The 60,948-nt window shown below is 44.2% G+C and overlaps 21 non-coding genes across 21 annotated transcripts; all 21 read left to right on the forward strand.

Moving 5' to 3' along the window:
* Positions 1-10,336: 10,336 nt before the first annotated feature.
* On the forward strand, positions 10,337-10,458 carry TRNAF-AAA (transfer RNA phenylalanine (anticodon AAA)). Its single transcript has 2 exons — positions 10,337-10,374; positions 10,413-10,458. It is a non-coding gene; the product is annotated as a tRNA-Phe (tRNA).
* Positions 10,459-15,223: 4,765 nt separating this feature from the next.
* Positions 15,224-15,345, forward strand: TRNAF-AAA (transfer RNA phenylalanine (anticodon AAA)). The gene is made up of 2 exons: positions 15,224-15,261; positions 15,300-15,345. It is a non-coding gene; the product is annotated as a tRNA-Phe (tRNA).
* A 7,762-nt stretch (positions 15,346-23,107) lies between these two features.
* On the forward strand, positions 23,108-23,229 carry TRNAL-CAA (transfer RNA leucine (anticodon CAA)). The gene is made up of 2 exons: positions 23,108-23,145; positions 23,184-23,229. It is a non-coding gene; the product is annotated as a tRNA-Leu (tRNA).
* Positions 23,230-23,295: 66 nt separating this feature from the next.
* On the forward strand, positions 23,296-23,417 carry TRNAL-CAG (transfer RNA leucine (anticodon CAG)). Its single transcript has 2 exons — positions 23,296-23,333; positions 23,372-23,417. It is a non-coding gene; the product is annotated as a tRNA-Leu (tRNA).
* A 1,413-nt stretch (positions 23,418-24,830) lies between these two features.
* Positions 24,831-24,952, forward strand: TRNAF-AAA (transfer RNA phenylalanine (anticodon AAA)). Its single transcript has 2 exons — positions 24,831-24,868; positions 24,907-24,952. It is a non-coding gene; the product is annotated as a tRNA-Phe (tRNA).
* Positions 24,953-26,522: 1,570 nt separating this feature from the next.
* Positions 26,523-26,644, forward strand: TRNAL-CAA (transfer RNA leucine (anticodon CAA)). Its single transcript has 2 exons — positions 26,523-26,560; positions 26,599-26,644. It is a non-coding gene; the product is annotated as a tRNA-Leu (tRNA).
* A 2,511-nt stretch (positions 26,645-29,155) lies between these two features.
* TRNAF-AAA (transfer RNA phenylalanine (anticodon AAA)) lies at positions 29,156-29,277 on the forward strand. The gene is made up of 2 exons: positions 29,156-29,193; positions 29,232-29,277. It is a non-coding gene; the product is annotated as a tRNA-Phe (tRNA).
* Positions 29,278-30,659: 1,382 nt separating this feature from the next.
* On the forward strand, positions 30,660-30,781 carry TRNAF-AAA (transfer RNA phenylalanine (anticodon AAA)). The gene is made up of 2 exons: positions 30,660-30,697; positions 30,736-30,781. It is a non-coding gene; the product is annotated as a tRNA-Phe (tRNA).
* A 629-nt stretch (positions 30,782-31,410) lies between these two features.
* Positions 31,411-31,532, forward strand: TRNAL-CAA (transfer RNA leucine (anticodon CAA)). The gene is made up of 2 exons: positions 31,411-31,448; positions 31,487-31,532. It is a non-coding gene; the product is annotated as a tRNA-Leu (tRNA).
* Positions 31,533-31,598: 66 nt separating this feature from the next.
* Positions 31,599-31,720, forward strand: TRNAL-CAA (transfer RNA leucine (anticodon CAA)). Its single transcript has 2 exons — positions 31,599-31,636; positions 31,675-31,720. It is a non-coding gene; the product is annotated as a tRNA-Leu (tRNA).
* A 6,835-nt stretch (positions 31,721-38,555) lies between these two features.
* Positions 38,556-38,678, forward strand: TRNAL-CAA (transfer RNA leucine (anticodon CAA)). The gene is made up of 2 exons: positions 38,556-38,593; positions 38,633-38,678. It is a non-coding gene; the product is annotated as a tRNA-Leu (tRNA).
* A 1,571-nt stretch (positions 38,679-40,249) lies between these two features.
* Positions 40,250-40,372, forward strand: TRNAL-CAA (transfer RNA leucine (anticodon CAA)). Its single transcript has 2 exons — positions 40,250-40,287; positions 40,327-40,372. It is a non-coding gene; the product is annotated as a tRNA-Leu (tRNA).
* Positions 40,373-45,141: 4,769 nt separating this feature from the next.
* On the forward strand, positions 45,142-45,263 carry TRNAF-AAA (transfer RNA phenylalanine (anticodon AAA)). The gene is made up of 2 exons: positions 45,142-45,179; positions 45,218-45,263. It is a non-coding gene; the product is annotated as a tRNA-Phe (tRNA).
* A 2,134-nt stretch (positions 45,264-47,397) lies between these two features.
* On the forward strand, positions 47,398-47,519 carry TRNAL-CAG (transfer RNA leucine (anticodon CAG)). The gene is made up of 2 exons: positions 47,398-47,435; positions 47,474-47,519. It is a non-coding gene; the product is annotated as a tRNA-Leu (tRNA).
* Positions 47,520-48,147: 628 nt separating this feature from the next.
* On the forward strand, positions 48,148-48,269 carry TRNAF-AAA (transfer RNA phenylalanine (anticodon AAA)). The gene is made up of 2 exons: positions 48,148-48,185; positions 48,224-48,269. It is a non-coding gene; the product is annotated as a tRNA-Phe (tRNA).
* A 66-nt stretch (positions 48,270-48,335) lies between these two features.
* TRNAL-CAA (transfer RNA leucine (anticodon CAA)) lies at positions 48,336-48,457 on the forward strand. Its single transcript has 2 exons — positions 48,336-48,373; positions 48,412-48,457. It is a non-coding gene; the product is annotated as a tRNA-Leu (tRNA).
* A 66-nt stretch (positions 48,458-48,523) lies between these two features.
* TRNAL-CAG (transfer RNA leucine (anticodon CAG)) lies at positions 48,524-48,645 on the forward strand. Its single transcript has 2 exons — positions 48,524-48,561; positions 48,600-48,645. It is a non-coding gene; the product is annotated as a tRNA-Leu (tRNA).
* A 628-nt stretch (positions 48,646-49,273) lies between these two features.
* On the forward strand, positions 49,274-49,395 carry TRNAF-AAA (transfer RNA phenylalanine (anticodon AAA)). Its single transcript has 2 exons — positions 49,274-49,311; positions 49,350-49,395. It is a non-coding gene; the product is annotated as a tRNA-Phe (tRNA).
* Positions 49,396-49,461: 66 nt separating this feature from the next.
* On the forward strand, positions 49,462-49,583 carry TRNAL-CAA (transfer RNA leucine (anticodon CAA)). Its single transcript has 2 exons — positions 49,462-49,499; positions 49,538-49,583. It is a non-coding gene; the product is annotated as a tRNA-Leu (tRNA).
* Positions 49,584-49,649: 66 nt separating this feature from the next.
* TRNAL-CAA (transfer RNA leucine (anticodon CAA)) lies at positions 49,650-49,771 on the forward strand. The gene is made up of 2 exons: positions 49,650-49,687; positions 49,726-49,771. It is a non-coding gene; the product is annotated as a tRNA-Leu (tRNA).
* A 4,768-nt stretch (positions 49,772-54,539) lies between these two features.
* On the forward strand, positions 54,540-54,661 carry TRNAF-AAA (transfer RNA phenylalanine (anticodon AAA)). The gene is made up of 2 exons: positions 54,540-54,577; positions 54,616-54,661. It is a non-coding gene; the product is annotated as a tRNA-Phe (tRNA).
* Positions 54,662-60,948: the final 6,287 nt, after the last annotated feature.

Here is a 60,948-nt window from a genome sequence, read left to right on the forward strand (position 1 = left end):
CAGGATGGCCGTGCGGTCTAAGGCGCCAGAGTCAAGGGGCTTAGCTTCCTTCGTTCACGATGTGAATCTTTGTATTCTGGTCTTCGTATGAGGGCGTGGGTTCGAATCCCACTTCGAACGCGATATGTGTTATGAAAATAACTGGAGGAGATGTAAATTTAACCGTCAATATTACACAAAACCACGTCAGGATGGCCGAGCGAACTAAGGCTCCAGACTCAAGGGGCTTAGCTTCCTTCGTTCACGATTAGAATCTGTGTATTCTGGTCCTCGTATGAGGACGTGGGTTCGAATCCCACTTCGAACGCGATATTTTTTATGAAAATAACTGGATGAGATGTAATTTTAAAACGTTCAAATTACACAAAACCACGTCAGGATGGCCGTGCGGTCTAAGGTGCCAGACTAAAGGGGCTTATCTTCCCTCGTTCACGATGAGAATCTGTGTATTCTGGTCCTCGTATAAGGGCGTGGGTTCGAATCACACTTCTGACACGATATGTGTTATGAAAATAACTGGAGGAGATGTAAATTTAACCGTCAATATTGCACAAACCCACGTCAGGATGGCCGAGCGAACTAAGGCTCCAGACTCAAGGGGCTTAGCTTCCTTCGTTCACGATTAGAATCTGTGTATTCTGGTCCTCGTATGAGGACGTGGGTTCGAATCCCACTTCGAACTCGATATGTTTTATGAAAATAACTGGATGAGATGTAATTTTAAAACGTCCAAATTACACAAAACCACGTCAGGATGGCCGAGCGGTCTAAGGCGCCAGACTCAAGGGGATTAGCTTCCTTCGATCACGATGTGAATCTGTGTATTCTGGTCCTCGTACTAGGGCATGGGTTCGAATCCCACTTCTGACACGATATGTTTTATGAAAATAACTAGATGAGATGTAATTTTAAAACGTCCAAATTACACAAAACAACTTCAGGATGGCCGTGCGGTCTAAGGCGCGAGACTCAACGGGCTAAGCTTCCTTCGTTCACGATGTGAATCTGTGTATTCTGGTCCTCGTATGAGGACGTGGGTTCGAATCCCACTTCGAACTCGATATGTTTTATGAAAATAACTGGATGAGATGTAATTTTAAAACGTCCAAATTACACAAAACCTCGTCAGGATGGCCGAGCGGTCTAAGGCGCCAGACTCAAGGGGCTTAGCATCCTGCGTTCACGATGTGAATCTGTGTATTCTGGTCCTCGTACTAGGGCGTGGGTTCCAATCCCACTTCTGACACGATATGTTTTATGAAAATAACTAGATGAGATGTAATTTTAAAACGTCCAAATTACACAAAACAACTTCAGGATGGCCGTGCGGTCTACGGCGCCAGACTCAAGGGGCTTAGCTTCCTTCGTTCACGATGTGAATCTGTGTATTCTGGTCCTCGTACTAGGGCGTGGGTTCGAATCCCACTTCGGACACGATATGTTTTATGATAATAACTTGATGATATGTAATTTTAAAACGTCCAAGTTACACAAAACCACGTCAGGATGGCCAAGCGGTCTAAGGCGCCAGACTCATGGGTTCATAGTTCAATAGGTTCACGATGTGAATCTGTGTATTCTGGTCTTCGTATGAGGGCGTGGGTTCGAATCCCACTTCGAACGCGATATGTTTTATGAAAACAACTGGATGAGATGTAATTTAAAACGTTCAAATTACACAAAACCACGTCAGGATGGCCGTGCGGTCTAAGGCGCCAGACTCAAGGGGCTTTGCTTCCATTGCTCACGATGTGAATCTGTGTATTCTGGTCCTCGTGTGAGGGCGTGGGTTCGAATCCCACTTCTGACACGATATGTTTTATGAAAATAACTGGATGAGATGTAATTTTAAAACGTCCAAATTACACAAAACCACGTCAGGATGGCCGATTGGTCTAAGGCGCCAGACTCAAGGGGCTTAGCTTCTTTCGTTCAAGATGTGAATCTGTGTATTCTGGTCTTCGTATGAGGGCGTGGGTTCGAATCCCACTTCTGACACGATATGTTTTATGAAAATAACTGGATGAGATGTAATTTTAAAACGTTCAAATTACACAAAACCACGTCAGGATGGCCGTGCGGTCTAAGGCGCCAGACTCAAGAGGCTTAGCTTCCTTCGTTCACGATTAGAATCTGTGTATTCTGGTCCTCGTATGAGGACGTGGGTTCGAATCCCACTTCGAACTCGATATGTTTTATGAAAATAACTGGATGAGATGTAATTTTAAAACGTCCAAATTACACAAAACCACGTCAGGATGGCCGAGCGGTCTAAGGCGCCAGACCCAAGGGGATTAGCTTCCTTCGATCACGATGTGAATCTGTGTATTCTGGTCCTCGTACTAGGGCATGGGTTCGAATCCCACTTCTGACACGATATGTTTTATGAAAATAACTAGATGAGATGTAATTTAAAACGTCCAAATTACACAAAACAACTTCAGGATGGCCGTGCGGTCTAAGGCGCGAGACTCAACGGGCTAAGCTTCCTTCGCTCACGATGTGAATCTGTGTATTCTGGTCCTCGTATGAGGACGTGGGTTCGAATCCCACTTCGAACTCGATATGTTTTATGAAAATAACTAGATGAGATGTAATTTTAAAACGTCCAAATTACACAAAACCACGTCAGGATGGCCAAGCGGTCTAAGGCGCCAGACTCATGGGTTCATAGTTCCATAGGTTCACGATGTGAATCTGTGTATTCTGGTCCACGTTTGAGGGAGTGGGTTCGAATCCTCCTTCGAACACGATATGTTTTATGAAAATAACTGGATGAGATGTAATTTTAAAACGTTCAAATTACACAAAACCACGTCAGGATGGCCGTGCGGTCTAAGGTGCCAGACTAAAGGGGCTTATCTTCCCTCGTTCACGATGAGAATCTGTGTATTCTGGTCCTCGTACTAGGGCATGGGTTCGAATCCCACTTCTGACACGATATGTTTTATGAAAATAACTAGATGAGATGTAATTTTAAAACGTCCAAATTACACAAAACAACTTCAGGATGGCCGTGCGGTCTAAGGCGCGAGACTCAACGGGCTAAGCTTCCTTCGCTCACGATGTGAATCTGTGTATTCTGGTCCTCGTATGAGGACGTGGGTTCGAATCCCACTTCGAACTCGATATGTTTTATGAAAATAACTGGATGAGATGTAATTTTAAAACGTCCAAATTACACAAAACCGCGTCAGGATGGCCGAGCGGTCTAAGGCGCCAGACTCAAGGGGCTTAGCATCCTTCGTTCACGATGTGAATCTGTGTATTCTGGTCCTCGTACTAGGGCGTGGGTTCCAATCCCACTTCTGACACGATATGTTTTATGAAAATAACTAGATGAGATGTAATTTTAAAACGTCCAAATTACACAAAACAACTTCAGGATGGCCGTGCGGTCTACGGCGCCAGACTCAAGGGGCTTAGCTTCCTTCGTTCACGATGTGAATCTGTGTATTCTGGTCCTCGTACTAGGGCGTGGGTTCGAATCCCACTTCGGACACGATATGTTTTATGATAATAACTTGATGATATGTAATTTTAAAACGTCCAAATTACACAAAACCACGTCAGGATGGCCAAGCGGTCTAAGGCGCCAGACTCATGGGTTCATAGTTCAATAGGTTCACGATGTGAATCTGTGTATTCTGGTCCTCGTATGAGGACGTGGGTTCGAATCCCACTTCGAACTCGATATGTTTTATGAAAATAACTGGATGAGATGTAATTTTAAAACGTCCAAATTACACAAAACCACGTCAGGATGGCCGAGCGGTCTAAGGCGCCAGACTCAAGGGGATTAGCTTCCTTCGATCACGATGTGAATCTGTGTATTCTGGTCCTCGTACTAGGGCATGGGTTCGAATCCCACTTCTGACACGATATGTTTTATGAAAATAACTAGATGAGATGTAATTTTAAAACGTCCAAATTACACAAAACAACTTCAGGATGGCCGTGCGGTCTAAGGCGCGAGACTCAACGGGCTAAGCTTCCTTCGCTCACGATGTGAATCTGTGTATTCTGGTCCTCGTATGAGGACGTGGGTTCGAATCCCACTTCGAACTCGATATGTTTTATGAAAATAACTGGATGAGATGTAATTTTAAAACGTCCAAATTACACAAAACCGCGTCAGGATGGCCGAGCGGTCTAAGGCGCCAGACTCAAGGGGCTTAGCATCCTTCGTTCACGATGCGAATCTGTGTATTCTGGTCCTCGTACTAGGGCGTGGGTTCCAATCCCACTTCTGACACGATATGTTTTATGAAAATAACTAGATGAGATGTAATTTTAAAACGTCCAAATTACACAAAACAACTTCAGGATGGCCGTGCGGTCTACGGCGCCAGACTCAAGGGGCTTAGCTTCCTTCGTTCACGATGTGAATCTGTGTATTCTGGTCCTCGTACTAGGGCGTGGGTTCGAATCCCACTTCGGACACGATATGTTTTATGATAATAACTTGATGATATGTAATTTTAAAACGTCCAAATTACACAAAACCACGTCAGGATGGCCAAGCGGTCTAAGGCGCCAGACTCATGGGTTCATAGTTCAATAGGTTCACGATGTGAATCTGTGTATTCTAGTCTTCGTATGAGGGCGTGGGTTCGAATCCCACTTCGAACGCGATATGTTTTATGAAAACAACTGGATGAGATGTAATTTAAAACGTTCAAATTACACAAAACCACGTCAGGATGGCCGTGCGGTCTAAGGCGCCAGACTCAAGGGGCTTTGCTTCCATTGTTCACGATGTGAATCTGTGTATTCTGGTCCTCGTGTGAGGGCGTGGGTTCGAATCCCACTTCTGACACGATATGTTTTATGAAAATAACTGGATGAGATGTAATTTTAAAACGTCCAAATTACACAAAACCACGTCAGGATGGCCGATTGGTCTAAGGCGCCAGACTCAAGGGGCTTAGCTTCTTTCGTTCAAGATGTGAATCTGTGTATTCTGGTCTTCGTATGAGGGCGTGGGTTCGAATCCCACTTCTGACACGATATGTTTTATGAAAATAACTGGATGAGATGTAATTTTAAAACGTTCAAATTACATAAAACCACGTCAGGATGGCCGTGCGGTCTAAGGCGCCAGACTCAAGAGGCTTAGCTTCCTTCGTTCACGATGTGAATCTGTGTATTCTGGTCCTCGTACTAGGGCGTGCGTTCGAATCCAACTTCTGACACGATATGTTTTATGAAAATAACTAGATGAGATGTAATTTTAAAACGTCCAAATTACACAAAACCACGTCAGGATGGCCAAGCGGTCTAAGGCGCCAGACTCATGGGTTCATAGTTCCATAGGTTCACGATGTGAATCTGTGTATTCTGGTCCACGTTTGAGGGAGTGGGTTCGAATCCTCCTTCGAACACGATATGTTTTATGAAAATAACTGGATGAGATGTAATTTTAAAACGTTCAAATTACACAAAACCACGTCAGGATGGCCGTGCGGTCTAAGGTGCCAGACTAACGGGGCTTAGCTTCCTTCGTTCACGATGTGAATCTGTGTATTCTGGTCCTCGTATGAGGGCGTGGTTTCGAATCCCACTTCTGACACGATATGTTTTATGAAATTAACTGGATGAGATGTAATTTTAAAACGTCCAAATTACACAAAACCACGTCAGGATGGCCGAGCGGTCTAAGGCGCCAGACTCAAGGGGCTTAGCTTCCTTCGTTCACGATGTGAATCTGTGTATTCTGGTCCTCGTACTAGGGCGTGGGTTCGAATCCAACTTCTGACACGATATGTTTTATGAAAATAACTAGATGAGATGTAATTTTAAAACGTCCAAATTACACAAAACCACGTCAGGATGGCCAAGCGGTCTAAGGCGCCAGACTCATGGGTTCATAGTTCCATAGGTTCAGGATGTGAATCTGTGTATTCTGGTCCACGTTTGAGGGAGTGGGTTCGAATCCTCCTTTGAACACGATATGTTTTATGAAAATAACTGGATGAGATGTAATTTTAAAACGTCCAAATTACACAAAACCACGTCAGGATGGCCAAGCGGTCTAAGGCGCCAGACTCATGGGTTCATAGTTTCACAGGTTCACGATGTGAATCTGTGTATTCTGGTCCACGTTTGAGGGAGTGGGTTCGAATCCTCCTTCGAACACGATATGTTTTATGAGAATAACTGGATGAGATGTAATTTAAAACGTTCAAATTACACAAAACCACGTCAGGATGGCCGTGCGGTCTAAGGCGCCAGACTCAAGGGGCTTTGCTTCCATTGTTCACGATGTGAATCTGTGTATTCTGGTCCTCGTGTGAGGGCGTGGGTTCGAATCCCACTTCGGACACGATATGTTTTATGAAAATAACTGGATGAGATGTAATTTTAAAACGTCCAAATTACACAAAACCACGTCAGGATGGCCGATTGGTCTAAGGCGCCAGACTCAAGGGGCTTAGCTTCTTTCGTTCAAGATGTGAATCTGTGTATTTTGGTCTTCGTATGAGGGCGTGGGTTCGAATCCCACTTCTGACACGATATGTTTTATGAAAATAACTGGATGAGATGTAATTTTAAAACGTTCAAATTACGCAAAACCACGTCAGGATGGCCGTGCGGTCTAAGGCGCCAGACTCAAGGGGTTTAGCTTCCTTCGTTCACGATGTGAATCTGTGTATTCTGGTCCTCGTACTAAGGCGTGGGTTCGAATCCCAGTTCTGACACGATATGTTTTATGAAAATAACTAGATGAGATGTAATTTTAAAACGTCCAAATTACACAAAACAACTTCAGGATGGCCGTGCGGTCTAAGGCGCCAGACTCAAGGGGCTTAGCTTCCTTCGTTCACGATTTGAATCTGTGTATTCTGGTCCTCGTACTAGGGCGTGGGTTCTAATCCCACTTCGGAGACGATATGTTTTATAAAAAAACTGGATGAGATGTAATTTTAAAACGTCCAAATTACACAAAACCACGTCAGGATGGCCGAGTGGTCTAAGGCGCCAGACTCATGGGTTCATAGTTCAATAGGTTCACGATGTGAATCTGTGTATTCTGGTCTTCGTATGAGGGCGTGGGTTCGAATCCCACTTCGAACGCGATATGTTTTATGAAAATAACTGGATGAGATGTAATTGAAAACGTTCAAATTACACAAAACCACGTCAGGATGGCCGTGCGGTCTAAGGCGCCAGACTCAAGGGGCTTTGCTTCCATTGTTCACGATGTGAATCTGTGTATTCTGGTCCTCGTGTGAGGGCGTGGGTTCGAATCCCACTTCGGACACGATATGTTTTATGAAAATAACTGGATGAGATGTAATTTTAAAACGTCCAAATTACACAAAACCACGTCAGGATGGCCGATTGGTCTAAGGCGCCAGACTCAAGGGGCTTAGCTTCTTTCGTTCAAGATGTGAATCTGTGTATTTTGGTCTTCGTATGAGGGCGTGGGTTCGAATCCCACTTCTGACACGATATGTTTTATGAAAATAACTGGATGAGATGTAAATTTAAAACGTTCAAATTACGCAAAACCACGTCAGGATGGCCGTGCGGTCTAAGGCGCAAGAGTCAAGTGGCTTAGCTTCCTTCGTTCACGATGTGAATCTTTGTATTCTGGTCTTCGTATGAGGGCGTGGGTTCGAATCCCACTTCGAACGCGATATGTGTTATGAAAATAACTGGAGGAGATGTAAATTTAACCGTCAATATTACACAAAACCACGTCAGGATGGCCGAGCGAACTAAGGCTCCAGACTCAAGGGGCTTAGCTTCCTTCGTTCACGATTAGAATCTGTGTATTCTGGTCCTCGTATGAGGACGTTTGTTCGAATCCCACTTCGAACGCGATATGTTTTATGAAAATAACTGGATGAGATGTAATTTTAAAACGTTCAAATTACACAAAACCACGTTAGGATGGCCGTGCGGTCTAAGGTGCCAGACTAAAGGGGCTTAGCTTCCCTCGTTCACGATGAGAATCTGTGTATTCTGGTCCTCGTATAAGGGCGTGGGTTCGAATCACACTTCTGACACGATATGTGTTATGAAAATAACTGGAGGAGATGTAAATTTAACCGTCAATATTACACAAACCCACGTCAGGATGGCCGAGCGAACTAAGGCTCCAGACTCAAGGGGCTTAGCTTCCTTCGTTCACGATTAGAATCTGTGTATTCTGGTCCTCGTATGAGGACGTGGGTTCGAATCCCACTTCGAACTCGATATGTTTTATGAAAATAACTGGATGAGATGTAATTTTAAAACGTCCAAATTACACAAAAGCACGTCAGGATGGCCGAGCGGTCTAAGGCGCCAGACTCAAGGGGATTAGCTTCCTTCGATCACGATGTGAATCTGTGTATTCTGGTCCTCGTACTAGGGCATGGGTTCGAATCCCACTTCTGACACGATATGTTTTATGAAAATAACTAGATGAGATGTAATTTTAAAACGTCCAAATTACACAAAACAACTTCAGGATGGCCGTGCGGTCTAAGGCGCCAGACTCAACGGGCTAAGCTTCCTTCGTTCACGATGTGAATCTGTGTATTCTGGTCCTCGTATGAGGACGTGGGTTCGAATCCAACTTCGAACTCGATATGTTTTATGAAAATAACTGGATGAGATGTAATTTTAAAACGTCCAAATTACACAAAACCGCGTCAGGATGGCCGAGCGGTCTAAGGCGCCAGACTCAAGGGGCTTAGCATCCTTCGTTCACGATGTGAATCTGTGTATTCTGGTCCTCGTACTAGGGCGTGGGTTCCAATCCCACTTCTGACACGATATGTTTTATGAAAATAACTAGATGAGATGTAATTTTAAAACGTCCAAATTACACAAAACAACTTCAGGATGGCCGTGCGGTCTAAGGCGCCAGACTCAAGGGGCTTAGCTTCCTTCGTTCACGATGTGAATCTGTGTATTCTGGTCCTCGTACTAGGGCGTGGGTTCGAATCCCACTTCGGACACGATATGTTTTATGATAATAACTAGATGATATGTAATTTTAAAACGTCCAAATTACACAAAACCACGTCAGGATGGCCAAGCGGTCTAAGGCGCCAGACTCATGGGTTCATAGTTCAATAGGTTCACGATGTGAATCTGTGTATTCTGGTCTTCGTATGAGGGCGTGGGTTCGAATCCCACTTCGAACGCGATATGTTTTATGAAAACAACTGGATGAGATGTAATTTAAAACGTTCAAATTACACAAAACCACGTCAGGATGGCCGTGCGGTCTAAGGCGCCAGACTCAAGGGGCTTTGCTTCCATTGTTCACGATGTGAATCTGTGTATTCTGGTCCTCGTGTGAGGGCGTGGGTTCGAATCCCACTTCTGACACGATATGTTTTATGAAAATAGCTGGATGAGATGTAATTTAAAACGTCCAAATTACACAAAACCACGTCAGGATGGCCGATTGGTCTAAGGCGCCAGACTCAAGGGGCTTAGCTTCTTTCGTTCAAGATGTGAATCTGTGTATTCTGGTCTTCGTATGAGGGCGTGGGTTCGAATCCCACTTCTGACACGATATGTTTTATGAAAATAACTGGATGAGATGTAATTTTAAAACGTTCAAATTACACAAAACCACGTCAGGATGGCCGTGCGGTCTAAGGCGCCAGACTCAAGAGGCTTAGCTTCCTTCGTTCACGATGTGAATCTGTGTATTCTGGTCCTCGTGTGAGGGCGTGGGTTCGAATCCCACTTCGGACACGATATGTTTTATGAAAATAACTGGATGAGATGTAATTTTAAAACGTCCAAATTACACACAACCACGTCAGGATGGCCGATTGGTCTAAGGCGCCAGACTCAAGGGGCTTAGCTTCTTTCGTTCAAGATGTGAATCTGTGTATTTTGGTCTTCGTATGAGGGCGTGGGTTCGAATCCCACTTCTGACACGATATGTTTTATGAAAATAACTGGATGAGATGTAATTTTAAAACGTTCAAATTACACAAAACCACGTCAGGATGGCCGTGCGGTCTAAGGCGCCAGACTCAAGAGGCTTAGCTTCCTTCGTTCACGATGTGAATCTGTGTATTCTGGTCCTCGTACTAGGGCGTGGGTTCGAATCCAACTTCTGACACGATATGTTTTATGAAAATAACTAGATGAGATGTAATTTTAAAACGTCCAAATTACACAAAACCACGTCAGGATGGCCAAGCGGTCTAAGGCGCCAGACTCATGGATTCATAGTTCCATAGGTTCACGATGTGAATCTGTGTATTCTGGTCCACGTTTGAGGGAGTGGGTTCGAATCCTCCTTCGAACACGATATGTTTTATGAAAATAACTGGATGAGATGTAATTTTAAAACGTTCAAATTACACAAAACCACGTCAGGATGGCCGTGCGGTCTAAGGTGCCAGACTAAAGGGGCTTAGCTTCCTTCGTTCACGATGTGAATCTGTGTATTCTGGTCCTCGTATGAGGGCGTGGGTTCGAATCCCACTTCTGACACGATATGTTTTATGAAAAAAACTGGATGAGATGTAATTTTAAAGCGTCCAAATTACACAAAACCACGTCAGGATGGCCGTGCGGTCTAAGGCGCCAGGCTCAAGAGGCTTAGCTTCCTTCGTTCACGATGTGAATCTGTGTATTCTGGTCCTCGTACTAGGGCGTGCGTTCGAATCCAACTTCTGACACGATATGTTTTATGAAAATAACTAGATGAGATGTAATTTTAAAACGTCCAAATTACACAAAACCACGTCAGGATGGCCAAGCGGTCTAAGGCGCCAGACTCATGGGTTCATAGTTCCATAGGTTCACGATGTGAATCTGTGTATTCTGGTCCACGTTTGAGGGAGTGGGTTCGAATCCTCCTTCGAACACGATATGTTTTATGAAAATAACTGGATGAGATGTAATTTTAAAACGTTCAAATTACACAAAACCACGTCAGGATGGCCGTGCGGTCTAAGGTGCCAGACTAAAGGGGCTTAGCTTCCTTCGTTCACGATGTGAATCTGTGTATTCTGGTCCTCGTATGAGGGCGTGGTTTCGAATCCCACTTCTGACACGATATGTTTTATGAAATTAACTGGATGAGATGTAATTTTAAAACGTCCAAATTACACAAAACCACGTCAGGATGGCCGAGCGGTCTAAGGCGCCAGACTCAAGGGGCTTAGCTTCCTTCGTTCACGATGTGAATCTGTGTATTCTGGTCCTCGTACTAGGGCGTGGGTTCGAATCCAACTTCTGACACGATATGTTTTATGAAAATAACTAGATGAGATGTAATTTTAAAACGTCCAAATTACACAAAACCACGTCAGGATGGCCAAGCGGTCTAAGGCGCCAGACTCATGGGTTCATAGTTCCATAGGTTCAGGATGTGAATCTGTGTATTCTGGTCCACGTTTGAGGGAGTGGGTTCGAATCCTCCTTTGAACACGATATGTTTTATGAAAATAACTGGATGAGATGTAATTTTAAAACGTCCAAATTACACAAAACCACGTCAGGATGGCCAAGCGGTCTAAGGCGCCAGACTCATGGGTTCATAGTTTCACAGGTTCACGATGTGAATCTGTGTATTCTGGTCCACGTTTGAGGGAGTGGGTTCGAATCCTCCTTCGAACACGATATGTTTTATGAGAATAACTGGATGAGATGTAATTTAAAACGTTCAAATTACACAAAACCACGTCATGATGGCCGTGCGGTCTAAGGCGCCAGACTCAAGGGGCTTTGCTTCCATTGTTCACGATGTGAATCTGTGTATTCTGGTCCTCGTGTGAGGGCGTGGGTTCGAATCCCACTTCGGACACGATATGTTTTATGAAAATAACTGGATGAGATGTAATTTTAAAACGTCCAAATTACACAAAACCACGTCACGATGGCCGATTGGTCTAAGGCGCCAGACTCAAGGGGCTTAGCTTCTTTCGTTCAAGATGTGAATCTGTGTATTTTGGTCTTCGTATGAGGGCGTGGGTTCGAATCCCACTTCTGACACGATATGTTTTATGAAAATAACTGGATGAGATGTAATTTTAAAACGTTCAAATTACGCAAAACCACGTCAGGATGGCCGTGCGGTCTAAGGCGCCAGACTCAAGGGGCTTAGCTTCCTTCGTTCACGATTTGAATCTGTGTATTCTGGTCCTCGTACTAGGGCGTGGGTTCGAATCCCACTTCGGAGACGATATGTTTTATAAAAAAACTGGATGAGATGTAATTTTAAAACGTCCAAATTACACAAAACCACGTCAGGATGGCCGAGTGGTCTAAGGCGCCAGACTCATGGGTTCATAGTTCAATAGGTTCACGATGTGAATCTGTGTATTCTGGTCTTCGTATGAGGGCGTGGGTTCGAATCCCACTTCGAACGCGATATGTTTTATGAAAATAACTGGATGAGATGTAATTGAAAACGTTCAAATTACACAAAACCACGTCAGGATGGCCGTGCGGTCTAAGGCGCCAGACTCAAGGGGCTTTGCTTCCATTGTTCACGATGTGAATCTGTGTATTCTGGTCCTCGTGTGAGGGCGTGGGTTCGAATCCCACTTCGGACACGATATGTTTTATGAAAATAACTGGATGAGATGTAATTTTAAAACGTCCAAATTACACAAAACCACGTCAGGATGGCCGATTGGTCTAAGGCGCCAGACTCAAGGGGCTTAGCTTCTTTCGTTCAAGATGTGAATCTGTGTATTTTGGTCTTCGTATGAGGGCGTGGGTTCGAATCCCACTTCTGACACGATATGTTTTATGAAAATAACTGGATGAGATGTAATTTTAAAACGTTCAAATTACGCAAAACCACGTCAGGATGGCCGTGCGGTCTAAGGCGCAAGAGTCAAGTGGCTTAGCTTCCTTCGTTCACGATGTGAATCTTTGTATTCTGGTCTTCGTATGAGGGCGTGGGTTCGAATCCCACTTCGAACGCGATATGTGTTATGAAAATAACTGGAGGAGATGTAAATTTAACCGTCAATATTACACAAAACCACGTCAGGATGGCCGAGCGAACTAAGGCTCCAGACTCAAGGGGCTTAGCTTCCTTCGTTCACGATTAGAATCTGTGTATTCTGGTCCTCGTATGAGGACGTTTGTTCGAATCCCACTTCGAACGCGATATGTTTTATGAAAATAACTGGATGAGATGTAATTTTAAAACGTTCAAATTACACAAAACCACGTTAGGATGGCCGTGCGGTCTAAGGTGCCAGACTAAAGGGGCTTAGCTTCCCTCGTTCACGATGAGAATCTGTGTATTCTGGTCCTCGTATAAGGGCGTGGGTTCGAATCACACTTCTGACACGATATGTGTTATGAAAATAACTGGAGGAGATGTAAATTTAACCGTCAATATTACACAAACCCACGTCAGGATGGCCGAGCGAACTAAGGCTCCAGACTCAAGGGGCTTAGCTTCCTTCGTTCACGATTAGAATCTGTGTATTCTGGTCCTCGTATGAGGACGTGGGTTCGAATCCCACTTCGAACTCGATATGTTTTATGAAAATAACTGGATGAGATGTAATTTTAAAACGTCCAAATTACACAAAACCACGTCAGGATGGCCGAGCGGTCTAAGGCGCCAGACTCAAGGGGATTAGCTTCCTTCGATCACGATGTGAATCTGTGTATTCTGGTCCTCGTACTAGGGCATGGGTTCGAATCCCACTTCTGACACGATATGTTTTATGAAAATAACTAGATGAGATGTAATTTTAAAACGTCCAAATTACACAAAACAACTTCAGGATGGCCGTGCGGTCTAAGGCGCCAGACTCAACGGGCTAAGCTTCCTTCGTTCACGATGTGAATCTGTGTATTCTGGTCCTCGTATGAGGACGTGGGTTCGAATCCAACTTCGAACTCGATATGTTTTATGAAAATAACTGGATGAGATGTAATTTTAAAACGTCCAAATTACACAAAACCGCGTCAGGATGGCCGAGCGGTCTAAGGCGCCAGACTCAAGGGGCTTAGCATCCTTCGTTCACGATGTGAATCTGTGTATTCTGGTCCTCGTACTAGGGCGTGGGTTCCAATCCCACTTCTGACACGATATGTTTTATGAAAATAACTAGATGAGATGTAATTTTAAAACGTCCAAATTACACAAAACAACTTCAGGATGGCCGTGCGGTCTAAGGCGCCAGACTCAAGGGGCTTAGCTTCCTTCGTTCAAGATGTGAATCTGTGTATTCTGGTCCTCGTACTAGGGCGTGGGTTCGAATCCCACTTCGGACACGATATGTTTTATGATAATAACTAGATGATATGTAATTTTAAAACGTCCAAATTACACAAAACCACGTCAGGATGGCCAAGCGGTCTAAGGCGCCAGACTCATGGGTTCATAGTTCAATAGGTTCACGATGTGAATCTGTGTATTCTGGTCTTCGTATGAGGGCGTGGGTTCGAATCCCACTTCGAACGCGATATGTTTTATGAAAACAACTGGATGAGATGTAATTTAAAACGTTCAAATTACACAAAACCACGTCAGGATGGCCGTGCGGTCTAAGGCGCCAGACTCAAGGGGCTTTGCTTCCATTGTTCACGATGTGAATCTGTGTATTCTGGTCCTCGTGTGAGGGCGTGGGTTCGAATCCCACTTCTGACACGATATGTTTTATGAAAATAGCTGGATGAGATGTAATTTAAAACGTCCAAATTACACAAAACCACGTCAGGATGGCCGATTGGTCTAAGGCGCCAGACTCAAGGGGCTTAGCTTCTTTCGTTCAAGATGTGAATCTGTGTATTTTGGTCTTCGTATGAGGGCGTGGGTTCGAATCCCACTTCTGACACGATATGTTTTATGAAAATAACTGGATGAGATGTAATTTTAAAACGTTCAAATTACACAAAACCACGTCAGGATGGCCGTGCGGTCTAAGGCGCCAGACTCAAGAGGCTTAGCTTCCTTCGTTCACGATGTGAATCTGTGTATTCTGGTCCTCGTACTAGGGCGTGGGTTCGAATCCAACTTCTGACACGATATGTTTTATGAAAATAACTAGATGAGATGTAATTTTAAAACGTCCAAATTACACAAAACCACGTCAGGATGGCCAAGCGGTCTAAGGCGCCAGACTCATGGATTCATAGTTCCATAGGTTCACGATGTGAATCTGTGTATTCTGGTGCACGTTTGAGGGAGTGGGTTCGAATCCTCCTTCGAACACGATATGTTTTATGAAAATAACTGGATGAGATGTAATTTTAAAACGTTCAAATTACACAAAACCACGTCAGGATGGCCGTGCGGTCTAAGGTGCCAGACTAAAGGGGCTTAGCTTCCTTCGTTCACGATGTGAATCTGTGTATTCTGGTCCTCGTATGAGGGCGTGGGTTCGAATCCCACTTCTGACACGATATGTTTTATGAAAAAAACTGGATGAGATGTAATTTTAAAGCGTCCAAATTACACAAAACCACGTCAGGATGGCCGTGCGGTCTAAGGCGCCAGGCTCAAGGGGCTTAGCTTCCTTCGTTCACGATGTGAATCTGTGTATTCTGGTCCTCGTACTGGGGCGTGGGTTCGAATCCCACTTCTGACACGATATGTTTTATGAAAATAACTAGATGAGATGTAATTTTAAAACGTCCAAATTACATAAAACCACGTCAGGATGGCCAAGCGGTCTAAGGCGCCAGACTCATGGGTTCATAGTTCCATAGGTTCACGATGTGAATCTGTGTATTCTGGTCTTCGTATGAGTGCGTGGGTTCGAATCCTACTTCGAACGCGATATGTTTATGAAAATAACTGGATGAGATGTAATTTAAAACGTTCAAATTACACAAAACCACGTCAGGATGGCCGTGCGGTCTAAGGCGCCAGGGTCAAGGGGCTTAGCTTCCTTCGTTCACGATGTGAATCTTTGTATTCTGGTCTTCGTATGAGGGCGTGGGTTCGAATCCCACTTCGAACGCGATATGTGTTATGAAAATAACTGGAGGAGATGTAAATTTAACCGTCAATATTACACAAAACCACGTCAGGATGGCCGAGCGAACTAAGGCTCCAGACTCAAGGGGCTTAGCTTCCTTCGTTCACGATTAGAATCTGTGTATTCTGGTCCTCGTATGAGGACGTGGGTTCGAATCCCACTTCGAACGCGATATGTTTTATGAAAATAACTGGATGAGATGTAATTTTAAAACGTTCAAATTACACAAAACCAGTCAGGATGGCCGTGCGGTCTAAGGTGCCAGACTAAAGGGGCTTAGCTTCCCTCGTTCACGATGAGAATCTGTGTATTCTGGTCCTCGTATAAGGGCGTGGGTTCGAATCACACTTCTGACACGATATGTGTTATGAAAATAACTGGAGGAGATGTAAATTTAACCGTCAATATTACACAAACCCACGTCAGGATGGCCGAGCGAACTAAGGCTCCAGACTCAAGGGGCTTAGCTTCCTTCGTACCTCATTAGAATCTGTGTATTCTGGTCCTCGTATGAGGACGTGGGTTCGAATCCCACTTCGAACTCGATATGTTTTATGAAAATAACTGGATGAGATGTAATTTTAAAACGTACAAATTACACAAAACCACGTCAGGATGGCCGAGCGGTCTAAGGCGCCAGACTCAAGGGGATTAGCTTCCTTCGATCACGATGTGAATCTGTGTATTCTGGTCCTCGTACTAGGGCATGGGTTCGAATCCCACTTCTGACACGATATGTTTTATGAAAATAACTAGATGAGATGTAATTTTAAAACGTCCAAATTACACAAAACAACTTCAGGATGGCCGTGCGGTCTAAGGCGCCAGACTCAAGGGGCTTAGCTTCCTTCGTTCACGATGTGAATCTGTGTATTCTGGTCCTCGTACTAGGGCGTGGGTTCGAATCCCACTTCGGACACGATATGTTTTATGATAATAACTAGATGATATGTAATTTTAAAACGTCCAAATTACACAAAACCACGTCAGGATGGCCAAGCGGTCTAAGGCGCCAGACTCATGGGTTCATAGTTCAATAGGTTCACGATGTGAATCTGTGTATTCTGGTCTTCGTATGAGGGCGTGGGTTCGAATCCCACTTCGAACGCGATATGTTTTATGAAAACAACTGGATGAGATGTAATTTAAAACGTTCAAATTACACAAAACCACGTCAGGATGGCCGTGCGGTCTAAGGCGCCAGACTCAAGGGGCTTTGCTTCCATTGTTCACGATGTGAATCTGTGTATTCTGGTCCTCGTGTGAGGGCGTGGGTTCGAATTCCACTTCTGACACGATATGTTCTATGAAAATAACTGGATGAGATGTAATTTAAAACGTTCAAATTACACAAAACCACGTCAGGATGGCCGTGAGGTCTAAGGCGCCAGGGTCAAGGGGCTTAGCTTCCTTCGTTCACGATGTGAATCTTTGTATTCTGGTCTTCGTATGAGGGCGTGGGTTCGAATCCCACTTCGAACGCGATATGTGTTATGAAAATAACTGGAGGAGATGTAAATTTAACCGTCAATATTACACAAAACCACGTCAGGATGGCCGAGCGAACTAAGGCTCCAGACTCAAGGGGCTTAGCTTCCTTCGTTCACGATTAGAATCTGTGTATTCTGGTCCTCGTATGAGGACGTGGGTTCGAATCCCACTTCGAACGCGATATGTTTTATGAAAATAACTGGATGAGATGTAAATTTAAAACGTTCAAATTACACAAAACCAGTCAGGATGGCCGTGCGGTCTAAGGTGCCAGACTAAAGGGGCTTAGCTTCCCTCGTTCACGATGAGAATCTGTGTATTCTGGTCCTCGTATAAGGGCGTGGGTTCGAATCACACTTCTGACACGATATGTGTTATGAAAATAACTGGAGGAGATGTAAATTTAACCGTCAATATTACACAAACCCACGTCAGGATGGCCGAGCGAACTAAGGCTCCAGACTCAAGGGGCTTAGCTTCTTTCGTACACGATTAGAATCTGTGTATTCTGGTCCTCGTATGAGGACGTGGGTTCGAATCCCACTTCGAACTCGATATGTTTTATGAAAATAACTGGATGAGATGTAATTTTAAAACGTACAAATTACACAAAACCACGTCAGGATGGCCGAGCGGTCTAAGGCGCCAGACTCAAGGGGATTAGCTTCCTTCGATCACGATGTGAATCTGTGTATTCTGGTCCTCGTACTAGGGCATGGGTTCGAATCCCACTTCTGACACGATATGTTTTATGAAAATAACTAGATGAGATGTAATTTTAAAACGTCCAAATTACACAAAACAACTTCAGGATGGCCGTGCGGTCTAAGGCGCCAGACTCAACGGGCTAAGCTTCCTTCGTTCACGATGTGAATCTGTGTATTCTGGTCCTCGTATGAGGACGTGGGTTCGAATCCCACTTCGAACTCGATATGTTTTATGAAAATAACTGGATGAGATGTAATTTTAAAACGTCCAAATTACACAAAACCGCGTCAGGTTGGCCGAGCGGTCTAAGGCGCCAGACTCAAGGGGCTTAGCATCCTTCGTTCACGATGTGAATCTGTGTATTCTGGTCCTCGTACTAGGGCGTGGGTTCCAATCCCACTTCTGACACGATATGTTTTATGAAAATAACTAGATGAGATGTAATTTTAAAACGTCCAAATTACACAAAACAACTTCAGGATGGCCGTGCGGTCTAAGGCGCCAGACTCAAGGGGCTTAGCTTCCTTCGTTCACGATGTGAATCTGTGTATTCTGGTCCTCGTACTAGGGCGTGGGTTCGAATCCCACTTCGGACACGATATGTTTTATGATAATAACTAGATGATATGTAATTTTAAAACGTCCAAATTACACAAAACCACGTCAGGATGGCCAAGCGGTCTAAGGCGCCAGACTCATGGGTTCATAGTTCAATAGGTTCACGATGTGAATCTGTGTATTCTGGTCTTCGTATGAGGGCGTGGGTTCGAATCCCACTTCGAACGCGATATGTTTTATGAAAACAACTGGATGAGATGTAATTTAAAACGTTCAAATTACACAAAACCACGTCAGGATGGCCGTGCGGTCTAAGGCGCCAGACTCAAGGGGCTTTGCTTCCATTGTTCACGATGTGAATCTGTGTATTCTGGTCCTCGTGTGAGGGCGTGGGTTCGAATTCCACTTCTGACACGATATGTTCTATGAAAATAACTGGATGAGATGTAATTTAAAACGTTCAAATTACACAAAACCACGTCAGGATGGCCGTGCGGTCTAAGGCGCCAGGGTCAAGGGGCTTAGCTTCCTTCGTTCACGATGTGAATCTTTGTATTCTGGTCTTCGTATGAGGGCGTGGGTTCGAATCCCACTTCGAACGCGATATGTGTTATGAAAATAACTGGAGGAGATGTAAATTTAACCGTCAATATTACACAAAACCACGTCAGGATGGCCGAGCGAACTAAGGCTCCAGACTCAAGGGGCTTAGCTTCCTTCGTTCACGATTAGAATCTGTGTATTCTGGTCCTCGTATGAGGACGTGGGTTCGAATCCCACTTCGAACGCGATATGTTTTATGAAAATAACTGGATGAGATGTAATTTTAAAACGTTCAAATTACACAAAACCAGTCAGGATGGCCGTGCGGTCTAAGGTGCCAGACTAAAGGGGCTTAGCTTCCCTCGTTCACGATGAGAATCTGTGTATTCTGGTCCTCGTATAAGGGCGTGGGTTCGAATCACACTTCTGACACGATATGTGTTATGAAAATAACTGGAGGAGATGTAAATTTAACCGTCAATATTACACAAACCCACGTCAGGATGGCCGAGCGAACTAAGGCTCCAGACTCAAGGGGCTTAGCTTCCTTCGTACACGATTAGAATCTGTGTATTCTGGTCCTCGTATGAGGACGTGGGTTCGAATCCCACTTCGAACTCGATATGTTTTATGAAAATAACTGGATGAGATGTAATTTTAAAACGTACAAATTACACAAAACCACGTCAGGATGGCCGAGCGGTCTAAGGCGCCAGACTCAAGGGGATTAGCTTCCTTCGATCACGATGTGAATCTGTGTATTCTGGTCCTCGTACTAGGGCATGGGTTCGAATCCCACTTCTGACACGATATGTTTTATGAAAATAACTAGATGAGATGTAATTTTAAAACGTCCAAATTACACAAAACAACTTCAGGATGGCCGTGCGGTCTAAGGCGCCAGACTCAACGGGCTAAGCTTCCTTCGTTCACGATGTGAATCTGTGTATTCTGGTCCTCGTATGAGGACGTGGGTTCGAATCCCACTTCGAACTCGATATGTTTTATGAAAATAACTGGATGAGATGTAATTTTAAAACGTCCAAATTACACAAAACCGCGTCAGGTTGGCCGAGCGGTCTAAGGCGCCAGACTCAAGGGGCTTAGCATCCTTCGTTCACGATGTGAATCTGTGTATTCTGGTCCTCGTACTAGGGCGTGGGTTCCAATCCCACTTCTGACACGATATGTTTTATGAAAATAACTAGATGAGATGTAATTTTAAAACGCCCAAATTACACAAAACAACTTCAGGATGGCCGTGCGGTCTAAGGCGCCAGACTCAAGGGGCTTAGCTTCCTTCGTTCACGATGTGAATCTGTGTATTCTGGTCCTCGTACTAGGGCGTGGGTTCGAATCCCACTTCGGACACGATATGTTTTATGATAATAACTAGATGATATGTAATTTTAAAACGTCCAAATTACACAAAACCACGTCAGGATGGCCAAGCGGTCTAAGGCGCCAGACTCATGGGTTCATAGTTCAATAGGTTCACGATGTGAATCTGTGTATTCTGGTCTTCGTATGAGGGCGTGGGTTCGAATCCCACTTCGAACGCGATATGTTTTATGAAAACAACTGGATGAGATGTAATTTAAAACGTTCAAATTACACAAAACCACGTCAGGATGGCCGTGCGGTCTAAGGCGCCAGACTCAAGGGGCTTTGCTTCCATTGTTCACGATGTGAATCTGTGTATTCTGGTCCTCGTGTGAGGGCGTGGGTTCGAGTTCCACTTCTGACACGATATGTTCTATGAAAATAACTGGATAAGATGTAATTTTAAAACGTCCAAATTACACAAAACCACGTCAGGATGGCCGATTGGTCTAAGGCGCCAGACTCAAGGGGCTTAGCTTCTTTCGTTCAAGATGTGAATCTGTGTATTCTGGTCTTCGTATGAGGGCGTGGGTTCGAATCCAACTTCTGACACGATATGTTTTATGAAAATAACTGGATGAGATGTAATTTTAAAACGTTCAAATTACACAAAACCACGTCAGGATGGCCGTGCGGTCTAAGGCGCCAGACTCAAGGGGCTTTGCTTCCATTGTTCACGATGTGAATCTGTGTATTCTGGTCCTCGTGTGAGGGCGTGGGTTCGAATCCCACTTCTGACACGATATGTTTTATGAAAATAACTGGATGAGATGTAATTTTAAAACGTCCAAATTACACAAAACCACGTCAGGATGGCCGATTGGTCTAAGGCCCCAGACTCAAGGGGCTTAGCTTCTTTCGTTCAAGATGTGAATCTGTGTATTCTGGTCTTCGTATGAGGGCGTGGGTTCGAATCCCACTTCTGACACGATATGTTTTATGAAAATAACTGGATGAGATGTAATTTTAAAACGTTCAAATTACACAAAACCACGTCAGGATGGCCGTGCGGTCTAAGGCGCCAGGCTCAAGGGGCTTAGCTTCCTTCGTTCACGATGTGAATCTGTGTATTCTGGTCCTCGTACTAGGGCGTGGGTTCGAATCCCACTTCTGTCACGATATGTTGTATGAAAATAACTAGATGAGATGTAATTTTAAAACGTCCAAATTACATAAAACCACGTCAGGATGGCCAAGCGGTCTAAGGCGCCAGACTCATGGGTTCATAGTTCCATAGGTTCACGATGTGAATCTGTGTATTCTGGTCTTCGTATGAGTGCGTGGGTTCGAATCCCACTTCTGACACGATATGTTTTATGAAAATAACTGGATGAGATGTAATTTTAAAACGTCCAAATTACACAAAACCACGTCAGGATGGCCGATCGGTCTAAGGCGCCAGACTCAAGGGGCTTAGCTTCCTTCGTTCACGATGTGAATCTGTGTATTCTGGTCCTCGTACTAGGGCGTGGGTTCGAATCCAACTTCTGACACGATATGTTTTATGAAAATAACTAGATGAGATGTAATTTTAAAACGTCCAAATTACACAAAACCACGTCAGGATGGCCAAGCGGTCTAAGGCGCCAGACTCATGGGTTCATAGTTCGATAGGTTCACGATGTGAATCTGTGTATTCTGGTCCACGTTTGAGGGAGTGGGTTCAAATTCTCCTTTGAACACGATGTGTTTTATGAGAATAACTGGATGAGATGTAATTTTAAAACGTCCAAATTACACAAAACCACGTCAGGATGGCCGAGCGGTCTAAGGCGCCAGACTCAAGGGGTTTAGCTTCCTTCGTTCACGATGTGAATCTGTGTATTCTGGTCCTCGTACTAAGGCGTGGGTTTGAATCCCACTTCTGACACGATATGTTTTATGAAAATAACTAGATGAGATGTAATTTTAAAACGTCCAAATTACACAAAACAACTTCAGGATGGCCGTGCGGTCTAAGGCGCCAGACTCAAGGGGCTTAGCTTCCTTCGTTCACGATTTGAATCTGTGTATTCTGGTCCTCGTACTAGGGCGTGGGTTCGAATCCCACTTCGGAGACCATATGTTTTATAAAAAAACTGGATGAGATGTAATTTTAAAACGTCCAAATTACACAAAACCACGTCAGGATGGCCGAGCGGTCTAAGGCGCCAGACCCATGGGCTTAGCTTCCTTCGTTCACGATGGGAATCTGTGTATTCTGGTCTTCGTATGAGGGCGTGGGTTCGAATCCCACTTCGAACGCGATATGTTTTATGAAAATAACTGGATGATATGTAATTTTAAAACGTTCAAATTACACAAAACCACGTCAGGATGGCCGTGCGGTCTAAAGTGCCAGACTAAAGGGGCTTAGATTCCTTCGTTCACGATGTGAATCTGTGTATTCTGGTCCTCGTACTAGGGCGTGGGTTCGAATCCCACTTCTGACACGATATATTTTATGAAAATAACTGGATGAGATGTAATTTTAAAACGTCCAAATCATACAAAACCACGTCAGGATGGCCGAGCGGTCTAAGGCGCCAGACTCAAGGGGCTTAGCTTCCTTCGTTCACGATGTGAATCTGTGTATTCTGGTCCTCGTGTGAGGGCGTGGGTTCGAATCCCACTTCTGACACGATATGTTTTATGAAAATAACTGGATGAGATGTAATTTTAAAACGTCCAAATTATACAAAACCACATCAGGATGGCCGAGCGGTCTAAGGCGCCAGACTCAGGGGGCTTAGCTTCCTTCGTTCACGATGTGAATCTGTGTATTCTGGTCCTCGTGTGAGGGCGTGGGTTCGAATCCCACTTCTAACACGACATGTTTTACTAAAATAACTTCTGACACGATATGTTTTATGAAAATAACTAGATGAGATGTAATTTTAAAACGTCCAAATTACACAAAACCACGTCAGGATGGCCAAGCGGTCTAAGGCGCCAGACTCATGGGTTCATAGTTCAATAGGTTCACGATGTGAATCTGTGTATTCTGGTCTTCGTATGAGGGCGTGGGTTCGAATCCCACTTCGAACGCGATATGTTTTATGAAAACAACTGGATGAGATGTAATTTAAAACGTTCAAATTACACAAAACCACGTCAGGATGGCCGTGCGGTCTAAGGCGCCAGACTCAAGGGGCTTTGCTTCCATTGTTCACGATGTGAATCTGTGTATTCTGGTCCTCGTGTGAGGGCGTGGGTTCGAATTCCACTTCTGACACGATATGTTCTATGAAAATAACTGGATAAGATGTAATTTTAAAACGTCCAAATTACACAAAACCACGTCAGGATGGCCGATTGGTCTAAGGCGCCAGACTCAAGGGGCTTAGCTTCTTTCGTTCAAGATGTGAATCTGTGTATTCTGGTCTTCGTATGAGGGCGTGGGTTCGAATCCAACTTCTGACACGATATGTTTTATGAAAATAACTGGATGAGATGTAATTTTAAAACGTTCAAATTACACAAAACCACGTCAGGATGGCCGTGCGGTCTAAGGCGCCAGACTCAAGGGGCTTTGCTTCCATTGTTCACGATGTGAATCTGTGTATTCTGGTCCTCGTGTGAGGGCGTGGGTTCGAATCCCACTTCTGACACGATATGTTTTATGAAAATAACTGGATGAGATGTAATTTTAAAACGTCCAAATTACACAAAACCACGTCAGGAGGGCCGATTGGTCTAAGGCGCCAGACTCAAGGGGCTTAGCTTCTTTCGTTCAAGATGTGAATCTGTGTATTCTGGTCTTCGTATGAGGGCGTGGGTTAGAATCCCACTTCTGACACGATATGTTTTATGAAAATAACTGGATGAGATGTAATTTTAAAACGTTCAAATTACACAAAACCACGTCAGGATGGCCGTGCGGTCTAAGGCGCCAGACTCAAGAGGCTTAGCTTCCTTCGTTCACGATGTGAATCTGTGTATTCTGGTCCTCGTACTAGGGCGTGGGTTCGAATCCAACTTCTGACACGATATGTTTTATGAAAATAACTAGATGAGATGTAATTTTAAAACGTCCAAATTACACAAAACCACGTCAGGATGGCCAAGCGGTCTAAGGCGCCAGTCTCATGGGTTCATAGTTCCATAGGTTCACGATGTGAATCTGTGTATTCTGGTCCACGTTTGAGGGAGTGGGTTCGAATCCTCCTTCGAACACCATATGTTTTATGAAAATAACTGGATGAGATGTAATTTTAAAACGTTCAAATTACACAAAACCACGTCAGGATGGCCGTGCGGTCTAAGGTGCCAGACTAAAGGGGCTTAGCTTCCTTCGTTCACGATGTGAATCTGTGTATTCTGGTCCTCGTATGAGGGCGTGGGTTCGAATCCCACTTCTGACACGATATGTTTTATGAAAAAAACTGGATGAGATGTAATTTTAAAACGTCCAAATTACACAAAACCACGTCAGGATGGCCGTGCGGTCTAAGGCGCCAGGCTCAAGGGGCTTAGCTTCCTTCGTTCACGATGTGAATCTGTGTATTCTGGTCCTCGTACTAGGGCGTGGGTTCGAATCCCACTTCTGTCACGATATGTTGTATGAAAATAACTAGATGAGATGTAATTTTAAAACGTCCAAATTACATAAAACCACGTCAGGATGGCCAAGCGGTCTAAGGCGCCAGACTCATGGGTTCATAGTTCCATAGGTTCACGATGTGAATCTGTGTATTCTGGTCTTCGTATGAGTGCGTGGGTTCGAATCCCACTTCTGACACGATATGTTTTATGAAAATAACTGGATGAGATGTAATTTTAAAACGTCCAAATTACACAAAACCACGTCAGGATGGCCGATCGGTCTAAGGCGCCAGACTCAAGGGGCTTATTTTCCTTCGTTCACGATGTGAATCTGTGTATTCTGGTCCTCGTACTAGGGCGTGGGTTCGAATCCAACTTCTGACACGATATGTTTTATGAAAATAACTAGATGAGATGTAATTTTAAAACGTCCAAATTACACAAAACCACGTCAGGATGGCCAAGCGGTCTAAGGCGCCAGACTCATGGGTTCATAGTTCCATAGGTTCACGATGTGAATCTGTGTATTCTGGTCCACGTTTGAGGGAGTGGGTTCAAATTCTCCTTTGAACACGATGTGTTTTATGAGAATAACTGGATGAGATGTAATTTTAAAACGTCCAAATTACACAAAACCACGTCAGGATGGCCGAGCGGTCTAAGGCGCCAGACTCAAGGGGTTTAGCTTCCTTCGTTCACGATGTGAATCTGTGTATTCTGGTCCTCGTACTAAGGCGTGGGTTTGAATCCCACTTCTGACACGATATGTTTTATGAAAATAACTAGATGAGATGTAATTTTAAAACGTCCAAATTACACAAAACAACTTCAGGATGGCCGTGCGGTCTAAGGCGCCAGACTCAAGGGGCTTAGCTTCCTTCGTTCACGATTTGAATCTGTGTATTCTGGTCCTCGTACTAGGGCGTGGGTTCGAATCCCACTTCGGAGACCATATGTTTTATAAAAAAACTGGATGAGATGTAATTTTAAAACGTCCAAATTACACAAAACCACGTCAGGATGGCCGAGCGGTCTAAGGCGCCAGACCCATGGGCTTAGCTTCCTTCGTTCACGATGGGAATCTGTGTATTCTGGTCTTCGTATGAGGGCGTGGGTTCGAATCCCACTTCGAACGCGATATGTTTTATGAAATTAACTGGATGATATGTAATTTTAAAACGTTCAAATTACACAAAACCACGTCAGGATGGCCGTGCGGTCTAAAGTGCCAGACTAAAGGGGCTTAGATTCCTTCGTTCACGATGTGAATCTGTGTATTCTGGTCCTCGTACTAGGGCGTGGGTTCGAATCCCACTTCTGACACGATATATTTTATGAAAATAACTGGATGAGATGTAATTTTAAAACGTCCAAATCATACAAAACCACGTCAGGATGGCCGAGCGGTCTAAGGCGCCAGACTCAAGGGGCTTAGCTTCCTTCGTTCACGATGTGAATCTGTGTATTCTGGTCCTCGTGTGAGGGCGTGGGTTCGAATCCCACTTCTGACACGATATGTTTTATGAAAATAACTAGATGAGATGTAATTTTAAAACGTCCAAATTACACAAAACCACGTCAAGATGGCCAAGCGGTCTAAGGCGCCAGACTCATGGGTTCATAGTTCAATAGGTTCACGATGTGAATCTGTGTATTCTGGTCTTCGTATGAGGGCGTGGGTTCGAATCCCACTTCGAACGCGATATGTTTTATGAAAACAACTGGATGAGATGTAATTTAAAACGTTCAAATTACACAAAACCACGTCAGGATGGCCGTGCGGTCTAAGGCGCCAGACTCAAGGGGCTTTGCTTCCATTGTTCACGATTTGAATCTGTGTATTCTGGTCCTCGTGTGAGGGCGTGGGTTCGAATTCCACTTCTGACACGATATGTTCTATGAAAATAACTGGATAAGATGTAATTTTAAAACGTCCAAATTACACAAAACCACGTCAGGATGGCCGATTGGTCTAAGGCGCCAGACTCAAGGGGCTTAGCTTCTTTCGTTCAAGATGTGAATCTGTGTATTCTGGTCTTCGTATGAGGGCGTGGGTTCGAATCCAACTTCTGACACGATATGTTTTATGAAAATAACTGGATGAGATGTAATTTTAAAACGTTCAAATTACACAAAACCACGTCAGGATGGCCGTGCGGTCTAAGGCGCCAGACTCAAGGGGCTTTGCTTCCATTGTTCACGATGTGAATCTGTGTATTCTGGTCCTCGTGTGAGGGCGTGGGTTCGAATCCCACTTCTGACACGATATGTTTTATGAAAATAACTGGATGAGATGTAATTTTAAAACGTCCAAATTACACAAAACCACGTCAGGATGGCCGATTGGTCTAAGGCGCCAGACTCAAGGGGCTTAGCTTCTTTCGTTCAAGATGTGAATCTGTGTATTCTGGTCTTCGTATGAGGGCGTGGGTTAGAATCCCACTTCTGACACGATATGTTTTATGAAAATAACTGGATGAGATGTAATTTTAAAACGTTCAAATTACACAAAACCACGTAAGGATGGCCGTGCGGTCTAAGGCGCCAGACTCAAGAGGCTTAGCTTCCTTCGTTCACGATGTGAATCTGTGTATTCTGGTCCTCGTACTAGGGCGTGGGTTCGAATCCAACTTCTGACACGATATGTTTTATGAAAATAACTAGATGAGATGTAATTTTAAAACGTCCAAATTACACAAAACCACGTCAGGATGGCCAAGCGGTCTAAGGCGCCAGACTCATGGGTTCATAGTTCAATAGGTTCACGATGTGAATCTGTGTATTCTGGTCTTCGTATGAGGGCGTGGGTTCGAATCCCACTTCGAACGCGATATGTTTTATGAAAACAACTGGATGAGATGTAATTTAAAACGTTCAAATTACACAAAACCACGTCAGGATGGCCGTGCGGTCTAAGGCGCCAGACTCAAGGGGCTTTGCTTCCATTGTTCACGATGTGAATCTGTGTATTCTGGTCCTCGTGTGAGGGCGTGGGTTCGAATTCCACTTCTGACACGATATGTTCTATGAAAATAACTGGATAAGATGTAATTTTAAAACGTCCAAATTACACAAAACCACGTCAGGATGGCCGATTGGTCTAAGGCGCCAGACTCAAGGGGCTTAGCTTCTTTCGTTCAAGATGTGAATCTGTGTATTCTGGTCTTCGTATGAGGGCGTGGGTTCGAATCCAACTTCTGACACGATATGTTTTATGAAAATAACTGGATGAGATGTAATTTTAAAACGTTCAAATTACACAAAACCACGTCAGGATGGCCGTGCGGTCTAAGGCGCCAGACTCAAGGGGCTTTGCTTCTATTGTTCACGATGTGAATCTGTGTATTCTGGTCCTCGTGTGAGGGCGTGGGTTCGAATCCCACTTCTGACACGATATGTTTTATGAAAATAACTGGATGAGATGTAATTTTAAAACGTCCAAATTACACAAAACCACGTCAGGATGGCCGATTGGTCTAAGGCGCCAGACTCAAGGGGCTTAGCTTCTTTCGTTCAAGATGTGAATCTGTGTATTCTGGTCTTCGTATGAGGGCGTGGGTTAGAATCCCACTTCTGACACGATATGTTTTATGAAAATAACTGGATGAGATGTAATTTTAAAACGTTCAAATTACACAAAACCACGTCAGGATGGCCGTGCGGTCTAAGGCGCCAGACTCAAGAGGCTTAGCTTCCTTCGTTCACGATGTGAATCTGTGTATTCTGGTCCTCGTACTAGGGCGTGGGTTCGAATCCAACTTCTGACACGATATGTTTTATGAAAATAACTAGATGAGATGTAATTTTAAAACGTCCAAATTACACAAAACCACGTCAGGATGGCCAAGCGGTCTAAGGCGCCAGTCTCATGGGTTCATAGTTCCATAGGTTCACGATGTGAATCTGTGTATTCTGGTCCACGTTTGAGGGAGTGGGTTCGAATCCTCCTTCGAACACCATATGTTTTATGAAAATAACTGGATGAGATGTAATTTTAAAACGTTCAAATTACACAAAACCACGTCAGGATGGCCGTGCGGTCTAAGGTGCCAGACTAAAGGGGCTTAGCTTCCTTCGTTCACGATGTGAATCTGTGTATTCTGGTCCTCGTATGAGGGCGTGGGTTCGAATCCCACTTCTGACACGATATGTTTTATGAAAAAACCTGGATGAGATGTAATTTTAAAACGTCCAAATTACACAAAACCACGTCAGGATGGCCGTGCGGTCTAAGGCGCCAGGCTCAAGGGGCTTAGCTTCCTTCGTTCACGATGTGAATCTGTGTATTCTGGTCCTCGTACTAGGGCGTGGGTTCGAATCCCACTTCTGTCACGATATGTTGTATGAAAATAACTAGATGAGATGTAATTTTAAAACGTCCAAATTACATAAAACCACGTCAGGATGGCCAAGCGGTCTAAGGCGCCAGACTCATGGGTTCATAGTTCCATAGGTTCACGATGTGAATCTGTGTATTCTGGTCTTCGTATGAGTGCGTGGGTTCGAATCCCACTTCTGACACGATATGTTTTATGAAAATAACTGGATGAGATGTAATTTTAAAACGTCCAAATTACACAAAACCACGTCAGGATGGCCGATCGGTCTAAGGCGCCAGACTCAAGGGGCTTAGTTTCCTTCGTTCACGATGTGAATCTGTGTATTCTGGTCCTCGTACTAGGGCGTGGGTTCGAATCCAACTTCTGACACGATATGTTTTATGAAAATAACTAGATGAGATGTAATTTTAAAACGTCCAAATTACATAAAACCACGTCAGGATGGCCAAGCGGTCTAAGGCGCCAGACTCATGGGTTCATAGTTCCATAGGTTCACGATGTGAATCTGTGTATTCTGGTCCACGTTTGAGGGAGTGGGTTCAAATTCTCCTTTGAACACGATGTGTTTTATGAGAATAACTGGATGAGATGTAATTTTAAAACGTCCAAATTACACAAAACCACGTCAGGATGGCCGAGCGGTCTAAGGCGCCAGACTCAAGGGGCTTAGCTTCCTTCGTTCACGATGTTAATCTGTGTATCCTGGTCCTCGTTCTAAGGCGTGGGTTCGAATCCCACTTCTGACACGATATGTTTTATGAAAATAACTAGATGAGATGTAATTTTAAAACGTCCAAATTACACAAAACAACTTCAGGATGGCCGTGCGGTCTAAGGCGCCAGACTCAAGGGGCTTAGCTTCCTTCGTTCACGATGTGAATCTGTGTATTCTGGTCCACGTACTAGGGCGTGGGTTCGAATCCCACTTCGGAGACGATATGTTTTATAAAAAAACTGGATGAGATGTAATTTTAAAACGTCCAAATTACAGAAAACCACGTCAGGATGGCCGAGCGGTCTAAGGCGCCAGACCCATGGGCTTAGCTTTCTTCGTTCACGATGTGAATCTGTGTATTCTGGTCTTCGTATGAGGGCGTAGGTTCGAATCCCACTTCGAACGCGATATGTTTTATGAAAATAACTGGATGATATGTAATTTTAAAACGTTCAAATTACACAAAGCCACGTCAGGATGGCCGTGCGGTCTAAGGTGCCAGACTAAAGGGGCTTAGATTCCTTCGTTCACGATGTGAATCTGTGTATTCTGGTCCTCGTACTAGGGCGTGGGTTCGAATCCCACTTCTGACACGATATATTTTATGAAAATAACTGGATGAGATGTAATTTTAAAACGTCCAAATCATACAAAACCACGTCAGGATGGCCGAGCGGTCTAAGGCGCCAGACTCAAGGGGCTTAGCTTCCTTCGTTCACGATGTGAATCTGTGTATTCTGTTCCTCGTGTGAGGGCGTGGGTTCGAATCCCACTTCTGACACGATATGTTTTATGAAAATAACTGGATGAGATGTAATTTTAAAACGTCCAAATTATACAAAACCACATCAGGATGGCCGAGCGGTCTAAGGCGCCAGACTCAAGGGGCTTAGCTTCCTTCGTTCACGATGTGAATCTGTGTATTCTGGTCCTCGTGTGTGGGCGTGGGTTCGAATCCCACTTCTAACACGACATGTTTTACTAAAATAACTGGATGTGATGTAATTTTAAAACGTTCAAATTACACAAAACCACGTCAGGATGGCCGAGCGGTCTAAGGCGCCAGACTCAAGGGGCTTAGCTTCCTTCGTTCACGATGTGAATCTGTGTATTCTGGTCCTCGTACTAGGGCGTGGGTTCGAATCCCTCTTCGGAGACGATATGTTTTATAAAAAAACTGGATGAGATGTAATTTTAAAACGTCCAAATTACAGAAAACCACGTCAGGATGGCCGAGCGGTCTAAGGCGCCAGACTCAAGGGGCTTAGCTTCCTTCGTTCACGATGTGAATCTGTGTATTCTGGTCCTCGTGTGAGGGCGTGGGTTCGAATCCCACTTCTGACACGATATGTTTTATGAAAATAACTGGATGAGATGTAATTTTAAAACGTCCAAATTATACAAAACCACGTCAGGATGGCCGAGCGGTCTAAGGCGCCAGACTCAAGGGGCTTAGCTTCCTTCGTTCACGATGTGAATCTTTGTATTCTGGTCCTCGTGTGAGGGCGTGGGTTCGAATCCCACTTCTGACACGATATGTTTTATGAAAATAACTAGATGAGATGTAATTTTAAAACGTCAAAATTACACAAAAGAACTTCAGGATGGCCGTGCGGTCTAAGGCGCCAGACTAAAGGGGCTTAGCTTCCTTCGTTCACGATGTGAATCTGTGTATTCTGGTCCTCGTATGAGGGCGTGGGTTCGAATCCCACTTCTGACACGATATGTTTTATGAAAAAAACTGGATGAGATGTAATTTTAAAACGTCCAAATTACACAAAACCACGTCAGGATGGCCGTGCGGTCTAAGGCGCCAGACTCAAGGGGCTTAGCTTCCTTCGTTCACGATGTGAATCTGTGTATTCTGGTCCTCGTACTAGGGCGTGGGTTCGAATCCAACTTCTGACACGATATGTTTTATGAAAATAACTAGATGAGATGTAATTTTAAAACGTCCAAATTACACAAAACCACGTCAGGATGGCCAAGCGGTCTAAGGCGCCAGACTCATGGGTTCATAGTTCCATAGGTTCACGATGTGAATCTGTGTATTCTGGTCCACGTTTGAGGGAGTGGGTTCGAATCCTCCTTCGAACACGATATGTTTTATGAAAATAACTGGATGAGATGTAATTTTAAAACGTCCAAATTGCACAAAACCACGTCAGGATGGCCAAGCGGTCTAAGACGCCAGACTCATGGGTTCATAGTTTCACAGGTTCACGATGTGAATCTGTGTATTCTGGTCCACGTTTGAGAGAGTGGGTTCGAATCCTCCTTCGAACACGATATGTTTTATGAAAATAACTGGATGAGATGTAATTTTAAAACGTCCAAATTACACAAAACCACGTCAGGATGGCCGAGCGGTCTAAGGCGCCAGACTCAACGGGCTTAGCTTCCTTCGTTCACGATGTGAATCTGTGTATTCTGGTCCTCGTTCTAAGGCGTGGGTTCGAGTCCCACTTCGGAGACGATATGTTTTATAAAAATAACTGGATGAGATGTAATTTTAAAACGTCCAAATTACACAAAACCACGTCAGGATGGCCGTGCGGTCTAAGGTGCCAGACTAAAGGAGCTTAGCTTCCCTCGTTCACGATGTGTTTCTGTGTATTCTGGTCCTCGTATGAGGGCGTGGGTTCGAATCACACTTCTTACACGATATGTTTTATGAAAAAAACTGGATGAGATGTAATTTTAAAAGGTCCAAATTACACAAAACCACGGCAGGATGGCCGAGCGGTCTAAGGTGCCAGACTCAAGGGGCTTAGCTTCCTTCGATCACGATGTGAATCTGTGTATTCTGGTCCTCGTACTAGGGCGTGGGTTCGATTCCCACTTCTAACACGATATGTTTTATGAAAATAACTAGATGAGATGTAATTTTAAAACGTCCAAATTACACAAAACAACTTCAGGATGGCCGTGCGGTCTAAGGTGCTAGACTAAAGGGGCTTAGCTTCCCTCGTTCACGATGTGAATCTGTGTATTCTGGTCCACGTTTGAGAGAGTGGGTTCGAATCCTCCTTCGAACACGATATGTTTTATGAAAATAACTGGATGAGATGTAATTTTAAAACGTCCAAATTACACAAAACCACGTCAGGATGGCCGAGCGGTCTAAGGCGCCAGACTCAACGGGCTTAGCTTCCTTCGTTCACGATGTGAATCTGTGTATTCTGGTCCTCGTTCTAAGGCGTGGGTTCGAGTCCCACTTCGGAGACGATATGTTTTATAAAAATAACTGGATGAGATGTAATTTTAAAACGTCCAAATTACATAAAACCACGTCAGGATGGCCGTGCGGTCTAAGGTGCCAGACTAAAGGAGCTTAGCTTCCCTCGTTCACGATGTGTTTCAGTGTATTCTGGTCCTCGTATGAGGGCGTGGGTTCGAATCACACTTCTTACACGATATGTTTTATGAAAAAAACTGGATGAGATGTAATTTTAAAAGGTCCAAATTACACAAAACCACGGCAGGATGGCCGAGCGGTCTAAGGTGCCAGACTCAAGGGGCTTAGCTTCCTTCGATCACGATGTGAATCTGTGTATTCTGGTCCTCGTACTAGGGCGTGGGTTCGATTCCCACTTCTAACACGATATGTTTTATGAAAATAACTAGATGAGATGTAATTTTAAAACGTCCAAATTACACAAAACAACTTCAGGATGGCCGTGCGGTCTAAGGTGCTAGACTAAAGGGGCTTAGCTTCCCTCGTTCACGATGTGAATCTGTGTATTCTGGTCCTCGTATGAGGGCGTGGGTTCGAATCACACTTCTGACACGATATGTTTTATGAAAAAAACTGGATGAGATGTAATTTTAAAACGTCCAAATCACACAAAACCACGTCAGGATGGCCGAGCGATCTAAGGCGCCAGACTCAAGGGGCTTAGCCTCTTTCGTTCACGATGTTAATCTGTGTATTCTGGTCCTCGTATGAGGGCGTGGGTTCGAATCCCACTTCTGACACGATATGTTTTATGAAAATAACTGGATGAGATGTAATTTTAAAACGTCCAAATTACACAAAACCACGTCAGGATGGCCGAGCGGTCTAAGGCGCCAGACCCAAGGGTTCATAGTTTCATTGGTTCACGATGTGAATCTGTGTATTCTGGGTCACGTTTGAGGGAGTGGGTTCGAATTCTCTTTCGACGAGATATGTTTTATGAAAATAACTGGATGAGATGTAATTTTAAAACTTCCAAATTACACAAAACAACGTCAGGATAGCCGAGCGGTCTAAAACGCCAGGCTCAAGGGGCTTGGCTTCCTTCGTTCACGATGTGAATCTGTGTATTCTGGTCTTCGTATGAGGGCGTGGGTTCGAATCCCACTTCTGACACGATATGTTTCATGAAAATAACTGGATGAGATGTAATTTTAAAACGTTCAAATTACACAAAACCACGTCAGGATGGCCGTGCGGTCTAAGGTGCCAGACTAAAGGGGCTTAGCTTCCCTCGTTCACGATGTGAATCTGTGTATTCTGATCCTCGTATGAGGGCGTGGGTTCGAATCACACTTCTGACACGATGTTTCATGAAAAAAACTGGATGAGATGTAATTTTAAAACGTCCAAATTACACAAAACCACGGCAGGATGGCCGAGCGGTCTAAAGCGCCAGACTCAAGGGGCTTAGCTTCCTTCGATCACGATGTGAATCTGTGTATTCTGGTCCTCGTACTAGGGCGTGGGTTCGAATCCCACTTCTGACACGATATGTTTTATGAAAATAATTAGATGAGATGTAATTTTAAAACGTCCAAATTACACAAAACAACTTCAGGATGGCCGTGCGGTCTAAGGCGCCAGACTCAAGGGGCTTAGCTTCTTTCGTTCACGATGTGAATCTGTGTATTCTGGTCCTCGTACTAGGGCGTGGGTTCGAATCCCACTTCGGACACGATATGTTTTATGAAAATAACTAGATGAGATGTAATTTTAAAACGTCCAAATTACACAAAACCACGTCAGGATGGCCAAGCGGTCTAAGGCGCCAGACTCATGGGTTCATAGTTCCATAGGTTCACGATGTGAATCTGTGTATTCTGGTCTTCGTATGAGGGCGTGGTTTCGAATCCCTTTTCGAACGCGATATGTTTTATGAAAATAACTGGATGAGATGTAATTTAAAACGTTCAAATTACACAAAACCACGTCAGGATGGCCGTGCGGTCTAAGGCGCCAGACTCAAGGGGCTTAGCTTCCTTCGTTCACGATGCGAAACTGTGTATTCTGGTCCTCGTATGAGGGCGTGGGTTCGAATCCCACTTCTGACACGATATGTTTTATGAAAATAACTGGATGAGATGTAATTTTAAAACGTCAGAATTACACAAAACCACGTCAGGATGGCCGAGCGGTCTAAGGCGCCAGACTCAAGGGTTCATAGTTTCATTGGTTCACGATGTGAATCTGTGTATTCTGGTCCACGTTTGAGGGAGTTGGTTCGAAGCCTCTTTCGAACACGATATGTTTTATGAAAATAACTAGATGAGATGTAATTTTAAAACGTTCAAATTACACAAAACGACGTCAGCATGACCGTGCGGTCTAAGGCGCCAGAGTCAAGGGGCTTAGCTTCCTTCGTTCACGATTTGAATCTGTGTATTCTGGTCCACGTTTGAGGGAGTTGGTTCGAATCCTCTTTCGAACACCATATGTTTTATGAAAATAACTAGATGAGATGTAATTTTAAAACGTTCAAATTACACAAAACCGCGTCAGGATGGCCGTGCGGTCTAAGGCGCAAGAGTCAAGGGGCTTAGCTTCCTTCGATCTCGATGTGAATCTGTGTATTCTGGTCCTCGTACTAGGGCGTGAGTTCGAATCCCACTTCTGACACGATATGTTTTATGAAAATAACTAGATGATATGTAATTTTAAAACGTCCAAATTACACAAAACAACGTCAGGATGGCCGAGCGGTCTAAAACGCCAGGCTCAAGGGGCTTAGCTTCCTTCGTTCACGATTAGAATCTGTGCATTCTGGTCCTCGTATGAGGACGTGGGTTCGAATCCCATTTCGAACGCAATATGTTTTATGAAAATAACTGGATGAGATGTAATTTTAAAACGTCCAAATTACACAAAACCACGGCAGGATGGCCGAGCGGTCTAAGGCGCCAGACTCAAGGGGCTTAGCTTCCTTCGATCACGATGTGAATCTGTGTATTCTGGTCCTCGTACTAGGGCGTGGGTTCGAATCCCACTTCTGACACGATATGTTTTATGAAAATAACTAGATGAGATGTAATTTTAAAACGTCCAAATTACACGAAACAGCTTCAGGATGGCCGTGCGGTCTAAGGTGCCAGACTCAAGGGGCTTAGCTTCCTTCGTTCACGATGTGACTCTGTGTATTCTGGTCCTCGTACTAGGGCGTGGGTTCGAATCCCACTTCGGACACGATATGTTTTATGAAAATAACTGGATGAGATGTAATTTTAAAACGTTCAAATTACACAAAACCACGTCAGGATGGCCGTGCGGTCTAATGCGCCAGACTCAAGGGGCTTAGCTTCCTTCGATCACGATGTGAATCTGTGTATTCTGGTCCTCGTACTAGGGCGTGGGTTCGAATCCCACTTCTGACACGATATGTTTTATGAAAATAACTAGATGAGATATAATTTTAAAACGTCCAAATTACACAAAACAACTTCAGGATGGCCGTGCGGTCTAAGGCGCCAGACTCAAGGGGCTTAGCTTCCTTCGTTCACGATGTGAATCTGTGTATTCTGGTCCTCGTACTAGGGCGTGGGTTCGAATCCCACTTCGGACACGATATGTTTTATGAAAATAACTAGATGAGATGTAATTTTAAAACGTCCAAATTACACTAAACCACGTCAGGATGGCCAAGCGGTCTAAGGCGCCAGACTCATGGGTTCATAGTTTCATAGGTTCACGATGTGAATCTGTGTATTCTGGTCTTCGTATGAGGGCGTGGTTTCGAATCCCACTTCGAACGCGATATAATTTATGAAAATAACTGGATGAGATGTAATTTAAAACGTTCAAATTACACAAAACCACGTCAGGATGGCCGTGCGGTCTAAGGCGCCAGACTCAAGGGGCTTAGCTTCCTTCGTTCAAGATGTGAATCTGTGTATTCTGGTCCTCGTATGAGGGCGTGGGTTCGAATCCCACTTCTGACACGATATGTTTTATGAAAATAACTGGATGAGATGTAATTTTAAAACGTCCAAATTACACAAAACCACGTCAGGATGGCCGAGCGGTTTAAGGTGCCAGACTCAAGGGTTCATAGTTTCATTGGTTCACGATGTGAATCTGTGTATTCTGGTCCACGTTTGAGGGAGTTGGTTCGAATCCTCTTTCGAACACGATATGTTTTATGAAAATAACTAGATGAGATGTAATTTTAAAACGTTCAAATTACACAAAACCACGTCAGGATGGCCGTGCGGTCTAAGGCGCCAGAGTCAAGGGGCTTAGCTTCCCTCGTTCACGATGTGAATCTGTGTATTCTGGTCCTCGTATGAGGGCGTGGGTTCGAATCCCACTTCTGACACGATATGTTTTATGAAAATAACTGGATGAGATGTAATTTTAAAACGTCCAAATTACACAAAACCACGTCAGGATGGCCGAGCGGTCTAAGGCGCCAGACTCAAGGGTTCATAGTTTCATTGGTTCACTATGTGAATCTGTGTATTCTGGTCCACGTTTGAGGGAGTGGGTTCGAATTCTCTTTCGACGAGATATGTTTTATGAAAATAACTGGATGAGATGTAATTTAAAACGTTCAAATTACACAAAACCACGTCAGGATGGCCGTGCGGTCTAAGGCGCCAGACTCAAGGGGCTTAGCTTGCTTCGTTCACGATGTGAATCTGTGTATTCTGGTCTTCGTATGAGGGCGTGGGTTCGAATCCCACTTCTGACACGATATGTTTTATGAAAATAACTAGATGAGATGTAATTTTAAAACGTCCAAATTACACAAAACAACGTCAGGATGGCCGAGCGGTCTAAAACGCCAGGCTCAAGGGGCTTAGCTTCCCTCGTTCACGATGTGAATCTGTGTATTCTGGTCCTCGTATGAGGGCGTGGGTTCGAATCACACTTCTGACACGATATGTTTTATGAAAAAAACTGGATGAGATGTAATTTTAAAACGTCCAAATTACACAAAACCACGTCAGGATGGCCGTGCGGTCTAAAGCGCCAGACTCAAGGGGCTTAGCTTCCTTCGTTCACGATGTGAAACTGTGTATTCTGGTCCTCGTATGAGGGCGTGGGTTCGAATCCCACTTCTGACACGATATGTTTTATGAAAATAACTGGATGAGATGTAATTTTAAAACGTCCAAATTACACAAAACCACGTCAGGATGGCCGAGCGGTCTAAGGCGCCAGACTCAAGGGTTCATAGTTTCATTGGTTCACGATGTGAATCTGTGTATTCTGGTCCTCGTATGAGGGCGTGGGTTCGAATCCCACTTCTGACACGATATGTTTTATGAAAATAACTGGATGAGATGTAATTTTAAAACGTCCAAATTACACAAAACCACGTCAGGATGGCCGAGCGGTCTAAGGCGCCAGACTCAAGGGTTCATAGTTTCATTGGTTCACGATGTGAATCTTTGTATTCTGGTCCACGTTTGAGGGAGTTGGTTCGAATCCTCTTTCGAACGCGATATGTTTTATGAAAATAACTGGATGAGATGTTATTTTAAAACGTTCAAATTACACAAAACCACGTCAGGATGGCCGTGCGGTCTAAGGCGCCAGAGTCAAGGGGCTTAGCTTCCTTCGTTCAAGATGTGAATCTGTGTATTCTGGTCTTCGTATGAGGGCGTGGGTTCAAATCCCACTTCTGACACGATATGTTTTCTGAAAATAACTAGATGAGATGTAATTTTAAAACGTCCAAATTACACAAAACCACGTCAGGACGGCCGAGCGGTCTAAGGCGGCAGACTCAAGGGGCTTAGCTTCCTTCGTTCAAGATGTGAATCTGTGTATTCTGGTCTTCGTATGAGGGCGTGGTTTCGAATCCCACTTCGAACGCGGTATAATTTATGAAAATAACTGGATGAGATGTAATTTAAAACGTTCAAATTACACAAAACCACGTCAGGATGGCCGTGCGGTCTAAGGCGCCAGACTCAAGGGGCTTAGCTTCCTTCGTTCAAGATGTGAATCTGTGTATTCTGGTCCTCGTATGAGGGCGTGGGTTCGAATCCCACTTCTGACACGATATGTTTTATGAAAATAACTGGATGAGATGTAATTTTAAAACGTCCAAATTACACAAAACCACGTCAGGATGGCCGAGCGGTTTAAGGCGCCAGACTCAAGGGTTCATAGTTTCATTGGTTCACGATGTGAATCTGTGTATTCTGGACCACGTTTGAGGGAGTTGGTTCGAATCCTCTTTCGAACACGATATGTTTTATGAAAATAACTAGATGAGATGTAATTTTAAAACGTTCAAATTACACAAAACCACGTCAGGATGGCCGTGCGGTCTAAGGCGCCAGACTCAAGGGGCTTAGCTTGCTTCGTTCACGATGTGAATCTGTGTATTCTGGTCTTCGTATGAGGGCGTGGGTTCGAATCCCACTTCTGACACGATATGTTTTATGAAAATAACTAGATGAGATGTAATTTTAAAACGTCCAAATTACACAAAACAACGTCAGGATGGCCGAGCGGTCTAAAACGCCAGGCTCAAGGGGCTTAGCTTCCCTCGTTCACGATGTGAATCTGTGTATTCTGGTCCTCGTATGAGGGCGTGGGTTCGAATCACACTTCTGACACGATATGTTTTATGAAAAAAACTGGATGAGATGTAATTTTAAAACGTCCAAATTACACAAAACCACGTCAGGATGGCCGTGCGGTCTAAAGCGCCAGACTCAAGGGGCTTAGCTTCCTTCGTTCACGATGTGAAACTGTGTATTCTGGTCCTCGTATGAGGGCGTGGGTTCGAATCCCACTTCTGACACGATATGTTTTATGAAAATAACTGGATGAGATGTAATTTTAAAACGTCCAAATTACACAAAACCACGTCAGGATGGCCGAGCGGTCTAAGGCGCCAGACTCAAGGGTTCATAGTTTCATTGGTTCACGATGTGAATCTGTGTATTCTGGTCCTCGTATGAGGGCGTGGGTTCGAATCCCACTTCTGACACGATATGTTTTATGAAAATAACTGGATGAGATGTAATTTTAAAACGTCCAAATTACACAAAACCACGTCAGGATGGCCGAGCGGTCTAAGGCGCCAGACTCAAGGGTTCATAGTTTCATTGGTTCACGATGTGAATCTTTGTATTCTGGTCCACGTTTGAGGGAGTTGGTTCGAATCCTCTTTCGAACGCGATATGTTTTATGAAAATAACTGGATGAGATGTTATTTTAAAACGTTCAAATTACACAAAACCACGTCAGGATGGCCGTGCGGTCTAAGGCGCCAGAGTCAAGGGGCTTAGCTTCCTTCGTTCAAGATGTGAATCTGTGTATTCTGGTCTTCGTATGAGGGCGTGGGTTCAAATCCCACTTCTGACACGATATGTTTTCTGAAAATAACTAGATGAGATGTAATTTTAAAACGTCCAAATTACACAAAACCACGTCAGGACGGCCGAGCGGTCTAAGGCGGCAGACTCAAGGGGCTTAGCTTCCTTCGTTCAAGATGTGAATCTGTGTATTCTGGTCTTCGTATGAGGGCGTGGTTTCGAATCCCACTTCGAACGCGGTATAATTTATGAAAATAACTGGATGAGATGTAATTTAAAACGTTCAAATTACACAAAACCACGTCAGGATGGCCGTGCGGTCTAAGGCGCCAGACTCAAGGGGCTTAGCTTCCTTCGTTCAAGATGTGAATCTGTGTATTCTGGTCCTCGTATGAGGGCGTGGGTTCGAATCCCACTTCTGACACGATATGTTTTATGAAAATAACTGGATGAGATGTAATTTTAAAACGTCCAAATTACACAAAACCACGTCAGGATGGCCGAGCGGTTTAAGGCGCCAGACTCAAGGGTTCATAGTTTCATTGGTTCACGATGTGAATCTGTGTATTCTGGACCACGTTTGAGGGAGTTGGTTCGAATCCTCTTTCGAACACGATATGTTTTATGAAAATAACTAGATGAGATGTAATTTTAAAACGTTCAAATTACACAAAACCACGTCAGGATGGCCGTGCGGTCTAAGGCGCCAGAGTCAAGGGGCTTAGCTTCCCTCGTTCACGATGTGAATCTGTGTATTCTGGTCCTCGTATGAGGGCGTGGGTTCGAATCCCACTTCTGACACGATATGTTTTATGAAAATAACTGGATGAGATGTAATTTTAAAACGTCCAAATTACACAAAACCACGTCAGGATGGCCGAGCGGTCTAAGGCGCCAGACTCAAGGGTTCATAGTTTCATTGGTTCACGATGTGAATCTTTGTATTCTGGTCCACGTTTGAGGGAGTTGGTTCGAATCCTCTTTCGAACGCGATATGTTTTATGAAAATAACTGGATGAGATGTTATTTTAAAACGTTCAAATTACACAAAACCACGTCAGGATGGCCGTGCGGTCTAAGGCGCCAGAGTCAAGGGGCTTAGCTTCCTTCGTTCAAGATGTGAATCTGTGTATTCTGGTCTTCGTATGAGGGCGTGGGTTCAAATCCCACTTCTGACACGATATGTTTTCTGAAAATAACTAGATGAGATGTAATTTTAAAACGTCCAAATTACACAAAACCACGTCAGGACGGCCGAGCGGTCTAAGGCGGCAGACTCAAGGGGCTTAGCTTCCTTCGTTCAAGATGTGAATCTGTGTATTCTGGTCTTCGTATGAGGGCGTGGGTTCGAATCCCACTTCGAACGCGATATGTTTTATGAAAATAACTGGATGAGATGTAATTTTAAAACGTTCAAATTACACAAAACCACGTTAGGATGGCCGTGCGGTCTAAGGTGCTAGACTAAAGGGGCTTAGCTTCCCTCGTTCCCGATGTGAATCTGTGTATTCTGGTCCTCGTATGAGGGCGTGGGTTCGAATCACACTTCTGACACGATATGTTTTATGAAAATAACTGGATGAGATGTAATTTTAAAACGTCCAAATTACACAAAACCACGTCAGGATGGCCGAGCGGTCTAAGGCGCCAGACTCAAGGGTTCATAGTTTCATTGGTTCACGATGTGAATCTGTGTATTCTGGTCCACGTTTGAGGGAGTGGGTTCGAATTCTCTTTCGACGAGATATGTTTTATGAAAATAACTGGATGAGATGTAATTTAAAACGTTCAAATTACACAAAACCACGTCAGGATGGCCGTGCGGTCTAAGGCGCCAGACTCAAGGGGCTTAGCTTGCTTCGTTCACGATGTGAATCTGTGTATTCTGGTCTTCGTATGAGGGCGTGGGTTCGAATCCCACTTCTGACACGATATGTTTTATGAAAATAACTAGATGAGATGTAATTTTAAAACGTCCAAATTACACAAAACAACGTCAGGATGGCCGAGCGGTCTAAAACGCCAGGCTCAAGGGGCTTAGCTTCCCTCGTTCACGATGTGAATCTGTGTATTCTGGTCCTCGTATGAGGGCGTGGGTTCGAATCACACTTCTGACACGATATGTTTTATGAAAAAAACTGGATGAGATGTAATTTTAAAACGTCCAAATTACACAAAACCACGTCAGGATGGCCGTGCGGTCTAAAGCGCCAGACTCAAGGGGCTTAGCTTCCTTCGTTCACGATGTGAAACTGTGTATTCTGGTCCTCGTATGAGGGCGTGGGTTCGAATCCCACTTCTGACACGATATGTTTTATGAAAATAACTGGATGAGATGTAATTTTAAAACGTCCAAATTACACAAAACCACGTCAGGATGGCCGAGCGGTCTAAGGCGCCAGACTCAAGGGTTCATAGTTTCATTGGTTCACGATGTGAATCTTTGTATTCTGGTCCACGTTTGAGGGAGTTGGTTCGAATCCTCTTTCGAACGCGATATGTTTTATGAAAATAACTGGATGAGATGTTATTTTAAAACGTTCAAATTACACAAAACCACGTCAGGATGGCCGTGCGGTCTAAGGCGCCAGAGTCAAGGGGCTTAGCTTCCTTCGTTCAAGATGTGAATCTGTGTATTCTGGTCTTCGTATGAGGGCGTGGGTTCAAATCCCACTTCTGACACGATATGTTTTCTGAAAATAACTAGATGAGATGTAATTTTAAAACGTCCAAATTACACAAAACCACGTCAGGACGGCCGAGCGGTCTAAGGCGGCAGACTCAAGGGGCTTAGCTTCCTTCGTTCAAGATGTGAATCTGTGTATTCTGGTCTTCGTATGAGGGCGTGGGTTCGAATCCCACTTCGAACGCGATATGTTTTATGAAAATAACTGGATGAGATGTAATTTTAAAACGTTCAAATTACACAAAACCACGTTAGGATGGCCGTGCGGTCTAAGGTGCTAGACTAAAGGGGCTTAGCTTCCCTCGTTCCCGATGTGAATCTGTGTATTCTGGTCCTCGTATGAGGGCGTGGGTTCGAATCACACTTCTGACACGATATGTTTTATGAAAAAAACTGGATGAGATGTAATTTTAAAAGGTCCAAATTACACAAAACCACGGCAGGATGGCCGATCGGTCTAAGGCGCCAGACTCAAGGGGCTTAGCTTCCTTCGATCACGATGTGAATCTGTGTATTCTGGTCCTCGTACTAGGGCGTGGGTTCGATTCCCACTTCTGACACGATATGCTTTATGAAAATAACTGGATGAGATGTAATTTTAAAACGTCCAAATTACACAAAACCACGTCAGGATGGCCGAGCGGTCTAAGGCGCCAGACTCAAGGGTTCATAGTTTCATTGGTTCACGATGTGAATCTGTGTATTCTGGTCCACGTTTGAGGGAGTGGGTTCGAATCCTCTTTTGAACACGATATGATTTATGAAAATAACTGGATGAGATGTAATTTTAAAACGTCCAAATTACACAAAACCTCGTCAGGATGGCCGAGCGGTCTAAGGCGCCAGACTCAAGGGTTCATAGTTTCATTGGTTCACGATGTGAATCTGTGTATTCTGGTCTACGTTTGAGGGAGTGGGTTCGAATCCTCTTTTGAACACGATATTTTTTATGAAAATAACTGGATGAGATGTAATTTTAAAACGTCCAAATTACACAAAACCACGTCAGGATGGCCGAGCGGTCTAAGGCGACAGACTCAAGGGGCTTAGCTTCCTTCGTTCAAGATGTGAATCTGTGTATTCTGGTCTTCGTATAAGGGCGTGGGTTCGAATCCCACTTCGAACGCGATATATTTTATGAAAATAACTGGATGAGATGTAATTTTAAAACGTCCAAATTACACAAAACCACGTCAGGATGGCCGATCGGTCTAAGGCGCCAGAGTCAAGGGGCTTAGCTTCCTTCGTTCACGATGTGAATCTGTGTATTCTGGTCTTCGTATGAGGGCGTGGGTTCGAATCCCACTTCAAACACGATATGTTTTATGAAAATAACTGGATGAGATGTAATTTTAAAACGTCCAAATTACACAAAACCACGTCAGGATGGCCGAGCGGTCTAATGCGCCAGAGTCAAGGGGATTAGCTTCCTTCGTTCACGATGTGATACTGTGTATTGTGGTCTTCGTATGAGGGCGTGGGTTCGGATCCCACTTCTGACACGATATGTTTTATGAAATTAACTGGATTAGATGTAAATTTAACCGTCAATATTACACAAAACCACGTCAGGATGGCCGAGCGAACTAAGGCTCCAGACTCAAGGGGCTTAGCTTCCTTCGTTCACGATTAGAATCTGTGTATTCTGGTCCTCGTATGAGGACGTGGGTTCGAATCCCACTTCGAACGCGATATGTTTTATGAAAATAACTGGATGAGATGTAATTTTAAAACGTTCAAACTACACAAAACCACGTCAGGATGGCCGTGCGGTCTAAGGTGCCAGACTAAAGGAGCTTAGCTTCCCTCGTTCACGATGTGAATCTGTGTATTCTGGTCCTCGTACTAGGGCGTGGGTTCGAATCCCACTTCTGACACGATATGTTTTGTGAAAATAAATAGATGAGATGTAATTTTAAAACGTCCAAGTTACACAAAACCACGGCAGGATGGCCGAGCGGTCTAAGGCGCCAGACTCAAGGGGCTTAGCTTCCTTCGATCACGATGTGAATCTGTGTATTCTGATCCACGTTTGAGGGAGTGGGTTCGAATCCTCTTTCGGACACGATATGTTTTATGAAAATAACTGGATGAGATGTAATTTTAAAACGTCCATATTACACAAAACCACGTCAGGATGGCCGAGCGGTCTAAGGCTCCAGACTCAAGGGGCTTAGCTTCCTTCGTTCACGATTAGAATCTGTGTATTCTGGTCCTCGTATGAGGACGTGGGTTCGAATCCCACTTCGAACGCGATATGTTTTATGAAAATAACTGGATGAGATGTAATTTTAAAACGTTCAAATTACACAAAACCACGTTAGGATGGCCGTGCGGTCTAAGGTGCTAGACTAAAGGGGCTTAGCTTCCCTCGTTCCCGATGTGAATCTGTGTATTCTGGTCCTCGTATGAGGGCGTGGGTTCGAATCACACTTCTGACACGATATGTTTTATGAAAAAAACTGGATGAGATGTAATTTTAAAAGGTCCAAATTACACAAAACCACGGCAGGATGGCCGATCGGTCTAAGGCGCCAGACTCAAAGGGCTTAGCTTCCTTCGATCACGATGTGAATCTGTGTATTCTGGTCCTCGTACTAGGGCGTGGGTTCGATTCCCACTTCTGACACGATATGCTTTATGAAAATAACTGGATGAGATGTAATTTTAAAACGTCCAAATTACACAAAACCACGTCAGGATGGCCGAGCGGTCTAAGGCGCCAGACTCAAGGGTTCATAGTTTCATTGGTTCACGATGTGAATCTGTGTATTCTGGTCCACGTTTGAGGGAGTGGGTTCGAATCCTCTTTTGAACACGATATGATTTATGAAAATAACTGGATGAGATGTAATTTTAAAACGTCCAAATTACACAAAACCTCGTCAGGATGGCCGAGCGGTCTAAGGCGCCAGACTCAAGGGTTCATAGTTTCATTGGTTCACGATGTGAATCTGTGTATTCTGGTCTACTTTTGAGGGAGTGGGTTCGAATCCTCTTTTGAACACGATATTTTTTATGAAAATAACTGGATGAGATGTAATTTTAAAACGTCCAAATTACACAAAACCACGTCAGGATGGCCGAGCGGTCTAAGGCGACAGACTCAAGGGGCTTAGCTTCCTTCGTTCAAGATGTGAATCTGTGTATTCTGGTCTTCGTATAAGGGCGTGGGTTCGAATCCCACTTCGAACGCGATATATTTTATGAAAATAACTGAATGAGATGTAATTTTAAAACGTCCAAATTACACAAAACCACGTCAGGATGGCCGAGCGGTCTAAGGCTCCAGACTCAAGGGGCTTAGCTTCCTTCGTTCACGATTTGAATCTGTGTATTCTGGTCCTCGTACTAGGGCGTGGGTTCGAATCCCACTTCGGAGACCATATGTTTTATAAAAAAACTGGATGAGATGTAATTTTAAAACGTCCAAATTACACAAAACCACGTCAGGATGGCCGAGCGGTCTAAGGCGCCAGACCCATGGGCTTAGCTTCCTTCGTTCACGATGGGAATGTGTGTATTCTGGTCTTCGTATGAGGGCGTGGGTTCGAATCCCACTTCGAACGCGATATGTTTTATGAAAATAACTGGATGATATGTAATTTTAAAACGTTCAAATTACACAAAACCACGTCAGGATGGCCGTGCGGTCTAAAGTGCCAGACTGAAGGGGCTTAGATTCCTTCGTTCACGATGTGAATCTGGGTATTCTGGTCCTCGTACTAGGGCGTGGGTTCGAATCCCACTTCTGACACGATATATTTTATGAAAATAACTGGATGAGATGTAATTTTAAAACGTCCAAATCATACAAAACCACGTCAGGATGGCCGAGCGGTCTAAGGCGCCAGACTCAAGGGGCTTAGCTTCCTTCGTTCACGATGTGAATCTGTGTATTCTGGTCCTCGTGTGAGGGCGTGGGTTCGAATCCCTCTTCTGACACGATATGTTTTATGAAAATAACTGGATGAGATGTAATTTTAAAACGTCCAAATTATACAAAACCACATCAGGATGGCCGAGCGGTCTAAGGCGCCAGACTCAGGGGGCTTAGCTTCCTTCGTTCACGATGTGAATCTGTGTATTCTGGTCCTCGTGTGAGGGCGTGGGTTCGAATCCCACTTCTAACACGACATGTTATACTAAAATAACTGGATGAGATGTAATTTTAAAACGTTCAAATTACACAAAACCACGTCAGGATGGCCGAGCGGTCTAAGGCGCCAGACTCAAGGGGCTTAGCTTCCTTCGTTCACGATGTTAATCTGTGTATCCTGGTCCTCGTTCTAAGGCGTGGGTTCGAATCCCACTTCTGACACGATATGTTTTATGAAAATAACTAGATGAGATGTAATTTTAAAACGTCCAAATTACACAAAACAACTTCAGGATGGCCGTGCGGTCTAAGGCGCCAGACTCAAGGGGCTTACCTTCCTTCGTTCACGATGTGAATCTGTGTATTCTGGTCCTCGTACTAGGGCGTGGGTTCGAATCCCACTTCGGAGACGATATGTTTTATAAAAAAACTGGATGAGATGTAATTTTAAAACGTCCAAATTACAGAAAACCACGTCAGGATGGCCGAGCGGTCTAAGGCGCCAGACCCATGGGCTTAGCTTCCTTCGTTCACGATGTGAATCTGTGTATTCTGGTCTTCGTATGAGGGCGTGGGTTCGAATCCCACTTCGAACGCGATATGTTTTATGAAAATAACTGGATGATATGTAATTTTAAAACGTTCAAATTACACAAAACCACGTCAGGATGGCCGTGCGGTCTAAGGTGCCAGACTAAAGGGGCTTAGATTCCTTCGTTCACGATGTGAATCTGTGTATTCTGGTCCTCGTACTAGGGCGTGGGTTCGAATCCCACTTCTGACACGATATATTTTATGAAAATAACTGGATGAGATGTAATTTTAAAACGTCCAAATCATACAAAACCACGTCAGGATGGCCGAGCGGTCTAAGGCGCCAGACTCAAGGGGCTTAGCTTCCTTCGTTCACGATGTGAATCTGTGTATTCTGGTCCTCGTGTGAGGGCGTGGGTTCGAATCCCACTTCTGACACGATATGTTTTATGAAAATAACTGGATGAGATGTAATTTTAAAACGTCCAAATTATACAACACCACATCAGGATGGCCGAGCGGTCTAAGGCGCCAGACTCAGGGGGCTTAACTTCCTTCGTTCACGATGTGAATCTGTGTATTCTGGTCCTCGTGTGAGGGCGTGGGTTCGAATCCCACTTCTAACACGACATGTTTTACTAAAATAACTGGATGAGATGTAATTTTAAAACGTTCAAATTACACAAAACCACGTCAGGATGGCCGAGCGGTCTAAGGCGCCAGACTCAAGGGGCTTAGCTTCCTTCGTTCACGATGTTAATCTGTGTATCCTGGTCCTCGTTCTAAGGCGTGGGTTCGAATCCCACTTCTGACACGATATGTTTTATGAAAATAACTAGATGAGATGTAATTTTAAAACGTCCAAATTACACAAAACAACTTCAGGATGGCCGTGCGGTCTAAGGCGCCAGACTCAAGGGGCTTAGCTTCCTTCGTTCACGATGTGAATCTGTGTATTCTGGTCCTCGTACTAGGGCGTGGGTTCGAATCCCTCTTCGGAGACGATATGTTTTATAAAAAAACTGGATGAGATGTAATTTTAAAACGTCCAAATTACAGAAAACCACGTCAGGATGGCCGAGCGGTCTAAGGCGCCAGACCCATGGGCTTAGCTTCCTTCGTTCACGATGTGAATCTGTGTATTCTGGTCTTCGTATGAGGGCGTGGGTTCGAATCCCACTTCGAACGCGATATGTTTTATGAAAATAACTGGATGATATGTAATTTTAAAACGTTCAAATTACACAAAACCACGTCAGGATGGCCGTGCGGTCTAAGGTGCCAGACTAAAGGGGCTTAGATTCCTTCGTTCACGATGTAAATCTGTGTATTCTGGTCCTCGTACTAGGGCGTGGGTTCGAATCCCACTTCTGACACGATATATTTTATGAAAATAACTGGATGAGATGTAATTTTAAAACGTCCAAATCATACAAAACCACGTCAGGATGGCCGAGCGGTCTAAGGCGCCAGACTCAAGGGGCTTAGCTTCCTTCGTTCACGATGTGAATCTGTGTATTCTGGTCCTCGTGTGAGGGCGTGGGTTCGAATCCCACTTCTGACACGATATGTTTTATGAAAATAACTGGATGAGATGTAATTTTAAAACGTCCAAATTATACAAAACCACATCAGGATGGCCGAGCGGTCTAAGGCGCCAGACTCAAGGGGCTTAGCTTCCTTCGTTCACGATGTGAATCTTTGTATTCTGGTCCTCGTGTGAGGGCGTGGGTTCGAATCCCACTTCTGACACGACATGTTTTACTAAAATAACTGGATGAGATGTAATTTTAAAACGTTCAAATTACACAAAACCACGTCAGGATGGCCGAGCGGTCTAAGGCGCCAGACTCAAGGGGCTTAGCTTCCTTCGATCACGATGTGAATCTGTGTATTCTGGTCCTCGTACTAGGGCGTGGGTTCGATTCCCACTTCTAACACGATATGTTTTATGAAAATAACTAGATGAGATGTAATTTTAAAACGTCCAAATTACACAAAACAACTTCAGGATGGCCGTGCGGTCTAAGGTGCTAGACTAAAGGGGCTTAGCTTCCCTCGTTCACGATGTGAATCTGTGTATTCTGGTCCTCGTATGAGGGCGTGGGTTCGAATCACACTTCTGACACGATATGTTTTATGAAAAAAACTGGATGAGATGTAATTTTAAAACGTCCAAATTACACAAAACCACGTCAGGATGGCCGAGCGATCTAAGGCGCCAGACTCAAGGGGCTTAGCCTCTTTCGTTCACGATGTTAATCTGTGTATTCTGGTCCTCGTATGAGGGCGTGGGTTCAAATCCCACTTCTGACACGATATGTTTTATGAAAATAACTAGATGATATGTAATTTTAAAACGTCCAAATTACACAAAACAACGTCAGGATGGCCGAGCGGTCTAAAACGCCAGGCTCAAGGGGCTTAGCTTCCTTCGTTCACGATTAGAATCTGTGCATTCTGGTCCTCGTATGAGGACGTGGGTTCGAATCCCATTTCGAACGCGATATGTTTTATGAAAATAACTGGATGAGATGTAATTTTAAAACGTCCAAATTACACAAAACCACGGCAGGATGGCCGAGCGGTCTAAGGCGCCAGACTCAAGGGGCTTAGCTTCCTTCGATCACGTTGTGAATCTGTGTATTCTGGTCCTCGTACTAGGGCGTGGGTTCGAATCCCACTTCTGACACGATATGTTTTATGAAAATAACTAGATGAGATGTAATTTTAAAACGTCCAAATTACACAAAACAGCTTCAGGATGGCCGTGCGGTCTAAGGTGCCAGACTCAAGGGGCTTAGCTTCCTTCGTTCACGATGTGACTCTGTGTATTCTGGTCCTCGTACTAGGGCGTGGGTTCGAATCCCACTTCGGACACGATATGTTTTATGAAAATAACTGGATGAGATGTAATTTTAAAACGTTCAAATTACACAAAACCACGTCAGGATGGCCGTGCGGTCTAAGGCGCCAGACTCAAGGGGCTTAGATTCCTTCGATCACGATGTGAATCTGTGTATTCTGGTCCTCGTACTAGGGCGTGGGTTCGAATCCCACTTCTGACACGATATGTTTTATGAAAATAACTAGATGAGATGTAATTTTAAAACGTCCAAATTACACAAAACAACTTCAGGATGGCCGTGCGGTCTAAGGCGCCAGACTCAAGGGGCTTAGCTTCCTTCGTTCACGATGTGAATCTGTGTATTCTGGTCCTCGAACTAGGGGGTGGGTTCGAATCCCACTTCGGACACGATATGTTTTATGAAAATAACTAGATGAGATGTAATTTTAAAACGTCCAAATTACACTAAACCACTTCAGGATGGCCAAGCGGTCTAAGGCGCCAGACTCATGGGTTCATAGTTTCATAGGTTCACGATGTGAATCTGTGTATTCTGGTCTTCGTATGAGGGCGTGGTTTCGAATCCCACTTCGAACGCGATATAATTTATGAAAATAACTGGATGAGATGTAATTTAAAACGTTCAAACTACACAAAACCACGTCAGGATGGCCGAGCGGTTTAAGGCGCCAGACTCAAGGGTTCATAGTTTCATTGGTTCACGATGTGAATCTGTGTATTCTGGTCCACGTTTGAGGGAGTTGGTTCGAATCCTCTTTCGAACACGATATGTTTTATGAAAATAACTAGATGAGATGTAATTTTAAAACGTTCAAATTACACAAAACCACGTCAGGATGGCCGTGCGGTCTAAGGCGCCAGAGTCAAGGGGCTTAGCTTCCTTCGTTCACGATGCGAAACTGTGTATTCTGGTCCTCGTATGAGGGCGTGGGTTCGAATCCCACTTCTGACACGATATGTTTTATGAAAATAACTGGATGAGATGTAATTTTAAAACGTCCAAATTACACAAAACCACGTCAGGATGGCCGAGCGGTTTAAGGCGCCAGACTCAAGGGTTCATAGTTTCATTGGTTCACGATGTGAATCTGTGTATTCTGGTCCACGTTTGAGGGAGTTGGTTCGAATCCTCTTTCGAACACGATATGTTTTATGAAAATAACTAGATGAGATGTAATTTTAAAACGTTCAAATTACACAAAACCACGTCAGGATGGCCGTGCGGTCTAAGGCGCCAGAGTCAAGGGGCTTAGCTTCCTTCGTTCACGATGTGAATCTGTGTATTCTGGTCTTCTTATGAGGGCGTGGGTTCGAATCCCACTTCTGACACGATATGTTTTATGAAAATAACTAGATGAGATGTAATTTTAAAACGTCCAAATTACACAAAACAACGTCAGGATGGCCGAGCGGTCTAAAACGCCAGGCTCAAGGGGCTTAGCTTCCCTCGTTCACGATGTGAATCTGTGTATTCTGGTCATCGTATGAGGGCGTGGGTTCGAATCCCACTTCTGACACGATATGTTTTATGAAAATAACTGGATGAGATGTAATTTTAAAACGTCCAAATTACACAAAACCACGTCAGGATGGCCGAGCGGTCTAAGGCGCCAGACTCAAGGGTTCATAGTTTCATTGGTTCACGATGTGAATCTGTGTATTCTGGTCCACGTTTGAGGGAGTGGGTTCGAATTCTCTTTCGACGAGATATGTTTTATGAAAATAACTGGATGAGATGTAATTTAAAACGTTCAAATTACACAAAACCACGTCAGGATGGCCGAGCGGTCTAAAACGCCAGGCTCAAGGGGCTTAGCTTCCCTCGTTCACGATGTGAATCTGTGTATTCTGGTCCTCGTATGAGGGCGTGGGTTCGAATCACACTTCTGACACGATATGTTTTATGAAAATAACTAGATGAGATGTAATTTTAAAACGTCCAAATTACACAAAACCACGTCAGGACGGCCGAGCGGTCTAAGGCGGCAGACTCAAGGGGCTTAGCTTCCTTCGTTCAAGATGTGAATCTGTGTATTCTGGTCTTCGTATGAGGGCGTGGGTTCGAATCCCACTTCGAACGCGATATGTTTTATGAAAATAACTGGATGAGATGTAATTTTAAAACGTTCAAATTACACAAAACCACGTTAGGATGGCCGTGCGGTCTAAGGTGCCAGACTAAAGGGGCTTAGCTTCCCTCGTTCCCGATGTGAATCTGTGTATTCTGGTCCTCGTATGAGGGCGTGGGTTCGAATCACACTTCTGACACGATATGTTTTATGAAAAAAACTGGATGAGATGTAATTTTAAAAGGTCCAAATTACACAAAACCACGGCAGGATGGCCGATCGGTCTAAGGCGCCAGACTCAAGGGGCTTAGCTTCCTTCGATCACGATGTGAATCTGTGTATTCTGGTCCTCGTACTAGGGCGTGGGTTCGATTCCCACTTCTGACACGATATGCTTTATGAAAATAACTGGATGAGATGTAATTTTAAAACGTCCAAATTACACAAAACCACGTCAGGATGGCCGAGCGGTCTAAGGCGCCAGACTCAAGGGTTCATAGTTTCATTGGTTCACGATGTGAATCTGTGTATTCTGGTCCACGTTTGAGGGAGTGGGTTCGAATCCTCTTTTGAACACGATATGATTTATGAAAATAACTGGATGAGATGTAATTTTAAAACGTCCAAATTACACAAAACCTCGTCAGGATGGCCGAGCGGTCTAAGGCGCCAGACTCAAGGGTTCATAGTTTCATTGGTTCACGATGTGAATCTGTGTATTCTGGTCTACGTTTGAGGGAGTGGGTTCGAATCCTCTTTTGAACACGATATTTTTTATGAAAATAACTGGATGAGATGTAATTTTAAAACGTCCAAATTACACAAAACCACGTCAGGATGGCCGAGCGGTCTAAGGCGACAGACTCAAGGGGTTTAGCTTCCTTCGTTCAAGATGTGAATCTGTGTATTCTGGTCTTCGTATAAGGGCGTGGGTTCGAATCCAACTTCGAACGCGATATATTTTATGAAAATAACTGGATGAGATGTAATTTTAAAACGTCCAAATTACACAAAACCACGTCAGGATGGCCGAGCGGTCTAAGGCGCCAGAGTCAAGGGGCTTAGCTTCCTTCGTTCACGATGTGAATCTGTGTATTCTGGTCTTCGTATGAGGGCGTGGGTTCGAATCCCACTTCAAACACGATATGTTTTATGAAAATAACTGGATGAGATGTAATTTTAAAACGTCCAAATTACACAAAACCACGTCAGGATGGCCGAGCGGTCTAATGCGCCAGAGTCAAGGGGATTAGCTTCCTTCGTTCACGATGTGATACTGTGTATTGTGGTCTTCGTATGAGGGCGTGGGTTCGGATCCCACTTCTGACACGATATGTTTTATGAAATTAACTGGATTAGATGTAAATTTAACCGTCAATATTACACAAAACCACGTCAGGATGGCCGAGCGAACTAAGGCTCCAGACTCAAGGGGCTTAGCTTCCTTCGTTCACGATTAGAATCTGTGTATTCTGGTCCTCGTATGAGGACGTGGGTTCGAATCCCACTTCGAACGCGATATGTTTTATGAAAATAACTGGATGAGATGTAATTTTAAAACGTTCAAACTACACAAAACCACGTCAGGATGGCCGTGCGGTCTAAGGTGCCAGACTAAAGGAGCTTAGCTTCCCTCGTTCACGATGTGAATCTGTGTATTCTGGTCCTCGTACTAGGGCGTGGGTTCGAATCCCACTTCTGACACGATATGTTTTGTGAAAATAAATAGATGAGATGTAATTTTAAAACGTCCAAGTTACACAAAACCACGGCAGGATGGCCGAGCGGTCTAAGGCGCCAGACTCAAGGGGCTTAGCTTCCTTCGATCACGATGTGAATCTGTGTATTCTGATCCACGTTTGAGGGAGTGGGTTCGAATCCTCTTTCGGACACGATATGTTTTATGAAAATAACTGGATGAGATGTAATTTTAAAACGTCCAAATTACACAAAACCACGTCAGGATGGCCGAGCGGTCTAAGGCTCCAGACTCAAGGGGCTTAGCTTCCTTCGTTCACGATTAGAATCTGTGTATTCTGGTCCTCGTATGAGGACGTGGGTTCGAATCCCACTTCGAACGCGATATGTTTTATGAAAATAACTGGATGAGATGAAATTTTAAAACGTTCAAATTACACAAAACCACGTCAGGATGGCCGTGCGGTCTAAGGTGCCAGACTAAAGGGGCTTAGCTTCCCTCGTTCACGATGTGAATCTGTGTATTCTGGTCCTCGTATGAGGGCGTGGGTTCGAATCACACTTCTGACACGATATGTTTTATGAAAAAAACTGGATGAGATGTAATTTTAAAACGTCCAAATTACACAAAACCACGGCAGGATGGCCGAGCGGTCTAAGGCGCCAGACTCAAGGGGCTTAGCTTCCTTCGATCACGATGTGAATCTGTGTATTCTGGTCCTCGTACTAGGGCGTGGGTTCGAATCCCACTTCTGACACGATATGTTTTATGAAAATAAATAGATGAGATGTAATTTTAAAACGTCCAAATTACACAAAACCACGTCAGGATGGCCGAGCGGTCTAATGCGCCAGAGTCAAGGGGATTAGCTTCCTTCGTTCACGATGTGATACTGTGTATTGTGGTCTTCGTATGAGGGCGTGGGTTCGGATCCCACTTCAAACACGATATGTTTTATGAAAATAACTGGATGAGATGTAATTTTAAAACGTCCAAATTACACAAAACCACGTCAGGATGGCCGAGCGGTCTAATGCGCCAGAGTCAAGGGGATTAGCTTCCTTCGTTCACGATGTGATACTGTGTATTGTGGTCTTCGTATGAGGGCGTGGGTTCGGATCCCACTTCTGACACGATATGTTTTATGAAATTAACTGGATTAGATGTAAATTTAACCGTCAATATTACACAAAACCACGTCAGGATGGCCGAGCGAACTAAGGCTCCAGACTCAAGGGGCTTAGCTTCCTTCGTTCACGATTAGAATCTGTGTATTCTGGTCCTCGTATGAGGACGTGGGTTCGAATCCCACTTCGAACGCGATATGTTTTATGAAAATAACTGGATGAGATGTAATTTTAAAACGTTCAAACTACACAAAACCACGTCAGGACGGCCGTGCGGTCTAAGGTGCCAGACTAAAGGAGCTTAGCTTCCCTCGTTCACGATGTGAATCTGTGTATTCTGGTCCTCAAACTAGGGCGTGGGTTCGAATCCCACTTCTGACACGATATGTTTTGTGAAAATAAATAGATGAGATGTAATTTTAAAACGTCCAAGTTACACAAAACCACGGCAGGATGGCCGAGCGGTCTAAGGCGCCAGACTCAAGGGGCTTAGCTTCCTTCGATCACGATGTGAATCTGTGTATTCTGATCCACGTTTGAGGGAGTGGGTTCGAATCCTCTTTCGGACACGATATGTTTTATGAAAATAACTGGATGAGATGTAATTTTAAAACGTCCAAATTACACAAAACCACGTCAGGATGGCCGAGCGGTCTAAGGCTCCAGACTCAAGGGGCTTAGCTTCCTTCGTTCACGATTAGAATCTGTGTATTCTGGTCCTCGTATGAGGACGTGGGTTCGAATCCCACTTCGAACGCGATATGTTTTATGAAAATAACTGGATGAGATGAAATTTTAAAACGTTCAAATTACACAAAACCACGTCAGGATGGCCGAGCGGTCTAAGGTGCCAGACTCAAGGGGCTTAGCTTCCTTCGATCACGATGTGAATCTGTGTACTCTGGTCCTCGTACTAGGGCGTGGGTTCGAATCCCACTTCTGGCACGATATGTTTTATGAAAATAACTAGATGAGATGTAATTTTAAAACGTCCAAATTACACAAAACAACTTCAGGATGGCCGTGCGGTCTAAGGCGCCAGACTCAAGGGGCTTAGCTTCCTTCGTTCACGATGTGAATCTGTGTATTCTGGTCCTCGTATGAGGGCGTGGGTTCGAATCCCACTTCTGACACGATATGTTTTATGAAAATAACTGGATGAGATGTAATTTGAAATCGTCCAAATTACACAAAACCACGTCAGGATGGCCGAGCGGTCTAAGGCACCAGACTCAAGGGTTCATAGTTTCATTGGTTCACGATGTGAATCTGTGTATTCTGGTGCACGTTTGAGGGAGTGGGTTCGAATCCTCTTTCGAGCACGATATGTTTTATGAAAATAACTGGATGAGATGTAATTTTAAAACGTCCAAATTACACAAAACCACGTCAGGATGGCCGAGCGGTCTAAGGCGGCAGACTCAAGGGTTCATAGTTTCATTGGTTCACGATTAGAATCTGTGTATTCTGGTCCTCGTATGAGGACGTGGGTTCGAATCCCACTTCGAACGCGATATGTTTTATGAAAATAACTGGATGAGATGTAATTTTAAAACGTTCAAATTACACAAAACCACGTTAGGATGGCCGTGCGGTCTAAGGTGCTAGACTAAAGGGGCTTAGCTTCCCTCGTTCCCGATGTGAATCTGTGTATTCTGGTCCTCGTATGAGGGCGTGGGTTCGAATCACACTTCTGACACGATATGTTTTATGAAAATAACTGGATGAGATGTAATTTTAAAAGGTCCAAATTACACAAAACCACGTCAGGATGGCCGAGCGGTCTAAGGCGCCAGACTCAAGGGTTCATAGTTTCATTGGTTCACGATGTGAATCTTTGTATTCTGGTCCACGTTTGAGGGAGTTGGTTCGAATCCTCTTTCGAACGCGATATGTTTTATGAAAATAACTGGATGAGATGTTATTTTAAAACGTCCAAATTACACAAAACCACGTCAGGATGGCCGAGCGGTCTAAGGCGCCAGACTCAAGGGTTCATAGTTTCATTGGTTCACGATGTGAATCTGTGTATTCTGGTCCACGTTTGAGGGAGTGGGTTCGAATCCTCTTTTGAACACGATATGATTTATGAAAATAACTGGATGAGATGTAATTTTAAAACGTCCAAATTACACAAAACCTCGTCAGGATGGCCGAGCGGTCTAAGGCGCCAGACTCAAGGGTTCATAGTTTCATTGGTTCACGATGTGAATCTGTGTATTCTGGTCTACGTTTGAGGGAGTGGGTTCGAATCCTCTTTTGAACACGATATTTTTTATGAAAATAACTGGATGAGATGTAATTTTAAAACGTCCAAATTACACAAAACCACGTCAGGATGGCCGAGCGGTCTAAGGCGACAGACTCAAGGGGTTTAGCTTCCTTCGTTCAAGATGTGAATCTGTGTATTCTGGTCTTCGTATAAGGGCGTGGGTTCGAATCCCACTTCGAACGCGATATATTTTATGAAAATAACTGGATGAGATGTAATTTTAAAACGTCCAAATTACACAAAACCACGTCAGGATGGCCGAGCGGTCTAAGGCGCCAGAGTCAAGGGGCTTAGCTTCCTTCGTTCACGATGTGAATCTGTGTATTCTGGTCTTCGTATGAGGGCGTGGGTTCGAATCCCACTTCAAACACGATATGTTTTATGAAAATAACTGGATGAGATGTAATTTTAAAACGTCCAAATTACACAAAACCACGTCAGGATGGCCGAGCGGTCTAATGCGCCAGAGTCAAGGGGATTAGCTTCCTTCGTTCACGATGTGATACTGTGTATTGTGGTCTTCGTATGAGGGCGTGGGTTCGGATCCCACTTCTGACACGATATGTTTTATGAAATTAACTGGATTAGATGTAAATTTAACCGTCAATATTACACAAAACCACGTCAGGATGGCCGAGCGAACTAAGGCTCCAGACTCAAGGGGCTTAGCTTCCTTCGTTCACGATTAGAATCTGTGTATTCTGGTCCTCGTATGAGGACGTGGGTTCGAATCCCACTTCGAACGCGATATGTTTTATGAAAATAACTGGATGAGATGTAATTTTAAAACGTTCAAACTACACAAAACCACGTCAGGACGGCCGTGCGGTCTAAGGTGCCAGACTAAAGGAGCTTAGCTTCCCTCGTTCACGATGTGAATCTGTGTATTCTGGTCCTCAAACTAGGGCGTGGGTTCGAATCCCACTTCTGACACGATATGTTTTGTGAAAATAAATAGATGAGATGTAATTTTAAAACGTCCAAGTTACACAAAACCACGGCAGGATGGCCGAGCGGTCTAAGGCGCCAGACTCAAGGGGCTTAGCTTCCTTCGATCACGATGTGAATCTGTGTATTCTGATCCACGTTTGAGGGAGTGGGTTCGAATCCTCTTTCGGACACGATATGTTTTATGAAAATAACTGGATGAGATGTAATTTTAAAACGTCCAAATTACACAAAACCACGTCAGGATGGCCGAGCGGTCTAAGGCTCCAGACTCAAGGGGCTTAGCTTCCTTCGTTCACGATTAGAATCTGTGTATTCTGGTCCTCGTATGAGGACGTGGGTTCGAATCCCACTTCGAACGCGATATGTTTTATGAAAATAACTGGATGAGATGAAATTTTAAAACGTTCAAATTACACAAAACCACGTCAGGATGGCCGAGCGGTCTAAGGTGCCAGACTCAAGGGGCTTAGCTTCCTTCGATCACGATGTGAATCTGTGTACTCTGGTCCTCGTACTAGGGCGTGGGTTCGAATCCCACTTCTGGCACGATATGTTTTATGAAAATAACTAGATGAGATGTAATTTTAAAACGTCCAAATTACACAAAACAACTTCAGGATGGCCGTGCGGTCTAAGGCGCCAGACTCAAGGGGCTTAGCTTCCTTCGTTCACGATGTGAATCTGTGTATTCTGGTCCTCGTATGAGGGCGTGGGTTCGAATCCTCTTTTGAACACGATATGATTTATGAAAATAACTTGATGAGATGTAATTTTAAAACGTCCAAATTACACAAAACCACGTCAGGACGGCCGAGCGGTCTAAGGCGGCAGACTCAAGGGGCTTAGCTTCCTTCGTTCAAGATGTGAATCTGTGTATTCTGGTCTTCGTATGAGGGCGTGGGTTCGAATCCCACTTCGAACGCGATATGTTTTATGAAAATAACTGGATGAGATGTAATTTTAAAACGTTCAAATTACACAAAACCACGTTAGGATGGCCGTGTGGTCTAAGGTGCCAGACTAAAGGGGCTTAGCTTCCCTCGTTCCCGATGTGAATCTGTGTATTCTGGTCCTCGTATGAGGGCGTGGGTTCGAATCACACTTCTGACACGATATGTTTTATGAAAAAAACTGGATGAGATGTAATTTTAAAAGGTCCAAATTACACAAAACCACGGCAGGATGGCCGATCGGTCTAAGGCGCCAGACTCAAGGGGCTTAGCTTCCTTCGATCACGATGTGAATCTGTGTATTCTGGTCCTCGTACTAGGGCGTGGGTTCGATTCCCACTTCTGACACGATATGCTTTATGAAAATAACTGGATGAGATGTAATTTTAAAACGTCCAAATTACACAAAACCACGTCAGGATGGCCGAGCGGTCTAAGGCGCCAGACTCAAGGGTTCATAGTTTCATTGGTTCACGATGTGAATCTGTGTATTCTGGTCCACGTTTGAGGGAGTGGGTTCGAATCCTCTTTTGAACACGATATGATTTATGAAAATAACTGGATGAGATGTAATTTTAAAACGTCCAAATTACACAAAACCTCGTCAGGATGGCCGAGCGGTCTAAGGCGCCAGACTCAAGGGTTCATAGTTTCATTGGTTCATGATGTGAATCTGTGTATTCTGGTCTACGTTTGAGGGAGTGGGTTCGAATCCTCTTTTGAACACGATATTTTTTATGAAAATAACTGGATGAGATGTAATTTTAAAACGTCCAAATTACACAAAACCACGTCAGGATGGCCGAGCGGTCTAAGGCGACAGACTCAAGGGGCTTAGCTTCCTTCGTTCAAGATGTGAATCTGTGTATTCTGGTCTTCGTATAAGGGCGTGGGTTCGAATCCCACTTCGAACGCGATATATTTTATGAAAATAACTGGATGAGATGTAATTTAAAACGTCCAAATTACACAAAACCACGTCAGGATGGCCG

This window comes from Phalangium opilio, unplaced genomic scaffold (genome assembly GCF_054372755.1).
Source record: "Phalangium opilio isolate 3A_F unplaced genomic scaffold, DU_Popi_V2 ptg000061l_1, whole genome shotgun sequence".
NCBI lineage: Eukaryota > Metazoa > Arthropoda > Arachnida > Opiliones > Phalangiidae > Phalangium > Phalangium opilio.